At 39.4% G+C, this 51,586-nt stretch overlaps 3 protein-coding genes across 6 annotated transcripts; 2 read left to right on the top strand and 1 right to left on the bottom strand.

Annotated features, from left to right (window-relative positions):
* Positions 1–5,301: 5,301 nt before the first annotated feature.
* Positions 5,302–10,686, bottom strand: LOC120747189 (mitochondrial coenzyme A transporter SLC25A42-like). 2 transcript variants are annotated; one of them, XM_040052871.1, is made up of 8 exons: positions 10,351–10,686; positions 9,806–9,961; positions 8,554–8,665; positions 8,290–8,315; positions 7,679–7,845; positions 7,276–7,392; positions 6,951–7,102; positions 5,302–6,831 (listed from the first exon to the last, which is right to left on the bottom strand). In XM_040052871.1, exons 2-8 carry the CDS (start codon positions 9,890–9,892, stop codon positions 6,506–6,508), a joined length of 987 nt encoding a protein of 328 aa, XP_039908805.1. In that variant the 5' UTR covers positions 9,893–9,961; positions 10,351–10,686; the 3' UTR covers positions 5,302–6,505. The 2 variants fall into 2 exon arrangements, with proteins under 2 accessions (XP_039908805.1, XP_039908806.1); XM_040052872.1 differs by having other exon boundaries at positions 10,461–10,686.
* A 787-nt stretch (positions 10,687–11,473) lies between these two features.
* LOC120747188 (MAU2 chromatid cohesion factor homolog) lies at positions 11,474–21,572 on the top strand. The gene is made up of 18 exons (XM_040052870.1): positions 11,474–11,732; positions 12,048–12,131; positions 12,287–12,382; positions 12,651–12,745; positions 13,199–13,226; positions 13,435–13,590; positions 14,154–14,300; positions 15,169–15,259; positions 15,364–15,467; positions 16,006–16,083; positions 16,343–16,408; positions 16,961–17,044; positions 17,394–17,443; positions 17,546–17,623; positions 17,705–17,816; positions 18,556–18,646; positions 18,815–18,942; positions 20,316–21,572. The coding sequence occupies exons 1-18, from the start codon at positions 11,499–11,501 to the stop codon at positions 20,388–20,390; spliced, it is 1,797 nt and encodes a 598-aa protein (XP_039908804.1). The 5' UTR covers positions 11,474–11,498; the 3' UTR covers positions 20,391–21,572.
* A 2,150-nt stretch (positions 21,573–23,722) lies between these two features.
* Positions 23,723–51,353, top strand: gatad2ab (GATA zinc finger domain containing 2Ab). Of its 3 annotated transcripts, none has more exons than XM_040052867.1 (11): positions 23,723–23,908; positions 40,768–41,076; positions 45,996–46,119; positions 46,370–46,501; positions 47,168–47,239; positions 48,040–48,156; positions 48,543–48,743; positions 48,913–49,162; positions 49,292–49,695; positions 49,825–50,047; positions 50,257–51,353. In XM_040052867.1, exons 2-11 carry the CDS (start codon positions 40,781–40,783, stop codon positions 50,388–50,390), a joined length of 1,953 nt encoding a protein of 650 aa, XP_039908801.1. In that variant the 5' UTR covers positions 23,723–23,908; positions 40,768–40,780; the 3' UTR covers positions 50,391–51,353. The 3 variants fall into 3 exon arrangements, with proteins under 3 accessions (XP_039908801.1, XP_039908803.1, XP_039908802.1); XM_040052869.1 differs by lacking the exon at positions 23,723–23,908 and adding an exon at positions 23,921–24,066; XM_040052868.1 differs by lacking the exon at positions 23,723–23,908 and adding an exon at positions 23,921–24,250.
* The last annotated feature ends 233 nt before the right edge of the window (positions 51,354–51,586 follow it).

The following is a 51,586-nucleotide window of genomic DNA, read 5'->3' as shown; positions in this document are numbered from 1 at the left end:
TTCTATGATTTGCTGCTTTTGTGCAAGAGGTTAATTATATAAACCACACAGGATAATTAATTTGTTTTAGCACAATAACACAAATCACGAAAAACCAATCAGCTTGAATGAGGAGTCCCAGTAAATAAGATATTTAGCCTGTTATGTACAAGAGCGTATTTCCATGGATTATTTGTGTGCATATATTTCAAAAATGCTCTTAAGTACAGTATGATTTAACTCTCCAAGCTGGGCTCATAAAACAGCATCTTAATTGTCCTTTGTAAGATGACATCAGCTTGGAGTGTATTCTGGGTGTTGTGTGTTTTATAGAGAGACCATCAGCACAAACACTACAAAATAAGGAGCAGCCCTTATTAACTGCATTGCAGTCATCACAAGATGTAGTGCTTTTATTCACACAACACAATCCACTGACAACTGGATCTATTTATTTTACCAGACATTATCATGCTGAGCTCAAATAATTGAGCGACGTTTTCAAACGAGCCAAACGATTAGAGCCACAGAACTCAAAGAAAACACGCAAAGATGTGTACGCCAATGAGCACATGTGGTAATAAGTAAATTAACATAACTAAACAAAAAATGGGCATCTTTGGATTGCAAATAGGATATACCGCACAGTACAGGTAACATGTTTTTACTTCATGGCAACAGCACCCAAAGGATCCGAGCTCAGCTGAGGCCCACTGATGCCATTCCAGCATTTGAAAAACCAAATGGAATTCTTATGTAAGTGTTCTAATTCCAGACTCCAATGACTGCTATCATACTCACGTATAATGAAGGGCTGGCTTTATGAAATGTGTTAATATGATGTTGGAGTGTAAGGGAAGCTGAAATGAGAAAGGAAAAAGGCTGGGAATGAAACCTCTTTTTAATTCTGGTGTATATAACAAAGAAGAAAACAATTCATACTTAAAACCGGTGATCGTGCAATTTGAAATTTTCTCTCACACTCAGGAAGTGTGTGTGTCTGTTTGCAGGGGTCATCTCCTTGGCTCCCCTGAACTTGGTACCCCCCCCCAGACACCTAATAAACTCTTTAGGCCCAGCCCAAAGCACTGAGGAGCAAGTTGGGGGTAACGGGTTTGTTATGGTGGAGTCAGGACATTGATGGGTGGGGCTGTTGAGGGTGGGGGTGTGGAGGGAGAGGCTGTCTCAAAAAGTCCGAGAACTTGGAGCCTAGTTTGTCATGCTAACTGCAGTGATGCCATTGAGTGCGGAGCTAGGGAGCAGAAGGTTCACAGGACCCCGGCCATTCACATGCAAAGTCTGTCAGAGCTTTCTCCTTCATACATCCACCCGCCACACACCCACACACCCACACACCGACCCCCAGTTTCTTCTCAGGCAGAAGAAATAGATACATGTTTATAAATGGGCACACACTCACTGGATGGCGGGTATGGTGTCTCTTCTGTGTGTAGACTATGAGTGCAGAAATGGTGTTACATGAAAAAAAAAAAACAATAGACAAAAATATGATTACTGTTATTAAAATGCATATAAAATGTTCCTTTTAAACATCAATGCTATTGTACAACATTTTGAAAAAGGTCTTCAGACAACATTAATATGCCAGAAAGTCAGAAAATCAGAGCAGTCACAAATTATTTGTGAGAAATAAAGGCAACATTGTTCCCATCAACACTCATCTTTAACGTCCTATGACCTTGACACTACCTTGACAGGCAGTGGCATAAAACTGACCTCATTTCCTGGCTGATTGTGAAAAATAATTTCCTAACTGTACGTTCCAACAAACACAACTTCTATTTAAATTTCTATTTTGGAATCTCTATTAAATCACCCGCACACCCCGATTCTTATTTCTGCTCGCTGCTGTAGGCTGCGCCTCTCATCCGTTTCACCTGATCCAGGGATTGGAGGAAGCTACAACTCATTGCGTGTTGAATGTGTTTAAATGCCAAGTGGTGAAAATGTCAGCAGCAGAACAAGCACATACACGTATGCATTTACTCTCTTTAAATGCAAAAATACTATGCAAATGAACTTGTTATCTGCCTCAGGGCTTTAAACAGTGAGTAGAGGTAACACGCATACACTGTGTGTGTGTGTGTGTGTGTGTGTGTGTGTGTGTGTGTGTGTGTGTGTGTGTGTGTGTGTGTGTGTGTGTGTGTGTGTGTGTGTGTGTGTATGCAGGTGCCCCGATTTTATGTGCTCAGATTTATGCATACAAAAAAAAGCATTGAAGGAGTCTCCATTTGTATGTTTGTGTGTGTGGGAAAGTGTGTGTTTGTGCCCCCTCATCTGCACTTGGAGCAGCCGTTCGCAGCCCGTATTTGATTGAGTGAAGGCCAACGCAGCCTGAACACTCCCTCTAATGGAAGAGTGGAGCCCAGCAGCTCAGTAATGCACTGACCCCAGAGCTTTTACAACGCTGCCAGCCGATAAGTGGCAATATGCAGGATCTTATAAAATTAACAAGACTGAGCTATGGGGAGTGGGTGCTCTGAAGGTGGCAGTAGGAGAGGATGACGATCATATAGCACTTGTAAATATCAGCATACGTGCATGGAGGGATTGTAGCTTTTTCCTGACTGAGTTTTATAGTCATGGCAGTGGGATTAGCAATTTTTTTCACCCATTTCTTGGCTTTTTTAAGGGAAGTTTACGGCTAAAGGTTTACAGGCCCGTTTATGTTAGATAAAACATCCCTCAAGGCATTTTAATGCTCGTGAATTTATGGAAGCTGCCTTGGGGACAGGTGCGCAGGAGTCTAACACAGAGCAGGCCTTCAAAGTGATGGCAACTGGATCCCTGCCAGCATTTCCTCTGCAGGACACCACGAGGGGTGTGAACATGTGTGCATATGTTTATCATACATTCTCAACCTTCCAAATCTGTGCTGTGACATCCACAGCAAAGATTCAAAGTCAAATGGCCCCTCTGCCAGGTTGCTCACATCTATTGTGTTACGGGTGAAGAGTGCCTGAATGTTTTCAAGTCTTCTTGTGGAAAATTTTTACTGCCATTGCCACAGTTTCAGCCCAATCTGATTCTTTCCAGTGAAAGGCTTTATAGAAAGCATCCTCCCAGTCCAAACTCCTCACCTTTCTCACACCCTCGGAGACTGGATGCGTGTGTGCGCGCGGGAAGGCTTTTTTGTGTGCATTTCCACCTTATACTGTGCATTTCTGTGCAAGTGTGTGTGGCTATTGTCTGCCAGTGCTCCAGCAGGGGCTTCAAAGTGAATTATTCATGCGAGATTTGAATACATGCAAATGGTTCACTCCCCTCCCTTGGCACAGATCCAGGTTACCTATGGCAACGGCGCCTTCAAGAAGCATCCTTCCACCCCTCCTCCTCCTCTTCTTCCTCCGCCCGCTTCTCTCAGGCACCCGCCCTCCAACCATGTTATCTAGCCAGTCGCATTGTTTCGACTATTGCAGTACCTGGGTGGGTGGCTGCACACTGTAGGGTGGCAGGATATCCCATAATTCATAGTCAAGGTCATAAAGGTAGGGAGGGTGGGCGAGAAAAGGTTGGCAGACGGAAAGAGGGCAGCATCCCTCCATCCAGCTCGGATGGGAAGTTCAGGAGACAACACCCAGCCGGCGGTGAAGAATAGAAACAGTTTTTGGGTGCCGAATAATGCGACAGACTGGGGACACACACACTCATATAATTCAGAGTTACTCAGAGCTCATGCGTACCCGCAGCACAAAAAAACAGGATAAGATGGAGGAAAGATTTGAACAAAGCACATCTTCTTTGCTTAAATATATTTGAGAAAACAGTTTAGAATTACAGCTAAAATGTAAAAGTTAAATATTAAAAATATAAATAGTATTGCAAAGTAATATTCTATCTCGAATCAGTTCCTTTTTTACAAAAGGTTTAGGTGAATGTATTTAAGACGTCACTTAAATTATGTTTTGTAATTTTTATTTAATTTTGTTTGTTTACTTACAACTGCTTTTCGTTTCTGGCTATTTTTCATTTGCTGAGTTATTTTACATTTTTTGTTGGGTTTTTTGTTTTGCTTTGTTTTGTAATAAAGTTTATTAAAATAATACAAACATTTTTAAAAATAAATAAAATTCCCAAATATTACATATAGAGAAAAGTTATACTGGGATCATATATTGAGGGAAAAGATACAGCACATCAAACATTTATACAGTGTTTAAGTATGTAATTAACCTTTTTGGGATTTATAATTTTAATTTCTCTATATTTTTTAACTGAATAAGTAACTAAGCTGCATGTATGTGTTAAATACAACTCATAAAATAACAGTGAAAAAGCTTCTAAATGAACAAGAGAACAGGTCAAGTTCAGGCCATGAGGTGATCAGAGCCTAAATATCCCCCATTATAGGCCAGGCTGTGCAGGGAAAGTAGCTGCTCAGTGCTGCCATCTACTGAAAGTAAAGGAAGACCAAGCAACACATATACTCACCCGCCACTTTATTAGGTACGCCTATTTACACGTCTCTGGGTCCACCACACCTGTTCGACTGGGGGAATTTCCCCACATAGCCGTCTATACGGTTCACAGAGAATGGTCACAAAAAAAGAAAATATCCAGTGGCAGTTCTACAGGCAAAAAATGCTTTGTTGATGTCAGAAGTAAGAGAAGGAAGACAGCAGTGACTCAAATAACCATTCAATACAACCAAGCACGCAGAAGAGCATCTCCCTGGGCTGAGTGCCACCACTGTCAACTATGAATGTTTTTCAAACTTGAAAAGCAGACGACTGGAAATACGATGCCTGGTCTGGTGTGAGTTCTGTTACTATTTTCGTATGATCAGGTTTTTGACATAAACAGCATGAAAGCACGGCTCCATCGATTCAAAGGTTCAAGGTCACTTAGTACCAGCTTCATATAGTTTAAATGCCGCAGCCTACCCGACCACAGGTGCAGCTCATGTCCATCCCTCTACAAGTACAGTCTACCCATCTTCTGATGGTGGCTTCAGCAAGAAAATGCACCATGTCACAAAGAACAAATCATCTCAAATGACAATGAGAATCAGTCAGCAGATCTCAATCTGATAAAGCACCTTTTGGATGTGGTGGAACCAAAGATTTGTATAATGGATGTGAAGCAGACAAATCTGCAGCAACTTATCAATATGGACCAAAATCTGTGAGGAATGTTTCCAGGTTCCTTTTTGAACCTGCACCATAATTAAAGCAGTTCTGAACGCAGAGAGAGTCCAGTAAGGTGTACCTGAAATGTCCAATAAGTGTTTTTAAGTCTATTTAAACTTTGATAAGTGACACAATAGACCAGTCTTTGAGGAACCCAATGTAAACAAAACACTTATGACAATGAAAAAGCATTTTATTGGTAATACAACCATTAGTGAAGGCTTTTCTTCAGCCATGTAAAACTGATCGAACATCAGTGATTTAAATCTGCTCTTGAATGCTGATGACAGCACCATTAGCTTTGCTTGTTACATGGCCCCCTCAAGTGGACAAAAGGATTCATTGCTTAGTGGTGTGGATGGACCCTTTAATGGAAAGACAATCTTAAAAAGAAAACACACACACACACACACACACACAAAAGAACTAAATTTACATCACTGGATATGATCCATCTTTGATATATCCATTTACTGTTTAATTTACTTTTATTTTAAAAAAAAGAAAAAAAAAAGAAGAAGACCAAGTTAAGTGTGTTATGTTTAGATTCTGAGTAAACAATGATTTACAAGCAAGTACAAGCAATGTGACAACAGTAAAGTAAAAAAGCAGAAATGTCAAGAACATGCAAATAACCCCAAAATCTGTCTTTTGTTTAGGTTTAAGGTTTGATTAACGTCCACTTATTAGACATAAGTACTATAAATTCACTGCACCTCAGTGCTGCATGGAAAGTGAAACTGCACAGTCCTGCTGACGTGATCACCCTCTTTCACTCCATCAGTCCACATTGGCACAGTTACACAATTTGATGAAATTCAAAGACAAAGAACACTGGGTACTCAGCCTTCATTACAAACAATACCTTATTTAATCAGGCTATTTAATATTAACGAAATGAAAGCGCTTATTTAAAATCAAAAGCTGTCTCCTAATTTAAAGGTTTCAAACTCATTGTGTTCTCTGTATTGATAATGGGTCAAACTGAAAGAACATTGCATGTTTAATAAAGTGCAAATATTTTCTCCATACGGATGCAATCAAAAACACACCTGGCTGTTCACTGCTTTAACCTTCACAAAGGTATTATGATTTCACAACAAAGCTCAGATTGTGTGAACAATTTCAAAATACTTTTTTGTCTCTTCGCTTTCTTTGAAAGTGCATTTTTCAAAGTCTGAGATTAAAGCCTATCTGTGTGAACAGCAGATCTCCTGTCCATTCTTCTGACATCCTGCCTTAAGGGAACAGGGGTGTGCAACACAATAGTCCTGCAGAGGCCAGAGACATATTATTGCCATCCCAAAGACCTGACAACCTCTCTTATGCCAGTCTCATCTGTGCCATATGTTACGCCTACGTTGTTCCCACATGATTCAGTGGATAAAGTTGCCCATCTGGTGCAATTTGAGCAAAAGGTTGTGCGTAATGTCGAATGTGGTGAAACTTATCCCCACTGCAACGGGCCCTTTCACCCAGTTCATGCTCAGGCCTTTGTACAGTCCGCGTATAACTCCCTCGTGAGTCACGATCTCACGCATGGTTCCCAGAATGGTGCTGTAGGACGAACCGATAACTCCGGCTGTCTGCATGCGCCGACGTACCACATCCAGGGGGTACGACGCCGACTGTCCAATCAGGCCTGCACAGGCACCGAATGCCAAGCGCTCATAAGGGTAAGGCTGGGATCGCTTTGTCTTCTCTGAATTGAGAAAAACACCAACAGAGAAATGCATGAAAAAAATTGATAAGTGAAAAAACAGATGTATGTATGTTTTCCACTTTACTGATTTGAAACGAAAAAGCCTCAATGGTCAGTACCTGAATGTAATTTTTTGAGGGTCTCGTAGGTAAAGAAAGTAATTCCTGCATATGGGATAACACCTAAAATAGTGGGGGTGAAGCCTCGGTAAAGCGTCCTGACACCCTCCTCCTGGGAGATCCGCACAAAGACATGCATGATGTTACTGTACCTGTTGAAGGAACACATGGCAGGCAAGACATCATTTACCAAGCTGACACAAACCTTTTTGTGTTGTGTGATACTGTAACATTCAGCAAACAATGAAGTGTGCTTCATCCATTCCACTGGGAAAGACATGGTGAGGTACACTTTTGCGTGTTATCACAATTGTTAGGTACTTACATTTCTCTGGCAGTCACTGCCATCCTGGCTCGTACCATGTCCAGTGGATAGGTAAGCATAGCAGCAGTTGTACCAGCCAGAGACCCAGCCAGGAAACGTGGAAAAGGAGGCAGAGCTCTGAAACAACCAGGATAATAGTATACAGACAGAATGAGCAAACTAAAATCAAAGAAACACACTAATAATGCTAGAGGCTCTCTGATGCTGTATTTCAGCGTCAGAAATTTTGACCTGACGATGGGTCGGATTTGACAAAACTCTATTAAGAGTTTCAAGATACTGTAGATTGCCAGTCATAAGAACCCAATAACAAACAAAGTGAGTGATTTATAGTGACACAGCTAAAAACTAGACAGGCTTATAAACTGTAAATATAGTGTATGGATATAAATTGCTTACTCACTTGCCCTGGAAGCCGTAGCTGCTCCCCAGCAGTCTTTTGTACTGTTCATGTGAGCAGAACTGGATGGCAGCATAGGGCATGACCCTCACCATGGTCGCAGAGTTTCCCCTCCACAGACTGAACAGCCCACCCTCTATGTATGTAGAGTAAATGACCCTGAAAGCCTCCTAGATTAGGAACAAGGGTACAGTCCGGTCATGTTTTCCGCACCTAATCATCTTATCACGATCAGGATAACGACATTATATAGTCAAGCTAACCAAGCTTACGAAAATGTGTGCAACTTGAGAATAAGAACATATAGAATATTAGCGCTGCAGCAGTCTTCTAGCTAATGGTAGCATTCTTTATTACTGATTTATTTGCTGCTTATAAATCAAAAAAATAACATTATTTACTTTGCATGTTTTTGTGCTACCTAAATCAAAAATACTCTGCTGCTAATGTTTCAAAATGAAGAAAAGCAGGCGACTACTACTACTATGCTAAAATCCACAACACTCCTTTGTTTGTTATTTGTATTTTCTTATCATTACATTCATGAATTAACCTGCGTCAATCTGCAACTTATCAGTTCCTGACTCACTGATAGGACAGACGCCTGAACTCACCTTAGCTGAGAATCTCTTTGAGGACACTGTGAATAAACAACAGAGACACAGTGAACCTCAAGGCTAAAACATACACACTCTCCCACATAAGTTAAACATCTACTAAGAGGATTAGTAGTTAGTCAGGAACACTTAGCAAGAACTCTGGTACAAACAGAAAAACAGTGGCTGCATTTATGGTGACACCTAATACACAAAACAGAGGTTAAGTCGCTAGCATGCCAACCTATATTCTTTCCATATTTGCCACATTGTCACACTTACCTTGGAAAATTATTTTGGTGCGATCCAGAGGTGCAATAACTGTTTTGGCGACAGCTCCGGCAAACGCACCACATAACAGGGATTCCAGAGCAGACCAGCTAGGCCTCATATCCTGCTTGAAAACATTTTGTTATTTAGTGCTGACGTTACCATAACTTCCCATTTCTTCAAAATATTACGCTGGCTTTTAATGGAGGACCAAAAAAAAAGTTTAATTGTTTATCTGGGTTTATTTAGCTTTCTAATCCTCATGTACTGCATAAGAAACATCACATGTTTATTAGCACGCAGGCTCCCACGTTTATGCGACAGCAGAAATCCGCATTTTGGTTAGAGACAAAAATTTCACAGTTATGAAAGAATCACAAAAGGTAACAATTCACAAGACCAGGAGCTGTTTGTGTGTGCAAGACCGTGAAGTGAGTGGGACAGTTGAACCCAATAAACACTCCCAACTGATAAGAAGAGCATTTGAACTGAAGAAGAAAGATGCTGCATTATTACTATGATGATTGCAGATTTAACTGCTGTAATTTAACTTTAGCAAATAAAATAAAAATCTGTTTTTCAGGTTCAGTATTTTAAAACTGACTTTGTACTGGTGTTCAATAAGGAAACAAAAGCTTTAGGCCATTAAAAATCCACTATTACAGCAATCCTAACCATGTGAAACTACTGGAAATATGAATAATTATTCTGGTTACTCAATATTATCCACCCCATTGCTTTGTAAACAAAGACCAGCTTTGGATTATGTGGCAACTCTCTGCTATTTAAAGCACATAGCAGAAGACACTTGTCCTTCAGATGGTGTTATAAGGAAGACTGCACTAGATCTCACAATAACAACAGCACTTCCGTATAACTGAGCTGGATTTGAGAGAGTTACAAGGCAGGCTTTGTTTCAGGTTTTATCATGATCATAAATGAATATTTTGTTTTTATTTATTTATTTTCGCAGCTGGTGCCTTTAAAAAAATGCTGCTGTAATGCTCATCACCTGATGTGACTGACTAATAGATGACAGGCAGGATGTGATGATCACAGAGTGCAAAAATATTAGTTTGTATGCAGTTTTAAACGTGTTTATACACAGTCATTAGGCTCGATATGGACTCATATTTTGACTCTTCTTTTGTAAACAAGATGACTCAAACTTTAAATGCCAACCCCACCCTGGCATGCTCAAACACGACTGTATCATCAATCACCTGTTTTCAAGATTAAGGCATGAATAGAAACAAATCCTCACCTTTGCTTGGCTGGCTGGTGGCAAAGTCAACACAGTGGCCTGAGCCACTGGCAGCCTGTGCTGACGGTCCTGCAAACGATGGGCCATGTCTCCCCTTTAAGGGTTACCAAGGGCTGCCAAACACCCGACTGCTCATTCAATAAAGAAAAGAAAACACTGCAGACAAAGAGAAATATAGAGAAATATGTCAAGGATATGACAGCTGAGTTCAACACTACACAGCCCCTTGTGTCGCAGTCCCTCTCTATATGTACTTGACGCGAGTACGTGCTTGCACGCACGCCCATGTTCTGCACAAACAGTCTGGCTTGTAAACAGAGTATTGCATTACCGAGGATCGATCCATCGCTATTCTCCATCATTGATCCGAGTAATACTAATCATCACACTTGCTGATTATTCTCTAAAACTGACCCAACAACTTAGTGACCGCACCTCGAATCAAATGAATAAACTGCGCCTTATCCATACAAACAGTGCATAAACAAGCTTGTGTCTGTGCAGTTAAATCTATTTGCACGACGACTGATTATCTCATTTGTTACCTTCGTCTGTGTTCAAAAAGAACTCCGTGTTTGGAAATCTTCGACGTGATAAATCAGTCTGACCTGGTGTCTGATGCACACATGTGTTGTGTTCTCGCACAAACTTGAACCTTGAACACGCTTCGAGGTCTTTCTGCACGTCTTCTCACGATGTTGACGTTTCTGGAGATGGCTATTAAAAAAATACACAAGTGTCAAGCAGCGCAAAGGGTGTTAATCCTTTAAAAATGACGTCTGGGTCAAAACTGCACTCGGAGCAGCACCCTGCTTCTACGCAGGAGATTATTTAGGCTTTTCAGCGTCTTAAAGAAAAAAATTGGGACGGCTTATAACATTATTTTGACTACAATACCCAAGAGCTAATATAGGTGTTGTAGTAAAGTCTCGCGAGATTGGCCACAACATTGGGTTGCCAGGTTTTGCCAACATTTTTAATAGTCACTACATTTTTGTACATTGTGTACATTTTCTTTTCCTTTTTTTTTGACGTTTAAATTCTGTTACAATCATTTTCTTCATCGCCTTTGTGTCCCGTTTAATTTAGTTTATTGGAAAAAAAATGTTTACATTCTTCAAGAATATTTGTTTGGACTGCTCAGTTTACCTAACTAACATGCTCAAACATATAAAAAACTAAAACAAAAGGCAGGAATAATCAAATGTGCTGTTTGGAAATGGGCTCAAATACTTACCACAACTCCAAATTGACTGATTAATTAATCTACTGATCAGTTGATCCCCCCGGGAAACAACTTACCCCCTAAATAACTTACTGCATGTCAACTTAGAAGAAATATTTTTTGTGTTGTGAGGTCACATGGGCGCTTGGAATAGCTGTGTTTGATATGTAAAGCCATACTTTGTCAGGCACAGGGAAAGAAAACTTAATATATTGAATAAGAGTAATACATCACAAGTTACAGCCTGATATTGATATTTAAGCAACGGTGTCTGAAGTAAAATGCAATTAGATAAAGTATTTACTTCTAATAAACTCATCGTGATTTTAGTTCGTAGTCAAACATAATTTAAGGTTTACTAAACAGTGTAAACGAAACAGGAGTAGTGAGCAGCTCTTTCTACATGGCCGAACCTGGCAACCCGCCAGTCTGGCCGTAGCGCTGAAAAACTTGTTGTTGTCTGGGAAAATGGCGTCAAACGTAGAGGCCCCGGAGCGCTGGTACCTCGCCCTTTTAGGCTTTGCGGAGCATTTCCGAACTTCCAGTCCGCCTAAAATACGACTCTGTGTGCACTGTCTACAGGCCGTGTTTCAGTTTAAGCCCCCGCAGAGGATCGAAGCTAGAACACATCTTCAGCTTGGCTCGGTTCTCTACCACCACACCAAGAACAGCGAGCTGGCCCGCAACCACTTGGAGAAAGCGGTGAGGGACGTTTGATCTGGGAAAGAGCGGGGATGCTGCGGAGAAGGGGACGGGTGTAGGCCGCAGGGAGCGAAAACGGTGAACGGCGGAAGTCTTTAAATCGCTGTTTATTCGGGAAGGTTTGATTCGTAAATGGATGAAGAAATAACGTCAGTTCGTGTCTGATTTGATCAGCTGTTTGTTAGATAGCCACCCGAGTCTTAGACTTTCGCTCTTTCTTTGCTGTTAGCTTAAAAAGCTACTATCAGCGTTTAATGTTGTCAGAAACGACAGCAAATGCGACGCCGCCAACATTTTCTGTCTTTTGCTTTGCAGTGGTATATATCTCAGCAAGTTCCTCAGTTTGAAGATGTCAAGTTTGAAGCTGCCAGCATTTTGTCAGAACTCTTTTGCCAACAGGTAAGCCATTCTAATTCAAGGTAAGGTCATTATAATTTTTGTTTGTTTTTTACTGCTTATCGTAGGACATTTTAATTTCTGTATTTAAAAAACAGATATGCCTTGTGGTCTTTGTTATTGACTTTTAACTATTGATTCTGCAAATTGATTTTCAGAATTTGGTGGACTCTGCAAAACCCCTGCTGCGCAAAGCCATCCAGATTTCACAACAAACACCATACTGGCACTGCAGATTGTTGTTCCAGCTGGCGGTATGTATTAAGTACAATGAGTATCAATGTTTCCCCCTAGGGTATTACTTTACTCATGCGAGATATTTTGATAAGCAGGTATAATAGTGTTCTCTTAATATTAATAAACGTAATAAATCCAATATGAGAGCTTTTTGAACTATATTGGTTAGAGTCTAGAGTTTGTGTCTATAATAAAAAAACAAAAACAAAAGCAAAACGTCCCAGTAGATAACTGTGTTCTTTCATTGTTTTCATTTATTCATTGTTTATTAATTGTGTCTCTTAGCAACTTCATACACTGGAGAAAGACTTGGTGTCAGCATGTGACCTTTTGGGAGTTGGAGCTGAGTACGCCCGAGTGGTGGGCTCCGAATATACCAGGTAAATAGATGTACCTGTCTTCTGTTAATTGCATTCAAGGCTTTGAGCGGGTAGCTGGCGGTTTCTTATGTCTCCTAAAAAGTTTAGTCATGAGAAAGTGGACTATGAAACTCTTGACAACACAGCTGACACAGTCCTACTTTGCCACAGACACTGGTGCGTAATAGAGGAAATGTCATACATGTTTGTCAGATTTTTATATTTAAACTCTATGTTTGTGTTCAGTTTACTTTGATGATGTAAACAATATACAGGAGTTCATTTACCAAAGAATTATGCAAAATAATGCCAAATACATTTCATAATCGCTTAACCTGTTCTGAGTCACGTCCATATTTGCTCAGACATAGAAACAGGTATTGTGTTAACAGAAATAAAGTATTAGTGAAGTAAGGAAACAAAAATCAGATTGTCTGTCTTCCTAAAGTCACCTGACTTGTTCTTGCTTTTTAGGGCATTGTTTCTCCTTAGTAAAGGAATGGTGAGTATTTTGTCATACTTCACTTTGTAGGGCTATAGAGTTGTAATACACACTATATTAAATAGTGCATACAATAACAGTTTGTTTTGTTGTTGTTTTGTTTCAGGGTTTATTTGTTTGTTTTTAACACAATGCTAATGGCATTACAGTGCAAGTTAAAATAAACAAAAAACATTTTTGATTGTGTTAATATTGTCCAATCTTCTAGTTGCTGCTAATGGAGAGGAAGCTTGGGGAGGTGCATCCTCTTCTCACACTATGTGGAACTATAGTGGAAAACTGGCAGGGAAACCCAATCCAGAAGGAGTCTCTGAGGGTCTTCTTCCTTGTGCTACAGGTCACACACTACCTGGATGCTGGACAGGTAAGAGGAAATTGTGTTAAGCAAAAACACTTGGAAAAACAAGGCTTGCTACTCTGCAATTATTCTGTTATCTGAATAAATGTGGAGGGAGCCATAACTTCAACTTTAGTGGTTATTAGGACATTAAAAACTGTTACATTTAATTAAAAACTAGTTAATAAGGTTTAAAAGCTTGTTAAAGCCTTACTAAACGCTCAGTCCTGAATGCTGACATTATAAGTGTTTCTGTGTTATCCCACCAGAGCACTGGGATAAGATTTATTTAATGGTTACGGTAACAAAACTGAAACAAAACTCAACAAATGTCTGCCCATTGCACAGACTGCATGCATGGGTCAGTGCAATTGACAGCTGCAGTATTTACCGTTTCAGAGTCCTGCCAGAGATTTCTGTTGCAGATTATTTTTAAGCTTTGTAAGCTATGTTTCTCCTGTAACATCGGTAGGATCATGAAAGTTTTAATGTTCATGCATTCAAATGTTGATTTTAGTGGCATAGGTAGAGGTATAACTGTGTGCTAAATGCTACAAAGAGGTATGACAGATATTAATGAACATTTCCAGGTGAAGAGCGTGAAGCCGTGTTTGAAGCAGCTGCAGCAGTGTATCCAAACCATCTCCACACTCCATGATGATGAGATTCTGCCGAGCAACCCAGCTGACTTGTTCCACTGGCTGCCCAAGGAACATATGTGTGTCCTCGTATATTTGGTAATGGCGCGTTTCTTTCCGTAACTTGAAATTCGCTTAAAGTTTTAACCTCAGCATGACTTTTAGAGGTTGGTTTTTTATTTTTAATGTATATAGTCCGTTTTGGTTGTCCTCCAGTTTATGACCCTGTTTACACTTGGCTTTAAGTGGCTGATGTGATGTGTTTGCATCTTGGGGAGTCGCATCACAAATGGGTTTTAGAAAAGTGTAAATTACCACAAATATGCAATTTTTTTTAATTTTTTTTTATTTTTATTTTTTTTATATTCGCTTCATTTACTTAAACCATTTGCCAGAGTGGACTGGAACACATATAACCGTATATATTTTGTAGTATAAACACTATTAAGTCTCCAAAAAGGACATAAGAGGAAAATCTGTGATAAATGTGGGATCTAATGATCCTTATTTGTCTTGTTTCTGCACTCCTTTGAAAGTTGCAAAATTCTTTATTGTAAAAGTTTGATTACCAATAAATCTAGTCCTTGACCAGTGATAGCCAGACGTTAAAACTCCACAGGACAAACTCCTAATGCGTCAGTGGAACACATGATAGCAAAAGATTTAAATATTCTGTCTGCTTGTAGTCAGATGGCCTGAGATCGTTAACAGTCCAAGGCAAACATCTGCTGTAAAATGTTTTTCAACTGCTGACAGATATTTCCAGCTGGTTTGCAGGTAATTTGTAGTTTTAATTTGCAGTGGAAACGCAACTACATTTAAAAATGTAGATATCAAAAGCGTAGAGCTTGAAAGCTTCTGGGACTACAGTTTGGGGAGAGGGAACCCCCCCCCCCCCCCCCCCCATATTAGTGCTTTGCAAGGGATTTGACTGTACTGTTAACTGTATTTTCTTTTCATTTTACAGGTGACAGTCATGCACTCCATGCAAGCAGGCTATCTGGAGAAAGCCCAGAAGTACACAGACAAAGCTCTTATGCAACTAGAGAAGCTAAAAAGTGAGTTAAAATATTCACACTGTTTATAAAACAAACAGAAAACACACCTGTACACTACACTACTACTTTTGTAAATTTTGTCCTTTGTGTCTTTTATGCTCCAGTGTTGGACTGCAGCCCTATCCTATCTACCTTTCAAGTCATTCTACTGGAACACATAATCATGTGCCGACTTGTCACAGGCCACAAGGCCACTGCATTACAAGAGGTATATTGTTTCTGTTTCTATGGCCAGTTTTTGAGTTTTGTTTTCTATTTAAAGCATGCTCTTATCCTTCCTTCCTTTATCCCTGAACTCTTCTAGTGTATCTTTACAGAATTCGCTGTTCGAAAGAATGTTTTTATTTTTTATCTTTAATTGGACCCTTGGTGCAGCCCCTCTGTGCATCCTCTATATGAAGCAAGCCATTTGAAAACCACCTTTACTTAAGGCTGCTTTTCTTCTGATTAACTTCCCTGGAAACTGAGCATGTAGAGCAGCTTGACGACTGACTTTTTTTGTATAAACACTGACATCATTATTTCAAATTTTGGCCATTCTTAACATGTGCATGCATCATTTTGACAGTATATGTGGCAGAAAACAAGAAAAGTGTAATAGATTGACTTTGATATGTGCTCTGTTAAAAAGCATATAGTCATGTCCAGTGCCTTTGGAATCTTATTTTTGTTGCAGGTTATATTTTAAAATAATTTGCATATCTAAATGGTCCTGTGAAAACGAAGTCTCTGTTCTGTCTCTCTAGATTTCACAGGTGTGTCAGCTGTGCCAACAGTCCCCCAGGTTATTCACCAACCATGCTGCTCAGCTTCACACACTATTGGTGAGCATTTTCAGCCAAAACCCTTTTTAAGTTGTCTAAACTCTGTGCTTAATGAACGTGTTACCAATACCATATAAGACAAAAGTTACAGAACACGGCTTCAAATTTAAGGAACTATAAAAATGACTTGCAAAAAAAAAAAAAAAAGCTTTAGTCTTATTCCTGTTTTTTTTGGGTGAGGTTTTGCTGGGGTTTTTTTTTTTTTTTTTTCCAATAATAAGTCTAAAAGATCTCATCTTCTGTCCTTCCCATATCACAGGGTCTGTACTGTATCTCAGTAAACTGTATGGATAATGCAGAAGCACAGTTTACTACAGCTTTGCGGGTGAGTATGTGACAATTTGTTTGGTTTTCTTGGTTTTTTTTGGGGGGGTGGACACTCTTTCTTCAGTTGCTGTAACAGTTCTCGCATCTTCTCATCTTATAAGAAGCATTTAGACTGAACATTTCTAGGGACTCCCTGCGGGTAGCTAGCTACAGGGCAGCTCCCGCGAGAACTACATAGCTTACAGGTCTCTGTTATTTATTCTATTTTTTTTCCCCCTTATTGCACGTCCACCACCGATAGGAATGCTAATGTGACTTATTATCCAGTGGGTAGTTGACATAGCAACAGCTACAATAACAACAAGACGGAGGCCCTGAACATAGCTGTGTGCTTGTTGTTTGTCATGGGTTTGGTTATAATTACAGAGTTGGAAAGCAGATGTGTGGTTGAAAGCACTTAACATTAATGTAAAAAAAAAGTTAAAGTACCTTTTCCTTCAAAAGTTTTTAGAATTGTGAAAAAGTTCCTCCATTTCAAACGCTTCAATGCTGTCTTGCAGCGACTTCTTTTCTCATCTAAATTATGTCCACATGTCTTCTTGTGTTTCAGCTCACCACACACCAGGAACTGTGGACATACATTGTAACCAACTTGGCCAGCGTCTACATAAGGGAAGGCAACCGACACCAGGAGGTCAGTTCATAATAATGAGTTACGTCTTTTAATTACATTAGTGAAATGTAGTGGGCTGTGGGTTAATTCAATGCCTGGCTGAATAAATACTTTTGTCCTGTCCTCGTATACATGGTGTTGCCATTACGTTCTCCGTCCACCAGGGAGCACTGATGAGTTAAATGTTCAAAGGAAAAATGTTCATTCAGCATAGTTAGAACTACATCGTATCCCAGTTCTACCACATCTAGGAGATTAAAGTCATTTCAAAAATAAACATTATGGCTTTGAGACAAAGGGGCAAAAAAAGATTTGTTATTCAATTTGTAATGCTTAACATTCTTTTTTGTCTTTTTCTTAATTTCCTCAGCTGTACAGCCTTCTTGAGAGAATAAACCCAGACCATAACTTTCCCGTAAGGTAAGAGCCATGTTTTATGTTCAACACAAGAAAATACATGAAACGACAATATTAATTCAGACTCTGAAATATACACCCTTTGACTTTTCTCTTTTCATTCAGCTCCCACTGCCTCCGCGCTGCTGCCTTCTACATCAGGGGACTCCTGTCTTTCTTTCAGGGACGGTACAACGAGGCAAAGTATGGCACTTTTTTTTTCAAGCACGCACACCCAAAAACACACCCTGCACTGTTGCATAATTTTATTTCTTTGTCTTGAAGACGGTTCCTAAGAGAAACCTTGAAGATGTCTAATGCTGAGGATTTGAACAGACTGACGGCATGCTCCCTTGTTCTGCTGGGCCACATCTTCTACGTATTGGGCAACCACAGAGTAAGACTAAATACTTGGCAAATGGGGCTAATGCTCACACTAATGGTAACCTGATAGATCTGAAGAACATGGTCACTAAATAGAACGTTTTATCTCCTATTTTTAAATCAGAACAAAGTAAGAAAAAAATGACTCACCTGTCTAATCTCATCCCCTTTTGCTGTTTAATGTTGCAGCTGGAGCCTCATTCGTTGAACTGTTTATACATTTTGCCCATAAAAGGAACAGAATGAACAGTGATACATTGTCTTGGTTTATGAAACTGCTCTCATATTCATCGCACTTAACCAAATTTGCTTGGACCCGTGATAGCCCATAACATTAGTTTGTGGCTACTGAGGCATTTGCTGGTCGATATAGAAAAGCATAGTTCTGCTTGTTAGTTGAGTCTCAGGCAAAGCAAAACAACTAACAGAGAAAGACTGCAATATGCACATGAATATTTTAAAATGTGAAATAAATGATTCAGTAATTTCTGGCGATCTCTGCTAAATATGTTTAAAAGCTGGCTCTTCCTCTGCTGATGGTTGTAGCTACAACCGTTTTAACATTTAGTTTCTTTGTCATTTGTGAGCAGATTTCTTTGTCATTTTGTTGATTGGAGGGTCCTCATTACTCTTGTACAAATAAATGAACATTGTATTTTTAAACCTACCCTTTTTTGCGTGCATGTCTTCAAATGAGGACTGGCTTTGCAGAAAATTTGCAATCATTTTCTAAATTTCTGTCTTTTCTGTAGGAAAGTAACAACATGGTTGTACCTGCAATGCAGCTGGCCAGCAAGATCCCAGACATGTCAGTTCAGCTCTGGTCTTCAGCACTGTTGAAAGGTAGAGAATGACTTTTTCCTGTTTCTCAGTAAAACATAATTTGTTATTTTAGAGCTGCACAGACAGTCTAATCCGTGTAGACTACTTGGCAAAACATTTTTGAGTTTATCACAGTTTCTTATAATACAAGCTTTGTTTAAAGGTTTTGACCATGTGCTGTACTTGCAGATTTGAACAAGGCTCTTGGGAACACCATGGATGCCCATGAAGCCGCCCAGATGCACCAGAACTTTTCCCAGCAGCTGCTACAGGACCACATCGCTGCCTGCAGCCTTCCTGAGCATAACCTCATCAGTGTACGCAAAGCAACTTGGTGTCCTAGGTTTATTGTTATCACACTGTGTTATTATTATTTTATCAAAATTTTCTTGCACCAAAAAGAAAAGAAGCTCTAAATCAACAAGATTATGACCTTAAAGGAAAATGACAAACACCATGATAAAAATATTTGGTATTTACATCTGGTTAATTTGCTCAAGCTCAATATTTCTATTATTGTTCATCTGTTGGCCAGAAATAAAAAGAACGTGCACAATGCATCTGTAAGCATCAGAACTTGGTCGTGATGTAACACGAGGGATGTGGTTGCGCTCAGTCTGCAGAAATATGGCACGTAAACAGTAGGTTTGACTGAATTAGTTGAAAAGGTAAATCGGCGAGTCAGTGGACAAATCACAGATTACAGCTTTGAATTATTAGCTTGGTAGGCTTTGAATAGAAAAGGATCAAATGCATTAAGATCCACCAGTGAGAAACTGATTTGTGGTCTCAGTAAAACCAGTGGAGAACTGGTCAAGTGTTAGTGCTGATAATTAATACATTTTAATTAATACTATTTAGACTCACTTGTTTACTAGCAATTGAGTCTAAACAGATGAGGAGAAGCTCGTATTGATCACATGGCTGACATAAATCTACATGTCTTTGCAGTGTTATGAGAGAGAGAGAGATGGAGACAGTTGCCTGACACAGTTTAAAGGTTCTTGTGTGGGAAATGCTACAAATAAGGCTGCAAGCGCTGTTGAACTATCAGAAAGCCAAAAATACCCATTACCATTTCCAAAATGGTATGCTAATGTTAGTTAACAATAGGCTTGTTGCTCGCTGTTTGAGTCATGATACCAACTAACTTGGAAGTTCCATCCATCTTCATCCGCTTTATCCAAGGCCGGGTCGCGGGGGCAGCAGCCTAAGCAGAACTTGGAAGTTCTCAAATGTTAAATAAGAACTTAAGAACGCACAAATTTTGCTATTTTTGTCAAGCTGAGTCTGATCGCTGACCACTGCTCTGGTTAACATTCAAACATTTTCGTCTGAGTCTTGATGTGTTGTAAAACATAAAATCCCGGATTAGCGTGTTACATTTAATTTTCAAGAAAAATGTAATCTTTTGATGATGATTTGCTGAGGAGCTGTGCTATTCAGCCAGGGAACCCGGTATGTTTATTGGATCTTTCAGTAAACATGATAGATGGATTTAGAGCTCTAGATAGATACAGGAAAAAGAAAAGTCTTTGAGATGATGTAATTCTTGTCCCTTTATTATATAATAAAATATTTCAAGAGATCTGTTTCAAAAATGTTTAAACGGTGACCTTGAATGGCCTTTTTGAGGCTAGGCGCTTTGGTGTATGGCTGCATTAACGGTTTACTTCCATCTCTCTTTCAGTGGACTGATGGCCCCCCTCCTGTCCAGATCCAAGCCCAAAACGGTCCAACCACCAGCCTTGCAAGCCTGTTATAAGGAACCTCCTGTCTAACATGTGACTGTTGATACTAAATTATCACAAGCAGCAAATTGATCCCTTCCAACCCGCTATCCAGACCACTGTAGCTTAAAAGGATTTTAACAGATGACAGTTTGGGCCTTCACTTTATCAGCTTCTGGAGATTTCTCCCTGATTGACTGCTATTATATTTTTTAATATTGTAGAAAAGTTACAACTGCAGTTGTACAGGTATTTCATGCTCTCTGTTGATTAAAGGAGTGAAGGACACATGGTAAAAGGCTTCTTTGCCCTTCACTACATTTGCCAGGACTCTTTTCCATTTGCTGGAAAAACAAGAGGAGAGATGTGGGCAGTAAAGAAATGTAGAAGAAATTAATTTATTCATCTTGCTATTTTTGTAACTGTTGGTAAATATTTTACATCTTGCCTTTTTTGTATGAATACTGTTTTGTTTTTTTTGTTTTTTCTTGCATGAAAGTTACTGATGCAGATTCCTTGTATAATAGTTTTTGACCTGCTAACAATAAACTCTTGGTAGATAACTTTTTTGCACAAAATCCACAGTAGATAAAAATAGAAACCTTGTAATTTATTTTCACAGGATAATAATTTCGAAAAAGTTTCCTTCTGAGAATTGACAGTATACATTGCTGCAGAATCCACTGTGCAGAAGATGCTTGGTCTGTTAACAAACAGTGTTTAAATACTTATGTGATTTGGTGGCCACTAGGTTTGCCACATGCAGTTAAAAAAAAAGACAAACACATTAAGCAATGTATTTTTGGAAGTTGCATAATATATAAATTCCTGTAGATGTATTACTTTTTACAAATCATGTTTTAACTTTTGGAGCCTTCAATAATCTTCAGATATCACAAAAAAAGAATTTATTTTATTTTGTTCTATTTTAATTTGTCATGATAGTTCCACTAAGGGGTTTCTTTACAGTATGTTTGTATAGATTTGCCACTTGTTGAACCTTTTATTGTACAGTGACGTTTTATAAAGTCAATTTAGTAAAGTGTGATATGTATTATTTTAGCTAACCTGTGTAGGTATCTTGATGCTTGGTATTTAAAGCACTCTGTAAGGACACAGTTTAAGCTTGAGTACTTGCTATGTTCTATCCAGTTCCTATGTTTTTAATTCTTACATTGTTTTCAATAATTTTCCAATAAAAATATGATTGAAATTTTGTAATTGACTGTTTTACCTCACTTTATAGACATTACATTCATTGACTTGTGCTGCTAGAAGTGCTGGGTGTGCTAGAGTTAATTGTATTGAATGGTAATGCATTGTTTGCATATTTTATATGCTTTTAGGTAGTAGGAAGCAAAGCTAGGCCTTATGCCACATACACCCAATCACCCACAATGTCAAAACCACTTCTCTAATTTTGTGTAGTTCCCCCTGGTGCAGCTTTGATAGTTACTTATGACACACTGGGATGTGAGTGTAATTTCTCTGGGGTGTCCTCTGGATGTTGGCAGTGAATTCTCTGGATCATCCTTGGTTTGGGCTCATCAGTTGGCTCCTCAGTCAACTACTCAATCCACGCCTTGGACTTGTTTTATTCTTCCTTAAAACTTTCCTAAGTACTTTTTGCAGTGTGCTGGGTTTATGGTGAGGGTGCTTGCTCTACAGCAATGTTTAGGGTGCAAGGTGTCAAAGTAACATCCACATGACATGCCATGTAATAAATGCTTTCCCAGAACAATAATTTGTCAGTGTTACCTATAGTTTGTTGTAGTGGTAAGAGTTGGTGTTAGTCTGTTTTATTACTAACCCTTCGATGGTGCTAAGGTTTTCGTTCAATGTAATTTCAGAATTAAAAAAAATAAAATGTAGCTTTTAGCACTTTTACCTAAAATAATTCTTATAAACATTTTCCCAAATTTCTAAACTAAAACTGCCACTCCTTTTTTGTCTGACTATAAGACTGAATATGGCTCCTGCAATCTCACTGGAAAAATGTTCATTTGCACCTCTCAGAAGTGTCTTTAACAAGTTATGAGGCCTGTGTGTAGCTAAGTATAATCTTACTCATGTATCTATCCTTTGGGATTTTCAAAGCACAAATTCAAAGCATGACAAATGCTTGACTTTAACTAGGATTAACTGTGTAGCTATCCAACTTGTAAGGACCTTTGTACCTACATCTCTTCCTGCACCTGTTTAATTAGTTAATATAGAAAAGTGTGACAAGACAAGGTGGCTGCTTCTGTGACTCTTTTGCTGCATGTAACAGCGCCTGTAGAGCAGCTGAAATAGTGATAAACTTGGAAAAAAACACATTGTGGTCACTATTATCCCACAGATGAAATGACAGTCAGAGGGGATTATTATGAGGTCAGTTTAAACAGGCCTGCATGCTTACAGTTAAAGGGGATACCATTATAAACTCACACAACAGCTCCAAAGCTTATGGCAGTAGATTAGTAGCCTGGGTAATCTTTGTCACATGATGTGCTTCTGCCTCTGGACTGTACTTCAGCAATTGGCTAACCCAGAGAACCTCAGAAATGAGCAGTCTGAAAGAGCAGGAACTAGCCTGTATAGTGAAACACCTATATCTGTTCAGACTCACCATAAAAAGGATGGCACAATCTGTTTTTGCTGTGAATCCCACTGTAGAAGCTGACTATTAAAGGTATCTTTGTGAAATATAAAATCACTTTTAGAATATTTTCTCTGAAAGTAAAACTGTTTCCAACCTTGTTAGGGACATGTTAGGGACATGTTAGGGACATGCTGTCTCTTTTTGTGTGTGAAAGCTTTAGAAAATATTTACTGAATAATTTTTATTTATTCTCTGAAGAATAGAAAGTCTTTTGCGAATCTTCCCCGAAGGGTTTTAACTGTTGAACGGAAGTAAACTTCCAAGAACGTTTTGTTTTCTTTTGTTTGGTTTTGTTTTGTTAGACTTTCAGATGACCTCTGGGGAGTTTTGCTGCTGAAAAATATGACCTTCAGGAAACGTTCCAGGAATAGTGAAACATTACATGGAACTATAGACTCAAACTTCTTTTTTAAACAAAACATAAAACATGATATAATATAATCAGTTCTCAGAAAGTGGATTGTGATAGTAATGGTAGTCTTTTTCTCATTTCAAATATGCTTAATGGCATGTTTCTAAAAGCAATATTGCCAAAGCATCAAAGTGCAATTCTTTTTCTTCCTATTATAATTATTGCTATACACCGATTTAATGTCGGTCTAATTGTTTAAAGTTCTCATTCCATAATTCTGTTGCAATTGCTTTTACTTTCACCTCTTTTGCTGTACGTCAGTGGAGTGTGTTCAAACGCATCATTTCCTTTCTCTCTGAGCTCTTAGCATTTCCGAGGTGTGTATGAACGCAGCATGACGCCGCCTGTGTGGTGGCTCATTACATTATCTGGCAGCCGGAGTGGCAGCGGACAGAGGAGAGGGGATCCCCGGGATTTTTACACTGAAGCCAGCTAAACAGTCGCAACAGATAACTTAAAATTACGGGGGGAATTCAGCCAAGATCCTCCTAGACTCTGTAAGTTCGCGCAGCGTTATTTCATTAGTATGTAACGTAATTTAGGGTTTTTAATTTTCAATTAAAACATGACGACGACGGAAGTTTCTCTTTCGGTGTTAGCTCAGCTAACCTAAGTTGAGCTAGCTAGCGTAGCTTGATCTCAGCTAACGTGCAAGGTAATAGTATGTGTGTCGCTCAGCTACACATACACACACACTTACGTACTGAGTGCACCAGCTTCGAAAGTACAAAAATATTAACCAAACTTCCCAGCAAAACTTGTACATGGATGCACTGATATTAGTAAATAATGTAAGGGAGTGTGTTTATTCACCTAGGTTGAAGCTGCAGAACGCTGAGGTAAAACTGTCATTTTCTGTATGTAATTAACGCTCGATTGTTTGTGAATAAATTTAGCGACTGTCTGCCATCAGACTAGTGGCCGGGGAGATGGCGTTAGCAGGCTAACTTAGCTCCCTTAGCTAGCCTTGTAACACTAGCTGCTCACTTGAGACGAGGTCGGTTTCATTGTCTGTCGTGTATCGCTATTTGCACAGACATCGGTGCTACAAAAATCACACTTTTGCCACAATATTCAAAGGAGCAAGGGCTGCAGGGTTGAGCTTATTTCCTCTAATTTTTGAAACTGATGATAATCACAATGGGCTGTTAGCTCGTGATAGTTAGCCGCTGGTTTAGTAGCCGGACAGATGGACAGGTTGTTGTTGGCAAGCCAAGTTAACGTTAGCATGCGATAGCTTGTTGTTGTTTGATGGGTTAGTTGAAAATGGGCAGCTTTTCTTTTGGGCAAAGTTGAGTCACTGAAGTTTATGAACATCATAACCAGTATTGCCACCGGATAAGGTTAAACCTGCTGTGCCTTTTTAAACGCAGATGGGCATGGGTATGGCTTTATGAGCCATTGATCTAAGAACTTTGTCAGATTAGCTCAACCGTGAAAACCCTTTTTATGGAGGCGTAATGGTGGACGGTAATGCCTCCGTCGGGTTGGTGTGTCCACGACAGCTTGGTATCAAACACCCACACCAAACCGTGGTAAACTTAAACGCCTACTTTTCTTCTTTTAAACCGGAATAGGAATGTTTGTGTAAGTCAGATAAAAATCATACCACTTAATGTATGACATGAAACGTCTTACAGTCAGGTTAAGGGCACACTCTCCAGCTGCTGTACCGTTCATTTCCCGTTGAAGTCAGGCGTTTAAAGGCGTGCCTGCTATTTTAATCATTTGAGGATAATTGTGAGACGCTTCTTAATTATCAAGCCTCGCAGTCACGCTGCCTGGTCTTGGTGTCGGAGACTTCTTTATGCTTAAAGGGGGGCCTTATCCTCAGCAATCTGGGAACTGTGGGTCATGTTATTCCAGTGGGTAAGTTAGTTTTGTTTCACTTGACTTTGAGGTGTGTCTCCTAAGCTGAACAGCAGTGGGCATTTATCCCCACCTTTGTTGTGCAAGTAGCCTACTGTTACTGCAAGCAAACAGTTGGCACTCTTGGCTAGTGATTTTTTTTTTTTGCGTGGGGGGGGGGGATCTTTTATGATGGCCAAGGCCCATGATGTAACTAGACAGGCATGACTCGAGATCCTCTCATATTCTGCCACACAGGGATTGAGCCATTTTAAGATACATGTCTATTTTCCACCAACCATAAATATATTTTTGCTTTTGCCATTTTCAAGGCTCCAGGGTGCCTTGCTTGTCTTTGTCATTGTTAAGTTTATTGTGGTTAGAGTTAGCCTTGGAGTTTGCTGGTGTCTGGAACTTAATCTTATTGTAACAGTTTTTTTTTCCCACTTGTGAATCTGTGAGTTATTTAGCATGAAAGTAAAGCATCAGAATACAGTTTTTGCCTGTGGTTATGATCTTTTTAATGGTTCCAAATGAAGTGTCTTGATTTTATTTGACCGTCCTTAACATTCTATTGTGAATTTATGGTAATCACGAAAACATTAAAAGGTATTGCAGCCTTTTTAATGATGACAATAGACAGTAAGTTACAGAAATTAAAGATATTCTTAGTCCTCATCCTTAGTCTTTGTTCTAGTGACTTTAAGCAATACATCTTTTCAGGGTTGTATGTCTGAATTCTTCCCACTTTCCATATCTGACTGAGGTGTTTAAGATTAAAAGTCTTTAACTGTATATAATGATGATTATTTATTTATATATATATATATATATATTTTTATAATACCAGTGATCAGATAAACAAACAACTGGTGCAACAACTGAACATTTTCACCTTAAAACAAGAGATGTCACTATACCAGAAATGTACTAGTTGGTACCAACACCAGTAGGATTACACGATTCTTGATGCCCAAATTGATACCAAAACAACATTATTAGCGCTGTACTGTAATTTGCTTTTCTGCTGTGCTATCTGTTTCAACATTTCCATGTTTCCTTTCATTCTGCTCCATGTGTCTGTTTAACTGTTACACAAAGATGCATTGCAGAGTGGAGGAGAGAACATAAATGCGATTTGATCGATTTGATTTCACTGGTGCTATAAATGCATAACTTTTCTCAATTCTTGAATGCCACAAAAGCAAAATAACAGATCCACACTTTAATTTGGCAGTAGATGACAGCATCCCATTCAAAAGGTATGAGAGGTGAGGAAATTAAATACTGAAACATGTACATCTGCATGCAGTTTAAAGTTAACAAGTTTAATCTAAATGCTTTGATTTTGATGGCCCTTTAATTTAGTTTCTTATTGGCTAGCACTTGTTCACTGTCTGATGCAGTCTTGTTTTTGTGGAAATTTCTTTCCTTTTTTTTAAACAAATGTGCTGTGTGACTTTTTCCCTCTCCTGGCATGCCTGATTAGCATGCTCTTCATGTGCTTCCTGTTTTATAAATTAAGCATTGTTTTTTTGCTCTTCTGCTCAACTACACACCCAGAGTGTGGACCATTGCTGTCTCTCCCTTCACCTTGCAAGAGAACGTGAGTGCAGCTGAGGTCAGAGGCAGGTACTAGTTTGCATGTCGTAAATCTCTACGTAGTGAGAGAGGCAAAGGTGTGGCTCTACATCTGAGGTAATTCAAGGCATGAAATGTCTCAGATGAGAGCTGCTTTTTTTTTTTTTTTTTTTTTTTTTTTAAATGAAAACACAAAACAAAAAATTGTATATGAAAGAATATATGATTTGATGAACACAGATTCTTTTGTTTTTTTAAATGGGCTTAGTCAATAGCTTTAGAGGATTGTTAATAGTATCTCAATCACCCAGTGTAACAGTTTATCGCAGCTGTGAGTCAGGTTTAGTTTGAGGCCAGACATTTTGAGACGGCTAACAGGAAGTGCTGGTGAAACTATCAAGTCTCGGTAGAATCAGTCGCCTATCTGCTGTCAAGCATTGTGTGAATGAAAGATCAGGAAGTGTTGTTTTATGTTTTTTGTCTCAGTGATGTCATCAGAGGTAATCTACTCACAAGTGAGTTAAAGATGTCAAATAGTGAAAATTCACGTCCTGTGGTGTAGGAGTAGTTCCCTTTGCCATCTTGCTTTCAATTCTTGACAGTCTTGCATCCTTTTCTTGCTTGCCACAATAAGATTAATTTTGCATTGTTTTTCTAAAGTGTTTTTTTTTTTTTTCTCCATAAATCTGAATATTTTTAAGCTCTTCTAAGAAATTGTCTTTCTGGTAGTTGTGCTAGATGTTGGAGAACAGGCATCAACATATCAGCCAGGGTTTCCCACCCAAAGGCCTTAAGAAATTCTTCGGCCTCTGTAGAGGAATCCTGCACTGTTTGAACTGAACGATTTCTTGTTTACCCTGTTGGACTCCATCATGCATATGTTCTTGCAATGAGATCACTCAAACAGTTTAAAGTACAGTTTGTTGACTGATAAGTTTGGCACTGTGTTTAATGAAACTAACCCATTTGACTTTTTAATTCCACTTTAAACTTTATACTACATGATGAAGAAAGAACCTTGAGATGAGTGAGAAACTAAAATGTAACATTTCAGTTTCCATAATAGGTTTTGATATGTATTGTGGCTTTCAGTATATTCCTATCTCTACTTAACATCTCTAAAAATAACTATTTACTGCATGGCCATGTGGTATTGAGTGAGAGCGTCCAGTTTTGCTCCTCTTCAGTGTTGCTGTGTGCTTCAACCACATTTCCTTACTTTGAATTCATGCAACACTTACAGTAATATGCGTTTAATGGGGGGGGGGGGTTCCCAGACACTGGATGCTGCCTACATGTAGCACATGCATGCTGTCTGACTGGCCACATCCACAGCTAAACATCCTAAGTTAATTTAAGGTTAGGTAATACTTTTTTCTTCTACAACCAATCATATTCTCAAGACTTTAAGATGCATTTGGTATTTTTACTTAGAGTATCTAGTAACATTTCAACAATGCTAATGGAAATAATACTTCTCTTTGATTGTCCACATGAACACTATGTTGCCTAAAACGGGTACCGCTTCCATTATAAGGAAGGCAGTTTATGAAATACACTTTCTTTTTCTTCTCAGGCTTGCTCTTACAGCTGGTTCTATTATGGGGGCAGGGTTAAAGTGACAGTTCTCAAACTCTTAGTGCATCAAGCAGACCAGCCGGCAACTTGGATACATGTTGTATCAAGGCATGAGTCCAAGAGGGGACAAACGGTTCTGGCTGCCTTCCTGCCACATGGCTGAATTGTGAATTCTATGTACATGTCATTTCATTAGTGCACTATCTGCCTGGCATAAAAGTAATCAAAACAAAGGTTAATAACATTGGCTGTGGAAGTTTGAACAGCGTGGCCACTTACCCAAATTATGATTTGCAGAGTCAGGTTTCTCTAGTAGATATGGATCATATTTGTAAAGTCCCATCTGTGGATAGGGTTTGTAAAGGGAACAGGATGAAGAACCAGATGGAATTTACAGTGTAACACCAGGTAAATGATTGTAAAAGTGGTTCTCAAATGTTTGAATTTGTGTCAGAGTACTGTGTGATGGTCCACACATTGTCTTATCCCGCATCACATTACATAAAAATTAAGTTATCTTCCCAGAAGCTCAGTGTCATTCCTACTTCATTCTTTTACATCCTTATCACACTCTTTGAACATTCAGGCAGCATAAAATTGATGTGACGCAACAGAAACATATGCCACTAACATCGGTTAAATGTCATGTTATTTGCAGATAATCCTATATCAGTCCACAAAGGCCAGTATAGGTATGTGTTTTGGGAGAAATATTCCTGGATCCCTACCTAATGCTGCCAGCTAACATCAGAAGGCTTTCTTTTTTTTTTTTTTTCTTTTTTTTTTTCTTTCTTTTTTTTTTTTAAAAAAACAATGTGCTTAAACATACTGTCAAGTCATACTTTGCTCCTAGCACCTCTGAAAGTGCTTCACGCAGCTAATAAGGCAGGCAAGACATGAGAGATGCATGAAAGAAGATATTAACCAAAAAGTGTCTATTCCAACTATGTATACTGCTTTGGACATGCTTACTGATCAATAAATGAAAGGGAAAAATAATCAACTTAGTCAACTAATCTAAAAGTGAGAAAACATTGTCAAAATTGAACACAGTCAAACAGGAGATTAACCCTTGTACCCTGCAAGTCGTATCTGTGTATTCAAAAGCCATTTGAAACTGTTAATCACATGCTTTAACATCTTTGTCGCGGTTTTTTTTTTTTTTTTTTTTTTTTTTTTTGGTGTCACATAAAGGAGTGGCACCAGAGTGAAATTTTAGTATGGAGGTCTTTCATAGAAGTCAGGTGTTTGATACTTCGGGATAACACTTTTGGTGGAGTATGGCTTAAAATGGCACACTTTAGTTATGAGTATTTGTATGTAGGTTAAAAAAATATAATGATTATATAAAGGATAATGATAGGTTTACCTTCAGTTTAAAAGGGCACTTACCCATATTACTTGCACTTATGTGAGCTGTTTTAAATGCAAACTGTATGCAGTATATCCTAACTGCAACATGATATTGCACAGCTACATTTGAACGCCCGCGCCTCCTGTCATTTAGTACTTTAATGATATTCCTCCCACCTGTAAACAGACTTGTCATAGCACAAGTAAAGAAGAATCTGACCAAATATATGGGGCCAACTAAAGAGTGACGAGATAGTGGGTGTGGTTTAAAAAGTCGAACAGACATGCTTAACGCCACACCTATTGTGGATTCTGGGTGTGTTGATGCTGTAATTTTGAAAGGGTCAACTCGGGAAAGATTTTGAATTTGAATCCTTTTTCCACCTCTAGGTGTAGACACGCACACACACTGTAAGCAGGGTCAAAGACGTATGCTAACCGAATGATATCGGCGGGGGGGGGAAACATATTTTGCAGAATGACAACTAGTTAGTGACCATTGACCATTACAGAGCTACACATAAACTGACTGAATGTCTTGAGAGCTGTTTTCACACATGCTCTGTAATTCTGAACATTTCCTGATTACCAAAGAAGTACATAGGTGAACACAAGTGTCTTATGCAGCCGGACTGGACATTGTACGAGATGGCAAATTAAAGACAGTTTAAAGTCCAACTACACAAATTCATGGTAGGGCTGTGCGATATGACCAAAATCTCATATCTCGATATAAGAATTCTATCGTCCGATAACGATATAAATCACAAAAATGTAACATTTTCTGTAAATTCTGTGAATCTCGGGCAGCTCGTCTTGTGGGAAGTGTTTCCAGCTGCGCGTCATGTAGCTGGAGTCGAGTGTTTTAACCGATGCATGAAACGATACATTTTTAGACATAAGTTGTAACGGCCGCCGTTTTCTTTGAGTATTTATTACATGGCGTGCTGCGGGGAAAAGCTTGTTCTACCGTTTGAGTCTAAGGTTTATTTTTTAGCACCTGGCGGCTCTTTTTTTAATTCTCACCCGTAAATAATCTGCTCTTTCACGTGATTCAGTTTATTTTGAAAAGTCTCAACAGGATCTTGAGCTTTATTGTGAACGGTTTATGTGGAACATAAACAAGCAGGCTCGCGATGCTGTTACCGTCGTTGTTGCTAACCAAAACGCATAAAAACAGGCGCTTGTCCGTCCGTAGTGTGGTTACATAAAATATAAGAGAAAGAGAGAACTTTAAGAAATTAATATAGCCACTACAGTGATCATCAAAACAATGAAAAAATATTGCCGTAAACAGTTTATTTTGCGACACCACGAAACAAACGATAGCGTAAAATGAAACGATAGACGTTTTTATATCGTCATCCGATATCTATCGTTATATCGAACAGCCCTAATTCATGGTGATGTGAGAATAATCCAGGAAATGGACTGGTTGAATTCACAACTTGCAAGTGGTCACCCTTTGCCCTTGCACTACCCTCATCTATTTCCAGTATTGAGAACAAGTGTAAAGTGGACAATCTGTTGTTGTGTGCTACTTTGAGACTTCAGTGTCATGGAGTGATTCTTCTAAAGAAATTGGGAGTTCATGTGTGAATGTGGTTTATATCCTTTTTTTTTTTTTTTCTTCAATTAAAACTTCACCATCAATTAGATGCTGGATGATGTAGGGCTGTTTGATATAACGATATATATCGGATGACGATATAAAAACGTCTATCGTTTCATTTTACGCTATCGTTTGTTTCGTGGTGTCGTAAAATAAACTGTTTATGGCAATATTTTTTCATTGTTTTGATGGTCTTTCTCTTATATCTAATAAGAGAAACCACACTACAGACGGACAGGCGCCTGTTTTTATGCATTGTCGTTAGCAACAACGATGGTAAAACCATCGCCTGTCCGCTTGTTTATTTTCTACATAAACCTTTCACAATAAAGCTCAAGATCCTGTTGAGACTTTTCAAAATAAACTGAATCACGTGAAAGAGTATGCAGAGTATTTACGGATGAGAAGCAAAAAAGGCCTGTCAGGTGCTAAAAAATAAACCTTGGACTCAAACATTAGAACAGGCTTTTCCCCGCAGCACGCCGTGTAATAAATACTCACAAAGAAAACGGCGGCCGTTACAACTTATGTCTAAAAATGTATCGTTTCATGCATCGGTTAAAACACTTGACTCCAGGTACACTACGGCCAACTGGAAACGTCGAGCTGCCCAAGATTCACAGAATTTACAGAAAATGTTAAATTTTTGTGATTTATATCGTTATCGGGATGATGGATATCTTATATCGGGATATGAGATTTTGGTCATATCGCACAGCCCTAGGATGATGGTTGTTCTTCCAAAGGTGGAAAATCCTTGTTGTACTGGTTTAGTTTTAGATTCCCGTGTACTAAACAAGTTACTCTGGAATATCAGGATAAAGAGGCAGGATATGGGTGCCATATTCTTGTTTTTGCACTTCTCCTTTTATTTATATCATTCAATCAACAGGGCTAACAAGTTCTGGCACATCAGCTATCATACCCATTCATATAGCATTTTCATTTCCATTAATTACTCTTTCATTCCAAAGACTAATTAACAATAGTTTTCCTCCATGCATGACATATGAATGAGAAGGTTAGTGTGGTGATTGTGTTTTGTGTAAGACTTCAGTTTTTCTTCTTTGATGCTGTTCTAGTCATTCACATAACCAAATCTGTAACTGCCGTGCGCTATGCCTGTGCAAATCTTTGCTTCAGATGAGTTTTCTTTCATGTCTGAAGTGCAGCCTGAATGTGCCTACTGACATTTTGATTTCTCAGCTATACTTCAAAATGTTTTATTTTCTGTGGTTTCCTGTTGTTTGAACCCCACCTAATCAAGATCTTATGAAACCTGATGATTTGCTTTTCTAACTCAGAAGTATAGCTACTCTAAAACCCAAATGTAATTTACCTGGTTGTGTTCTTCAACATTGTGCACAGATGTTGCACTCAGGTTGTAGATTTTGGGACACTGTATTTTTTATTTATTTATTTTTTGAGCACCCTTTAAGCTCTTTCCCCCCTGTACTCTGGGCACTTCCTGCTACCATTCATTTCTGAGAAATGTAATCTGATAGCAGTCTGCGTGTGTCCTGGCCCTCCTTCTGTATGTGGGTATGTGCTTCTGGTTTTACAGGATTATGGAGTAACCATTTGGAAGCAATTTGGCTGAAATTGGAGATTATCCCTGTCTAGGAGTTTTGAAAACATTTAGTGATTCCTTTTTATTATAGAAAGTAAACATTAATGGTTGAAAATGTATCCAGTAATTTTGTGATTAGGAGTTTGAGAAGACTGCTTAAGCATTCACTGAGATGTTAGTGTTTCTTAGACGTTCATGATTTCGATGTTGTTGTTGCTTGAGGCTCTGCATATCATTTTCTGTTAATTGTGTGAAATGATTGCTCTTTATTTATTTTTATTTAATTGCACATTCTGTCTGTTTTCTTATCAAAATCCAGATGAGATGTGGGCAGTGAGAATATGTGCACTTCTTATTTCTTAGCGGTCTTGATGCGAATACATGAAAAAGTGTGTCTTCCTTATACAAACAGCCATTCTGTGTCTGTGTGTGAGAGAGATCATGTACAGAAGTCTGTTTTCCTTTACCTGGACTTACCGTTGTTGTCCTTGTCGTCATGTTGCTGAGGGAGAATCCAGGTGGAGACACACAGGGCTCTGTGTGGCTCTGGTTCTCACTTGCGCATACACACACAGACACACAGCAACACACACACTCACTCAGAAGCAGTCTGGCAGATTCAGGGTTAAAGGCTTCCATTTTGTTAGGTAACACCCTAATGGTCTGATCTGTCAGTGGCGTTAAAATGGCAGGGGCTTAACCCTTGGCGTTCAGGACACAACCAGTAGGGGCATACACACACTTACGGGCTGGCGAGCCTATAACAGAAGAACTGAGGAGAGTGTGTGTGTGTGTGAGTGAGAAAGGGAAGGGTAGAGGGAAGGACGAAGAGTGTACGTGTGTGTGTGAGAGAGAGAGAGAGAGAGAGAGAAGACAAGGAAGAGTATTTTTCACTTGGGTACAGTGAGATTATGGCTCAGCTAACCACACGCGGTCTGCACCCTTCTCCCTCCCCCAACCATGGCACCACCTCAGCTGGGTCCCTGCCCCCACTCCTAGCCTGGTGCACAGATTAGCATAGGTAGCCTCATCTTTTGTTATTATTGTTATTGTTGTTATTATTATTATTATCATTCCAAAGATTATATAGATCCTAAAGGAAAAGGGAGGTGCCATTTTTGAAAATGTTTACTTCGTTAATTTTTTTTTAAAATAAAGTTTTTATGATGGCATTTAGTAAGTAATTGCTTTAATTTAAGATCATCACTTGGTCATATCTCACAGTATGGTAACTGGCAGTTTAAGTTTAATATTGCAAAGGCCAGGGCTCATTAGCTACATATGAAACAGTTACTGATTGGCTTTTATTGCACAGTAATAATCTATAGTCGTATTGCTTTTATTGGAGAGTATAATTGTTGTTTCCCCTTGTACTGAACCCTAAGGACACAATTGAAAAGCTCCAGTTTTTTTTTTTTTAAATGGCTGTTAATGTGTTGCTTGGCTGAGTCCATTCCCAGTGGGAGAGATCATTACAGTGCTGGAGATGAGAGGCTAGCATGCTACCTGAGGGCATGAGTCTTTGCCATTGATCTGTCCCTGTGAACTGCTGGGCACAATAGAAGCTCCGACTGAGAATAAAACGTGATGTGTCAGTCCAGGTCACAAGATTTCCATTGCTTTTACGCAACTGTATTTTATCCCTCCGCACTACATGCCCAGATAGCAGGTTTATTGTTAGCCTACACGGCACTTGTGCAGAATTGTGCATGTATTAAATGTATTGATTTACTCAAGCCCTTTTGGTGGCATTTGAGAAGCAAACGCTTTGGCACAAAGATTTTAATTTGTTTTATAATTCAAATTGTGTGAGAATCAGAGATATCCGGTCTCACTCACTTGCGTTGTTTTTGTTTCAGTCCAAAATCTACTTTGCCCTCAGGCCTTATTATTCTGGGGAAATGAGAGAGACATGCATCCACTCATCCTCTACAGTCTCCTGAGAAAAACAGACACAGATAACTAATCACTAGCTGGTGCTCATCTAACCCCTTCCTCATTTTCTTGTCATTTCGGTTTTTGTTGTTGGTAGTGCCCTTTAATATAAAAGAGATGAATCCTCATGATGTTGTTTACACCAGCATGAATGCATTAATTGTAAAGTGCTGGGTCAATATCCATATTAAATGAGTAGTTAAGTAATTGTCAATTGTATTTGGCCTGTAATTTCTTAAAAATGTGTTGTTGTTTTTGGTTTTTTTTGGGGGGGGGGCGTTGTTTTGTTTTTTTAGATCTTAATGTTTGAAATATGAAATGGACCCCCTGTGGTCTAGCCATGCCCACATATGTGTTACTTTGTAGTTGGCAGTTAGGTCTAACTGGCAACCAACCATGGTGAATGTCTGAATATCAAGACTTGTAGGCTACAAGTAAATGGGTGTTGTACATCCTTTATTTATGGTCTGTGGCTAAGACATGTGGATAGTGCATTCTTAACAAAGTGCACTGTTTTTAATCTTGTTGGGTGAATGTGTTCTTCTTTGGCAGCAAATATTTTACTAACCTAAGAGCATAATTGGTTACCATTTAAAATTTCTGTAATCGGAGCTCAGACGAAGACTTTGCAATACCGTTTTGGCAGATAATACTGGTTTAAAGTTTTACGTCATATATATAGGTGTCATATGACAATATCAGTAATAGAATGCACAAGAATGAATGCATCATTACATTAACTATTCGATTCATGATGCTGTCCATGTCTTCTGGGACAAAGGTAGCCATGTGTCTCTAGTTGGGAAACAAGGAGACACATCCATCTTAGTGATGTTGAGATGTGACTGCACTGTCCCAAAGGAATATAGTCATTTTCTATGTTACACGGTTCACCACCACTGTTAAAGTGCGAGCAAGGTGCAACTACCATTTTCACATCCTTACTGCTTAAACTGTGATTTCTGAAGCAGTGTGTGTGGTATGTATACACCCACACGCAAGCTGTCATCTCTGGCAGATAAATGGCCTTTGTGTCCTGTGGTGGTACGGCAGGGCACATCTGTCCTTGCTGCGTACCAGAGGAGAGTGCAGACGTATGCAAACAAACCTGAATTTTTAACTGCACTGTATGTATTTTTATTTTGTTTTTAATATTTTTTTGGCGTACTTTTTGCTAACATCTCAGCTCAACGTCTTGCAAAGAGTCAGGGATGCCTTTGTCTTAAAATTAAATTTGAGCCAAATTTACAGAGATGAATTGTTGGAACAAACTGCAGTCTTGGGGAAAAGTGTTTTGTAGAAATTGCTGAAAAGCAGTTTCATATTTCCACCTCACAGTGCAGTTCTTTAAGTGTTATGTTTTACAGCTAGAATATTCATAAAGAGATGTTTGTATACATTATAGTGTTTTTTGTGGAATTCCTCTTTGTTACTTTATTTTTCCTTTTGTCCTAACAATGTAGCATGTAGTAGGGAAAAAAAAAAAAAAAATATTATTAGTGAATTACAAGCAATGGCATGGTTAGGAAGAATATCTATGCAATATAATGTGATATTACTTAAGTAATACAGATAACAGTTCAAAAAATCACAAGAAAAAAAACAAACCCTAAACCTCCATATCTAGGGTGAGTGGCTCTGGTAGGCAGCATGCGGCATTTTGCTCGTGTAGCTTGGGTCTATTTGCCTCATTAGAGTGATGCGTCAGGTCGCAGAGATTTAACTAAAACAAAAAAAGATCAGTCATGCAAGTGAAGTTGTGTCGAAGTAATGCCCCAGATAAATAAAATAAGGCGCTACTGTGTTACAAATAATGTACATTGGGGGAATGTGATATACTGTCGTAATTATATCACAAGTATTTCAAGAAAATGTGTTTACATTTCTGATGATATCGGGTGGGCATTGATGCTTGCAGGCACCATGAAGTGCATTTTCCATCCTTGCGCTGCTGTCATTGATAAATCGCTTGTTAATTTGAAGTGTGAATCTACTGGAAGGTCCCAGTAGCAGCAGCCATTACTCGCCTCTGATCGACTGATTTTCCATTACAGTTGAGTACCACCCAATTTGCGTGGTCTTCATTAAAGCAGCGTGGTCGCGTGTTCTTTGACGTAACTGGTATGCGACACGAATGCTACAAAGGTGGACATCGAAGCGATAATATACCCACAGCTCAGTCTGCGGCTTTTTGTCATACTCTGAGACCACAGCATTGTTTTTTGTAGCCATTTCCCTTGTTGCTGGGTTTCAAAAATGTCAGTTTTGATTTTCGTGAACGAAACCCTCTGATGACTGCATCAGCCAGTCGGTGGCATGGAGGACGTCACATTTTAGTACCTGCTCAGATCGCTTTGGAACCCCAGTCAAGCAGGTACTATTTTAGTGCCAGGTACTATGACCCACTTGAAAACCGTGGCGAGTCGATACGAGTAGGTACTAATGGAAAAGGGTCATAGAGTGCAATAGTAGTGACCCAAAGTAGTGTATTCCCTCTAAATTTTAAGGAAAAGCACAAAATAACTGTTGAACACTTTAGTTCCACTATATTCTCACATAAACGGAAAAGTATTTTCTCACTGGGATTTTGTATCTTGGATCAAGTGTTTTAGTCATTTGCGTAAAGTGCTGCTTTTCCACCACATAACCATGTCGGTAATTTCCATTCACCGTTAGCTCTTCCTGTTATATGGAGTGTAGCTAGTGAGTGCTCCAGCAACGCGTGGTAGAGTTGTTTGTTTACATTTGGGTTGAACATTGCCAGCTGCCAACATCTCCTCTTTTCTAGCCCATTTGTATTTGATGGCAAAACAAATTTGCTGTTTTCACCTTTAGCAGGAGCAGTTTTCTTGCGTATTTCGCAAAGGTTGTTGAAGTTGTCCTTTACTTAAGTTGTTAATTGTTTTAGGAGGCTGACACTCAGACTTTACTCTTGTGGCTCCCTTAGACATGCCCAGGCTTGTCTTGTCATTGTGTGCGCTAGGGAGTGCATGGCGAGTGCATGCTATAGCAGTGATATTGCGATATGACCTTTTTTGTGTTTTTAAAATTTAAAAAAAAAAAATTACACTGGCATTGTCACAGATGATATGTGGCACAGTCCTACTGTACATAGCGATTCAGTTGTAACTTAAAAAACATCATGTGGTTTTGTTATTAAATGGTCCAATATGGGTAGAGGACAACAACCAAATTCTTTCAGCAGATAAGACAACCATTAAATGATAAGATTCTCATTTATTGGTCAAATATCAGCTAAGCAATCAGATATTATATTATAAGTTTATAGGTTTTTCCTGTCATTGGAATATCAGTGTTTATCAACAAACATAGCACAGTGCACATCTCATAAGCTGGGAACAAGTTAATATCTGAGTTTACATGGAGACACAAGACTTTGTTACAATACAAATTATGACATGTCGCAGACATGTGTGACTAACAAATAAGATGCCCTGTGGTTAAATATAAATGCACCCAGTTAACTTTTATGCTGAGTGTTAGTATAATGCATAGTAACTTAATAAACAAATGTGATTCAATAAATGTGTGAGAATTAATTTGGGGTGTGATCATCCTGTGAGTGAGCCAGCATGGTTAAAGAACCCAAAGAACTGGACAGCCTAACTGTTTATACCTTAAAAATGTAGAACCAGTATAAATAGTTCTGAACGTTAAAAGGGATTGAGTACCAGTTCTAAAATAACCACAGATCCCATTAGCCCTAGTTTGATAAGAGAGCATTTAGATCCAGACTAAACAATGGAATGTAGGTGACGTATGCTCTGATTGTGTAACATACAGTGACAGCAGATGACCATGGGTGTTCACTGGGACAAATCAAAAGATATTTAATTTTAAGTACTGCTTTTTCAGTAGTTGTTTGAATAATATCATTTTGCAATGACAGGTCAATTCTTTTCCTCCTTCTCTGTTGGCTTAAGACATTAAGGTACTAAATTTTAACTATTTAGTTTTTTTTCTTCTTAACTGACACATAAGTGAACCATGTTTGCTCATTAGCTCATCATCAGCTGATGAGCCCCAAAGCATTGCGGCTCAAGCATTTTCTTCTCCTCGTCTACTGCCTTGTTTCCTGTGCAGGATGTGCTTATAGCCAACCATCTCCCTTGCTTTATTCTACTGTCTTGTCTTGAGATTAAACCTTCATCTCTTGTCAAGCATAAACGAGTTTTAGTCTGGTTTATAAATTCTAACATTTTTTGTCTTTCAAACAATCCTGGGATACAGTTAGTGGTTAGTCTAAGCGTGTCATTGGATATGCAATAGGCATTTTCATGATTTTGGTCTGAGGACAGTTCAGTCTGTCATATTTGAAACTTTGGATACATGAGAGAAAATGTTTATAAGCACAAAGTGCTTAATGAATATGTGGCCTACATTGGTGTGGTTGGTGTCAGCGTTGCACAGTGTTGGTATTATTTTTCTGCTGTGTAATGGCTTTTTCTCAGAAACCTAAGTGGGTCTCTTATCGTCTGCTGCAACTGTACTGAATGAGATTAAGGTCAGCATCTGGGTCACTGGCAGTAGGAAAGGAGATGCCTGTATTAGATATTACTATTACATTGTTATCATTTTAAACTCTACATTTTATAGACTAAAAAATCCATTTAAAGGTGTATTCTTTTATAGCATACTTCTACAACTTATATTGACATATTTCTTGCTTATATTTCATGGTATAGGAGTGAGTGGAATAAAATGTGATTTATTGCTTAAAATCTTCAAACAAATGTAACTTGATTAAACTTGATTGGCATCCTACCCTGACTGTTAATTTGAGTTCATGTTAGATTATTCGATTAAACTACCTCCCCCACTCTTCTCTCATTCTTTTGCTTTAAGACAAAGGGTGCTTCCAAGACCATATATGTCAGCACTGTTGACAAGTTGACACACAGACTGCTATCTAGTTTTGCCCAGCTTAGGTATCTTGAGATGTTGACCAGTAGTTTACTTTGAGATGCATACCACCATTTCTTTGTCTCAGATTCCAAAATCAGATTTGAATTAGCACATTTGAACAATCAGCCCCCACTTGATAGAGTGCTCAAGTGCATCTTATTCACTGGTCTCTGGGAATAGAGATTAAAACAGGAATAAAATATTACTTTGTTTTGTGGATTATTAGGAAAATTATGAAGGTGGCCCACAAGAAGGCTTGAGTCAAAAATGTATGTAGTAGGATTAAGCAGCCTTGCTGATACAGTGTGTTATGTGCTATTGGCAAATCATACAAAATATTTACTTTAAAATAGTGTGGAGAAACCAGTTTCTCTAATTCTCGTAGTAATGCTGAACTATAGAAAATACCCTAGAATAGAGGTTGAATGGAGTGCTCGAGTCGAAGGCAACTAAACTTTTAGGTTTTTGAAGACATTTTGCCTTTTTATTTATTTTTTATTTTTTTTTAAAAGCTTTCCTCACAGCTGCCCTCAACTGAAGCACTTTAAACTACTATGACTTAGATGACTGAGAACCTCCACAGATGACGTTTAGTCGTTCTCAAACATTTTCTTGCATGAGGGGAAAAAAAACATCCAGGCCCCATACAGCATTGGGGCAAGATCATGTTGGATTTAAGTCAACTGTGCACAGTAGCATTGGCAAATTTGTTTGTTTCAATGGCAAAATAATTTTGTTTAAAAACCCACAATTATTCAGCTTAGATTTGCTTAATATTCCTCACCAGTCTGCTGGGGCTTGCCCCCAAATCTGTGAACCTTAGCCTTACAGTAAGAGTGCACCTTAATCTGTTTGATGACAACATTTTTTTTCCACAACCAAATCTTTTTTTTTTTTCCTTAAATATAGCTAACTTTATTTTGTAACATTTTCCTTTATGTCTTTCTCTCCAGGGTGAGAGCAGCCATGTCAGAGGACGCAGTGCGTCAAACACGCAGCCAGAAGCGGGCTCTAGAGAGGGACCATGCAGCTCTTGCTGGGTCCCTGGGGGACATGGACAGTAAACGTGTTAAACTGGAGAAGAGCGATGCAGCTGGGACCCCTCTGGCCCTTGTGGGATCTGGAACAGAGAGTGTCAAGCTCAAGAGTGAGCAGGCTGCTAAGGTAGCAGCTAGCATCCTGAAGGCTGGTGAAGTGAAAGCGACCATTAAGGTGGAGGTGCAAACTGGAGATGAGCCTGTTGACATGAGCACATCCAAAAGGTGAGAAAAGTAAAAAGATCAGAAAAGAAGTAATATTAACAGTGCTAATGTAGGGGCTCAGAGTTTGTTGGCTACAGGGAATGTACTCCTGTTTAGTTCACATTGTGCTGTTGCAGACATTAGTTTGTGATTTAAAAAGTGAAGTATTTAAAATGGAGCAATACAGATGTTTAGCTTCAATTTAACTCATAACAGGTGTGATTTATATTCATCTTTCTAAACTGAAAATGAACTAATCTGTAATGACAGTTAAATTTTAATGTTTTTTTAACTTTATTACGTTAACGCTGAACATTTTAGTCAGCGCAAAACTGATTTGACTCAATAATTATCGCCCACTGGTATCGGTAAGTGTTTATGACTTGCGTGTACACTGGGTCTTGAGTTTTGCATAGTCAGCCAGCTGTCTCCAAAGAAAACAATTTTCACGTATTTGCACTTTCATAAAATAGACCCTAATCATCAAAATGCAAAATTCTTTCTGTTTCCATTTGATTATGTTTAACTATTACTCAATCATCAAATGGGTTAAAAGGACAGTTGAGTTGGAGTACTCATCCACATTTTTGTGTGCAAGATTGTTTGAAAACTTCTCAAGAGTTATTTATGTATTGTAGGCCCTGAAGTTCATGCGTTCATGCACAACGCAAGGTTTTGTGCTGAGACGTGTCGATTGGAGTTTCACGTTTCTTTGCACCAGCAAGTGGTCTGACAGGAGTCATACAGGAAGTCGCTGTGTGGTTGTCGGCAGCCTGCCCCCATTTTGAAAACTTTGAGGCTCCTGAGGCCTGGGCTCCATTTTCTCCCACAGCAGCACCTGAACTCTGCCTCACACTTCACACAAAATGAAGGCTATGTGTCACAAACTGGTTCTAACTGGCCGTTGCCATGGTTTCCACGTTGGAAGGAGCAGTTGGAGGAAGGAGGGGCCAGGAGGGGTAGTGGGTGTGTCACATGACTACTCGGAGAAATGCCTGATGTCATGTGATGCGTGTTTGGTAGAGAGATAAATACACACACTGATCTGATGGCAGTTAAAGTGGAACAGGGTTGTGATTATGCTGAAAGTTTGTTGGCTCTGTCTGTGGTGCATCATAACGACACACAGGCGTCACCTTTGGCCCCCGTTTAACTCTCAGCATGCGTTTGTGCATACTCGCCGCACAACGATGATTTTATTGTTGTACTATATAGAGGACTTGGTGTGTCTTGGCAAGCTTTGTAAAACTATTACTGAAATGGAATGCAAACCACATCTTTCTTCGCCAGAGAAAAATATAGTAACTGAACTGAGCTGGACATCTTGGAAGTGTGCACGTATTCAGTTGGAAGAAAAAAATTATGAACCCTTTGAAATGACCAGGATTTCTGAATCGATTACTCATAAAATATGGTCTGATCCTCATCTACGTCACAACTATTGAGAAACAAAACTTGACTAGACTTTGAAAAAAATAATCTTTATTGAAAACACTGAGTCATCATTCACAGTGCAGGCTGGAAAAATCAAGGGAGCTCTTAAATTTAGTGAGCTTCTGAGATGTTATCAGTAGATGCTCAGGAGTCTTACACAACAATGAGAACTTTGTATTGTTCCTGCTACTACAAAACACTATTTCAGTTCATAAACAAATGTCAAATGTATCAACAACCCATTTTTATGCCATAGTGCAACATCTCAGTTAAGACGGTGTTGCAGTTTCCACATTTGCAAGTGTGTGATTACTTGCTGGGGTTTGAGCAGCATAAATTAGATAAACTGAGAGGGACTGCAAGGCCCCAGTTGGATGTCTGTGCTGTCCAATATTTGTTTTTGGTTTTTTTGTGTGTTTTTTTTTTTGGGGGGGGGTGATTTTGCAGACTCATTCACATGATACACTATAATGAACTGCCTACACATACATTTTTCAAGCTCCTTCAGCACCACTTGTTCAGGGCATCTGTCAGCTGACCACATCCACAACCTAGTGTAGTCTTTAGGTCGGTGTTGGAACTCTTAACTTGGACAGTTCAAAAACACTGGTTTTCTTATCATGACCATCATCCAGCTCCTTTCTTAAGCTTCACATCATTAAGTGCTCCCCTGAAATACGCTAAACTTTCTTGATTCAGTTGAATTCATTGTTCCCTAAAGAACTGAAGGGCATCCAGGCCCAGAAGTAGCAGTTCAGCCTCAACCTTTGATCCTTTCACATTTTTAATAGTCAGAACAAGTTGCTGGTGCCATGCCCTTGCCTTTTGAAGTTAACTTGAGACGTACAACAATATAGTATTTTTGGAGAGCACAGACTTCCTTTGCGCCGTCCTTCCATTAACACCATTCTTATTCAGTGTTTTACTTAGCAAGGACATGTGAAGCCAAATTTTAGCAGCTCATAGAGACTTCTGTTTTGGGGGGAAGCTTGGGTTTTGTGGTTTGTTTTTTTTTTTGTTTTTTTTTCTTCCTCCTCCCCCATTGATGAACATCCAGATCTTTAGGGTGCTTTTATAGCATTTTTTTTTTTTTTTTGTTGTCATTTTCATACCATACCAACTAGTCTTGGTTGGGGTGTTTTTTTTGTTTTGTTTTGTTTTTTTTTTTCATTTTTTAGTATTTTTTTAATACAGAAGCAGGCTTCGACAGTAACCAGAATTTGTATAACTTTACTTTATAGCCTTATAGCTTTTGCAGACCTTTCGACCAAGTTTTTGCTTGGTGTGTTCAACTTTGCAGTTTCACAAGTTTGTCCCTAAAGCAGTCATCGGCAGCCTTCGACATCAAAAGAGGCATTTTAGCATCTCCTTCCAAATCGGAGAAAAAAAGAGCAGCACATGTGAGTGATGGGTGGATGGCAGTAATTGGGAGGGGATAAATTAATTCATATAAATTTTCACAGTTAACTCTTAATTCTAACCCATGCCTCGCAAGGGCAGGTTGTCGACCTCTGCCCTAAGGTGAGGCATTACTCAAGTAGTTTTCTTGCATGTTAATGCTTCGTGTACATTATAACTATATGCCAATATTTGCGCACGTTGTTCTATTTGCTATTGTAATTAGCCATGGAATTTCGTTACCTTACGAGAGTCGTGCGTAGTCAGAGATGGCACTTGGCAGTATTGCATTGCGTTCTGAATGAGAATTCCACTGCACCTCATGACTGATTCAGCAGTCCTACAGTAGGTTCAGTGTGAATCTACGATTGGGGAAGCCGAGCATTGCAGAAACCCTGGACATTACATAACCAAGTTGGTGTGTGTGTTGTGATGCTTGTGTAAGCTGTTCTCAATAGTTACTAGCTTGCAGTGGTTGGTGCTCTGTGTCATTTGGCAGAGCGACTAAGTCAGTCAAGGAGCTGGGTTGCCATTAAGCTTTTGTTTGAGAGGATGAAGCTCCCACCTCTCCTCTAGTGCCTAGTTATGTGTTGTGCTGTTTTTAAACATGTTGTATAAAAACACAAGTAAACCTATGGGGAGAAAACCCTTGGCTGTGCTTAGAGAGGGTAATCTTTCTTGGAATAGCATTTTCTAAAACTCGCAGGTTATCTCATGTTTTTTTGTTGTTTTTTTCAAACCAGATTTTAATGAATCCTGTCAGGAAAGTACTCTTTTTAGGAGGGTTCGTGTTCTCGGCAGTAGCTGAATTTTCTTTTTTCCCCTTTTTTTTTTTTTTAATGACACCAAGTGTTTGTTGGGATTTGTGTTGTGATTGCTTAGTCTAAGGAAATGATTGTCCCATAAACAACATGGTTATTGCTTGCCTTATTGAACTGATCGTGCAATATCTGCTGAGGGTTGTTGTCAGGGCAGCCGCTGTGAAGGAGGAGTAGATGGCACAGAAACGTGTCTGGAGACAGAAGTGAACAAAAGGAAGAGAAAAATGTGAAGGTCTGAGTCAGTGAGTTGGAGTATAAAAGATGAAGAAGTAAGTAAGGATGGGGGAGGGGTGTGTGAAGAAGTAACAGAGTAAGAGAGAGTGTACACAATAGGTTGGCTCCTGGCCATGTATATTCCCCTCCCCCTCACTGTCACCCTCTCCAGTGTCTCCAGCAGACCGCCGCTCTGCTCAGCTTGTGACTCTGATGTCGGCAGCTGGGAGGGAGGGGAGAGCTGAGGCCCAGGCTGTGCCGATCTGGCTAGGCCACAGGCCTCGCCACAGAGGTAGGGGAGGGGTGAGGCCTTGTCTGAGTGGCAAACTGGGTCTGCGCTTGAAGCCCTGAAGCCTCCAGCTTGACAGCAATTGAACAATTACATAACTACACTGCATGTGTACATGCATAACTCCACAGTATGGCACTAACCACTACCCCTCACATAGTGTCATATCACAGCCCATCCTCCCTTAGTTCTCCTTACCACTGAGTCTTTTAGTACCTGACAGGCTCCCCACCGTGACAGAGGCAGATTTATTCTTCTGCCATGGTCCATGAGCTGTTAAATTACAACAACCCCCAACTTCTTATCTCCACCCTTCTGCAGACTCATGCAAATGAAGCTTTCCGCTAGTCGCCTTTGTTCTCCCTGGTGCTCAGGAAAAGCTACTTAACATTTCATCAAAAGTCTTCAGCCTTTTCTTCAATTTAAAAACAAAAAAATAAATGCATTTAATTTGGCCTTTGTGTTGTTTGGGTGCAATCTTGCTGTTGGACGGGAGCGTTCAGGACTGTCGATTTTACCTTTCTTCAGAGATAATGGGTTGTTGCTTTCTTCCCCTGCCGCCATTACTCCATTATTGATCTCTTGCTTCTTTCCTTCTTGTGTGTCCTAGCACACATTCACACTACAACAAGGAAGGTAAACTTATAATTGAATACTACCATCTACTGGGTGAAAGACAAAACTACATTGTAACTGCAGTTTTTTTTTTTTTAACACTAAAGTGTATTAAAGTATAATACAAAGCGGTCTCTTATTAAATGATCTTTCAATATTTCTCTCCTCAGTGACATTAAGAAAGAGCGACAGCCGCCCTCGCCAGATGATGTGATTGTGTTATCGGACAATGAGCCATCCAGTCCTCTCATGAATGGCCACTGCTTCTCAAAGACTGACACAGATAAACTTATGGTAGGAAAAAATAATTTATACATCGGTAACGATTCCTTTCTGTTTACTGATTTGAAACTCCATTTTCCAACTTTGTCCGAGAAACGATAGAAAAATGTATCACTTAAACAGATGCAGCAATTTTTGTTGACACATTCTATGTGCTTTTATTTCAGTCATCTAATGTGTTGAGTTGGCCCAATTAATCTGTTGTGGAAAGTCCCAGCCTTATAATTGATTTCTCATTATTATCTTCTATGGCATTTTATAGAAGAGTTCACCTGAGGAAAGGGAGCGCATCATCAAACAGCTCAAGGAGGAACTAAGACTCCAAGAGGCCAAACTAGTGTTGCTGAAGAAACTACGACAGAGCCAAATCCAAAAGGAGAGCACAGTACAGAAGGTAACAAGACCTTTAACATTTTTTGTAGTTTTATCTGTGTTATTTTTGTATGAGCCAGTAGGTACAAGTAATTCTTATCAGACAAGTCCCATTCTTCTGATAGCCCTTTTCCACTAGTACCTACACGACTGTGTTTCGGTCATTTTCCTTTACAATGATCTACCACCTAATGAGCATATGGTTGTTATAACAGTGCGGCTGAAAGTCCTGTGAGGTCCTCCACAAAAAAGGACATCGAGGCTATGGTATATGGCTGCTCAGTGAATGGCTTTTTGTTGGGGACCACACTGTTTGGTTTTTTTGTTTTTTTTTTTTTTTTTGTGTTGCCATTTACCTCGATACCAGGTTTAGAAAAGGGTGGTTTTGATTTTTGTGAAGGGAGACACTCATCAGTAATTGCGTGACACCACTGACTAGCCAATCGATGGCATGCAGTCTGTTGACATCACATTTTCGGATGGCCTCCGATCACTTGGAACCCTGCCTGAGTAGGTACTAAAAGAGTACCAGGTACTACCACCTAATGGAAAACCCTAAAAACTGAGTCATGCCAAGGTGACCTGAGTTAGGTACTAGTGAAGAAGGGCTATAAATGTCTGTTTTACATATGATGTAATGTTTGTACTAAAATATTATGTTTTGTAATGCTGTTTCCTTAATGTTCAGGCTACTGGCTCTGTGGCTACTCCTCCCCCTTTGGTGAGAGGTAGTATCACATCAAGCAAAGGATCCCTTCAGGTAGCTACTCACTTATTCGTCCGAACTTGTATTGCTGTATAGTCTACAGTTGCACTAGTTGTTTGTGAACCACTTGGAAAAACCAGAAATTCTGCATTGACTGCTCTAATTATGTGGTCTTGTCATAAACTAACTCACAGTTTGACAAACACAGTTTGAATAAAAAGGAATTACAAGCAAGTTTTCTTTTCATTGTCATCAAACTCACTGAGTGTTGACTTACAGTCCAGCCAGTTGGTGAGATACATGAATCTGAGGCTCAAAATGTTTTTTCACGACTTGGGCATCCATCTATTCACAATGAGACAAACTTTCTACAGTTGTTGAAAGTTCAGGTCTTGGTAGTCATTGTGCTATTATTCCACCAAGACCACAGCATGCAAATATGAAAGAACGTAACTGCTGAGACATGTTTTAAGTTCATTATAAAACACTCTTGGGACTGCGTTCTTTGGGCAGAGGTGTGGTTTGGAGAGGTTGGATGACATATCAAGACAAGAAAGCACACAAGTTGTGGTGCGGCATAATCTAGCTCTTTGAATTACTAAATTTAAGAGTTCACCTACTCTGTACGACAGTTCATGTGCTGTTTGTTTATTCACATTGTATTTGGCTGTTATTGTAATATAGATGATCAGACCAGAGTTGTTAGTTGACAAACTTTGTCTTGCTATTGTTTAATTGCATGTAAAACTACAGAATATTATAGCAGTGATAAGACATAACACACACGGCAGACAGTTTACTACTTGTGTGGAGGAAGGCCATTCAGTTTTGATCAATTTGTTTTTACTTTACAGGTGACGGGTCGCAGCTCAGGCACAGTGATTCCCCCTCCCTTGGTGCGGGGTGGCCAACACATCCCGTCCAAACACAACTCTCAGAGTGTCATGCCCCCCCTGGTCAGAGGAGCCCAGGTTAGTGTTTTGGAAGTATATAGAACCTTAATTTTTTTTATTTATTCTTCTATCAACTAACTTTAAGGTCTTGGTGATAGGTTTATAGATGATAGTATTATAGATATATATATATATATTATATTATATGAATTAATAATAGATAGATAGATAATAGATAATAGATAGATAGATAATATAATAGATTATAATAGAGCTATAGATATTAGATCTTATCGATATATTATTAATAGCTCTAGAATAGATATATAGAATGAATATAGATCGATAGTATATAGATAATAGATTAATAATATATTTTATTTTTCCTTCTCGCATCTCTCCATGATTTCGTGGATGTTGTCCTCTCTAATGTCTGTTTCTGTGTGTCCGTTGGTGGCTATCAGCCTATTGCAGTGACTCCCCAGCAGATAGCCAGTCTACGTCAGCAACAGCAGCAGCATAGCGGCTCAGGGCCCCCTCCACTCTTGCTGGCTCCGAGGGCTTCTGTGCCCAATGTCCAGGTCCAGGGCCAGAGGATCATTCAGCAGGGACTCATTCGGGTGGCTAATGTGGCCAACAGTAATGTCATGGTCAACATCCCTCAGGTAAGGCAATACATGGTCATTGCATTTGAATATGGAGAAATTGTAGATCAGATGGCATTTAACTTTGGAACCCTTTTCATTGCATAGGTCTGCTAAATATGAAAATGGTGACTTCATAGTCATTTGTAACAGGATTTTTTTTCTTCTTCTTCTTCTTTTTGGTGTCTAGGCCTCTCCAACCAGCCTAAAGGGCTCTTCAGTCTCTCCCAACTCTAGTGTCAATGACTCTCCAGCCAGCCGGCAAGCAGCTGCTAAACTTGCACTACGTAAGCAATTGGAGAAGACGCTGCTCGAGATCCCTCCACCAAAACCTCCTGCCCCTGATTTCAACTTCCTGCCTTCTGCAGCCAATAATGAATTCATTTATTTGTTGGGCTTAGAGGAAGTGGTGCAAAAACTTCTGGAGATGCATGGCAGAGGTGGGTACATGTTTGCACTAGTTTGGAGATGTTACAGAGCAGCAGTAGATCTACCTGCAGAATGTTATAGTATGAAACCTTGTCCAAAGAACCTCTGTGTTTACCATGGGTCTGTTATCCATCATGTAGGTAATCTTGGCCCAGCTGCAGCAATGGCCAGCTCCGTTCCCAAAGAGCCATACACCTGTGCCCAGTGTAAGACTGACTTTACCTCTCGCTGGAGAAAGGAGAAGGCTGGGACCATCCTCTGTGACCAATGCATGTCGTCCAATCAGAAAAAGGCCCTAAAGGCCGAGCACACCAGTCGATTGAAGGCAGCCTTTGTCAAAGCACTCCAACAGGAGCAAGAGATTGAACAGCGTATCCTCCAGCAGGCAGCCTCTTCTTCCTCCTCTGCTTCCTCAATCTCTAAATCCACCTTGTCCTCCTCCTCACTGTCCAAAAATGAGGTGCTGGTCTCCCACCAGTATAAGCAGGTCAGGGCTGCCATGCAGCACATACCTGTGTCTACTCACCACTCCAGCATTAAGCAGGTAAGCATTTGACTGTATTGTTGAACGACCAGGCTTGTGGTTTAAATGTTTTTCCACAGCCACAATGTTGGTTTAATGTAATGTAGTGCAGCTGCACCAAAACTCCGATCTCTTTGTGTGTCTGTACAGGGTCATCTGTCACACCTCCAGTCTGCAATTAACGCTCGTGGTGTGGCCCACTCTTTCTCCTCCTCACAGCTGCAGAATGCAGTGACAGCAGCTGCACTGGGTAGTAGGTCCGGTAAGCATGCTGCAGCTCGCTCGTTGCAGCAGGGGGCAAAGGTTGGTGCTGGTGGCAGTGGTAACCAGGGCAACGTGGCTGCCTGGAGGAAGCAGACCGGTGGCAATGCAGGTATATAAACCGGAGACACAGTTATGTAGAGAATGCACTTCAAATGTTCTTACATTCTACTCATCTTTGGAGTAATCGCTCTGTTGTAAGGTTTAGTTATACTGTTACTTTTTCTTCTTCAGTGCCAGTCCTTCTGGCATCACCTTTTCATTTCCGTATTTCATTATAGTACTTTTCAGGTGTTTGCTTATGTATTTGTGCCTTGACAGGTGTGACCATGGCCTACGTGAACCCCAGCTTGTCTGCTCATAAGACCTCTGCTTCAGTTGAGCGTCAACGAGAATATCTTCTGGACATGATTCCCTCCCGCTCCATCTCCCAAGCAGCAAATGCATGGAAATAATGCAATCCCACTCCCTTTGACACCATAACATTTAGCTCCCTTAACATCAATAACAGCCATTCACATTATTGCTCTAATTCTTTCTATGGATTTGGCCTCTGGCCAAAACGGTGCAGAATTGGCCTCTTCTTGTTGGATAGAGGTGTCCTTACACCTTTCACCATATACTTCTGCTACCTTCTTCCTTTTCTGAATCCTTCCCCCATTGGAGTTGTGCTGTGACAGCTTCAAGATACAAGGAATATGTTAAATATAAAATGGGTACCCTTTCAGAGGGATATGGATGACGTGTGTACAATTTTACAGACTTCTTCAGTGATGTTGCCTCTCCCCTTCCCTGTATATTGGTTGAACCTTCCAGTTGCGCCAAGAGGAAGTTCCTCTGCCTCTGGATTAGGCAAGGAAAAGTAATAAATACTATTACCCACCGTAAGAGATTCGTCTTACTTCCTGCCCTTGTCTAGTCTGAACCAGTCAGACTGAGGCTGTGGTGGCCAAACTGAACGTAACTGAAGACCTCATTACAGGAATTGTTGAGCTTTGAGGACCATCCACAAAATAAGAACTGCTTCAGCTTTGCAAAAATGAATAAAGTAAAAAAAAAAAAAAAGAAAAAAAGAAAACTGGAGGAAAAAAAAAAATCTATCTACACACAGACTGCCTCTTCTCTCAAACCTACAGCGTGTATAATAGAGAAGTTGATGTGTGTTGGATTATTTTGTATGGCTGAATGTTAGGATTTTGTCTTTTCTTCTGTAAGTCATATACTGTGTTTGGAATATTGTGCTCCCTGATACTTTGGAAGTGGCCTCATGTCGAGGTCTGAATTTAAAGGCTAATGTTACTGTTGAGGTGGTTTTACATCTGCTGGGTTCCATGTTGCAGCCTACTTTTAAATGCTTTGTTTTTTCTAAGATCAAGAGAAAGAATAAAAATTAAGGTTTCACTGACTCGTTAAAAAAAAAGAAAAACATGGGGCATATTCTTAATGAATATTGTAAAATAAACCTTCCAAAGAACTAGTGGAGCCCAAATGGAATCCCTTCTGCTAGAAGGTTTCTAGTTTATTTGAACCCTCTCTGAATATAAACATGAATTCATGCTAAACTGAGGGGGTGTAAGGAATGTCATATTTTTGACATTATTTTTGCTTTTAGTCATAGGTTGTGGTGCATCTCCCCCCCCCCCTTTTCTAT

Source organism: Simochromis diagramma, unplaced genomic scaffold, assembly GCF_900408965.1.
Source record: "Simochromis diagramma unplaced genomic scaffold, fSimDia1.1 OVJJ01000419.1, whole genome shotgun sequence".
Classification (NCBI taxonomy): domain Eukaryota; kingdom Metazoa; phylum Chordata; class Actinopteri; order Cichliformes; family Cichlidae; genus Simochromis; species Simochromis diagramma.
Note: the sequence above shows the minus strand (reverse complement) of the source record. Positions and strands in the feature narration are given on the sequence as shown.

Bases quoted from the DNA above. Each gene is read 5' to 3' on its own strand.
- LOC120747189 (XM_040052871.1), bottom strand. From the start codon at position 9,892: ATGGCCCATCGTTTGCAGGACCGTCAGCACAGGCTGCCAGTGGCTCAG. The intron at 8,666-9,805 runs GTGAGGATTTGT...GTTTTCAAGCAG, and splicing joins CACCAGCCAGCCAAGCAAAG to GATATGAGGCCTAGCTGGTC. The intron at 8,316-8,553 runs GTAAGTGTGACA...GTTTATTCACAG, and splicing joins CACCAAAATAATTTTCCAAG to TGTCCTCAAAGAGATTCTCA.
- LOC120747188 (XM_040052870.1), top strand. From the start codon at position 11,499: ATGGCGTCAAACGTAGAGGCCCCGGAGCGCTGGTACCTCGCCCTTTTA. The intron at 16,409-16,960 runs GTGAGTATGTGA...CTTGTGTTTCAG, and splicing joins AGTTTACTACAGCTTTGCGG to CTCACCACACACCAGGAACT. The intron at 18,943-20,315 runs GTACGCAAAGCA...TCTCTCTTTCAG, and splicing joins CTGAGCATAACCTCATCAGT to TGGACTGATGGCCCCCCTCC.
- gatad2ab (XM_040052867.1), top strand. From the start codon at position 40,781: ATGTCAGAGGACGCAGTGCGTCAAACACGCAGCCAGAAGCGGGCTCTA. The intron at 41,077-45,995 runs GTGAGAAAAGTA...TTCTCTCCTCAG, and splicing joins GACATGAGCACATCCAAAAG to TGACATTAAGAAAGAGCGAC. The intron at 50,048-50,256 runs GTATATAAACCG...GTGCCTTGACAG, and splicing joins GCAGACCGGTGGCAATGCAG to GTGTGACCATGGCCTACGTG.